General features: G+C 35.9%; 4 protein-coding genes across 4 annotated transcripts; 2 read left to right on the top strand and 2 right to left on the bottom strand.

Annotated features, from left to right (window-relative positions):
* Window positions 1-15,960: 15,960 nt before the first annotated feature.
* Window positions 15,961-17,395, bottom strand: LOC111887985 (uncharacterized). The gene is made up of 4 exons (XM_023884114.3): window positions 17,203-17,395; window positions 16,787-16,903; window positions 16,524-16,694; window positions 15,961-16,206 (listed from the first exon to the last, which is right to left on the bottom strand). Exons 1-4 carry the CDS (start codon window positions 17,278-17,280, stop codon window positions 16,111-16,113), a joined length of 462 nt encoding a protein of 153 aa, XP_023739882.1. The 5' UTR covers window positions 17,281-17,395; the 3' UTR covers window positions 15,961-16,110.
* Window positions 17,396-62,317: 44,922 nt separating this feature from the next.
* LOC111887979 (protein LURP-one-related 10) lies at window positions 62,318-64,069 on the bottom strand. The gene is made up of 3 exons (XM_023884108.3): window positions 63,693-64,069; window positions 62,813-63,040; window positions 62,318-62,705 (listed from the first exon to the last, which is right to left on the bottom strand). Exons 1-3 carry the CDS (start codon window positions 63,903-63,905, stop codon window positions 62,457-62,459), a joined length of 690 nt encoding a protein of 229 aa, XP_023739876.1. The 5' UTR covers window positions 63,906-64,069; the 3' UTR covers window positions 62,318-62,456.
* Window positions 64,070-65,284: 1,215 nt separating this feature from the next.
* Window positions 65,285-66,175, top strand: LOC111887981 (eukaryotic translation initiation factor 3 subunit C-like). Its single transcript, XM_023884109.1, has one exon. It carries the CDS (start codon window positions 65,285-65,287, stop codon window positions 66,173-66,175), a length of 891 nt encoding a protein of 296 aa, XP_023739877.1.
* Window positions 66,176-66,283: 108 nt separating this feature from the next.
* Window positions 66,284-66,892, top strand: LOC111887982 (uncharacterized). The gene has a single exon (XM_023884110.1). The coding sequence runs from the start codon at window positions 66,284-66,286 to the stop codon at window positions 66,890-66,892; it is 609 nt and encodes a 202-aa protein (XP_023739878.1).
* The last annotated feature ends 5,197 nt before the right edge of the window (window positions 66,893-72,089 follow it).

Raw genomic sequence — 72,089 nt, 5'->3', positions numbered from 1 at the left:
AAGTGTAGAATTCTCTCAAGTTATTCCAAGTGTATTTGGTGTTGTGTGAGCCATTTGAGGTGTCACACTTGGGGCACTAGGCACTCAAGCTTCATGAAGGCATTCTACGTCAAAGAGGTATGTATTCTATCTTGTTATATTGATAGTTTTGTATACTAGATTAGGATAATACCTTGGAAGTTCTTATTTGCATGTATAATAGAGAAAACATAGATCCAAGGTATTTAGGGTTGCATGTACACTTAGGAGTGTTAGAATGCTCAAAACCCAACAGTGGTATCAGAGCCTAGGCTTGTTTTCTTGTTATACTTGCAAAAGAAGCTGGAAAATCGAGTTTTGATGCTGTCTGCCCAGCAGACTTGCCGAATCCATGAATGGACTCGCCGAGTCCAAGGCAAAAAGCATCCAACTCGCCTAGTTGGTTCGTGCACTCGACGAGTTGGACCCCCAGACAGCATAAACTCGACTTTTTTTGCTGGAATTGGACTAGGAACATTACCCTAAGATGTTTTTGAACTTATAAACTAGTTTTTGATGTGGTAATGTTCATGCTAATCCAATTTCAAAGATAATTTTCAATAGATTCATGTTTTGTATTAGTTTAAGGTTTAGACTAATTACATGAAAAAGTTTGATTTGAATTATCTTGTTCTTATGAGTTGCTTAGATTAATAGAAAAGTTGAGTGAAATAGTTGTTTTCAATCCTAATTAATCTAAGAGTTGATTTCAAATGTGTTTTTGTAACTTGTCCTCAAGTTATATGAAAAGTCACATTTAAGTTTCATAAAACTCATAAAAGTTGGCAATGGTTACAAAAGATGAAGAGTCTTGTCCTTAAGTTATGGAGGTTCAAGAGTCACTTCATTAATAAATAAATAAATAAAGTGTAACCTTAATTAATTCCATAAGTTATAAAATAAAGAAAAGTTAATTCTTTTATTAGTTTAAAGTCTTCCATAACTTGTCCTCAAGTTATGGAACTTGAAGAGTTTTTGGATTAAAACTACTTTAAAAACATAAGTTATGGAATTAATTAGTTTTGAATAGTTTCAAAACTTTCCCTCAAGTTTTGGAATTTGTAAAGTTTTCTCTTATGAATACTTTAATTCCAAGTTAGCCCTTAGAATTTTAAGAGTTAGAATTCAACCCTTAGACTTTATAATATTATAAGTTAATAATATATATATGTATAAGAGTAAAGTCAGCCTTACCGCTAGTACGCCTCATTCACGAAGCCGTTCTATAAGGTGGGTATGAGGTTGTTGCCTATAAAATGGCAACTTAATAGGTGTCCACTCTCACCCACCGCTTGCTTGACTGGTGGATGGTCGTTAGCCGAACGGGTTTGACAGGACTATAATTCTCCCTTCATTAAAAGTATTAATGATAAATACTAAGTAACTAAACTCTTAATAATACCCAATCTTAGTTACTTAGGAAAATGTGAATAAGGTGCTAATCCATGAAATTACACTTTGCACTTTGTTTAAGTCGGTTAGTGGAGCGTGTGTGGTTAACCGGCACACTAACTCGTATTTAACAAGGTAGGCAAAGGGTAACTTAATGTTTATCTTAGTATCGATGGAGCGTGTGTGGTTAACCGGCACATCGATTGAGGGGTAAACACTTAAGGGTACCAAGTAATTTGTATGGTTACTTCACACCTTGTTTTGTGATCCTCGGCATCCCAGTCACAAAACCTGAAGGGCACACTCGAGATTGAAACATGCCATTGAACAGTTCAATGAATCTCAAAGATCTAGGAGTTTCAAAACCAATTAAAACCTAATAATACATTTCGTTTATCTTGGTGGAAATTGGTGAATTGTCATTCACCTACCTTCAAATATTTTATAGCTTGGATTACGGCATCCCTCTTCTAAGTTATAAAATAGTTTGTTGGGTCCTAGCCTTAATATTTCATATTGGGTGTCATATTAAGGACTTTAGATCAACTATCTTGAATATCTCCCAAAACATGTCTGGTTTAGACATCTATGATCTTCCCAAATCTCTTGTAACGAGCTTTCCTAAATGAAGATGATGTCCCATGGAAATCATTCTTCTTCCACCTCCTCTAATTATTCTCCCTAACCCACAAGTTCTTGAAAAGTTTAAGTTCACTCAAGCCCTATTGGCAAGGCAAGGTCTAGGTGTGGTCACATCTTGGAGATGTAGTCACATATTGACAAGCCGAGAGAGTTGGGTGTCAAAGTCTTGAGAAAGTTGGTGGTTCAATCACTTTCTAAGTCACATAGTGAGTTCCTTTGGGACACCTATGAAACAGACTATAACAAGACCCTTAATGATCTTATCTATTTGTTAAGATCAACTTCCTTAAAACTTGATGGACATTGAAAATAGTGACACAGGAAATCCAGAAAAGCATTCTTTTCCCAATGGAAAGGGATTGGCCATAGTCAACTCGGTTGACCAAATGGTAAAGAGAAAAGCTAAGTCTGTGATAGTCTTGTGTACCATTATCAAAGGGTCCATATGTTTATATTGCCAAAGGAAGGGGCATTGGTTGCGAAGCTGCCAAATTTACCTAAGGAGGTTAAAGTCAATAAGTTTGACTCTACTTCAGGTAAAGTCCACTATCTAACTCTGTTAAGTTTCTATTATGAGATTCTTGATACATGATGTGACTGGGTCACATGGTGATGTTTTAAGAATCAAAGAAAAAGTGAAGAAACTTAAAGAAAGAATATGTTGAATCTGATCGCATAGATGGATTTCTATCGCGTAGTTTGAAGATCGGATTCTTGAGCTACTTCTTAGGAGTTATGAGATATTGCTTAGGAATAGATAACAACAAGTTTTCATATGGATTGTAAGGACAAGTTCTTCCGCAAAGTTTTTAACAATAAAAAGAAAATTTTGATTTTATTTATTTTTAAAATATCCTTACAATGGCATTTGAGGAAAAATTGTTGCTTATAAGATTCCATTAATAGCAAGAGTGGAAGTATGAAATTGATTCTTTCATTTGTGGTAATGTCTAAATTTACCAAATAAGGAAAGATTCTCATCGCCCAAGTTTCAATTGGACCGGAACTTGGAATCATGCAAGTTGTATAGCATGATGAATGAGAACTTTCAAGTATTGGAAAATTAAGACTAACTACTTGTTCACATGGATGTGTGAGTCAAGTAACAGACTAAGGGATCGAGTACACATTCTTGTGCACTGATTAAGTCCACCACAGAAGATCGATAAGATTATTCGTCATAATTTACTAAAGCTTAGTAAATATGGTTATACTTACAGGCTAAAGTATAATTCTGAGACATTGGAAAAGGTTCCAATATATGGCAGAGCGAATAAGAAGAATCAAATTAGGCAGAAGGATAAAAGTTTCTCAAATCTGAAAAGATGGGAGAGTACTTTAGTATCAGTTTTTATGATCATTTTAATGATTTAGAGACCTAATCACAATTCATCCTCTAAGTGCATTCTGATAGCTAAGAAGAGGAGCTATGAATTGGTGAAGTGGCTAAATCAAGAAGATGAGTCATATTTCGTTCCAATACAAGTCTTAGAGTCATACTCCAAGATTGTAACTTGAGTGACATGTCTTAAAGAAGGTTTAAAACACTTGTCAAATGTAAGAGTAAAAGTTTTCTACTCTTGTACATTTGAAATTGGTAAGTTGTGATGTTTTGGATAAAACAAAGACCAACTTAGGCCAATTGTGTGAAGTGTTTGTCTTGGTTAGAATCCACACTATCTCTTGGATGTTTGACAAGGGAGTCTTATATGTCAAGAGGATAGTGGGAGTCTTAAAGGTCTTGAAAGTATCAAGAACTAATCAAGAATAAAACCTGAAGTTCTTCACTAGCACACGACTTGAGGTTTATAACCTATCACGTTGACATATTCTATGCCCATTCCAGTTAAAGTTGGCTTTGCATATGAGTTCTTATAGTTCTCAATTAGTTGCACAAAAACTTGGAAGCAATGGCAGGCCCTTGAGTTGCCAGGTGGCAAGAAATTAAGATTGAGTTCAGTCCATATGAGTTTGGATCTGTCATTATCCTTGTCTTGTGACTATGGTTTTGAAAATTCACATGGATAAGAACACATACACCATTAAATCTAAGTGTCAAAAGGTTTCTCTCCGATTCATGAAAAATGATGGTGAGGAAACACTTTCACTAAGTAGATTTTAGCTAGATAGCAATTGTGATATTTGCAATCTCAAAGTCGTTAGTGGAGCGTGTGTGGTTTACCGGCACACTAACCTGGACTTGTGAGAAGTGGCGAAAAGGTCTAACCATTATGATTACGACATCCCTCTTCATAATTGTTTAGACACACAAGTGTGCTATCTAAGGGAAGGTGTATGATTTTGATAAAGTTTATCAAAACAATCTAGTATCAGAAATCTGAACTTTGGTAAGAAAGTCAGCTGATTTCTGAGTACATGTCAAAGCTAGTGGGAGCATAAGTGTTATGCGAGTAATCATCATGTTAGTGGGAGCATGATAATTAATAAAGGTTGCAAGCTAGCAATGTTAATTATAGAAAACAAAAGTTTCAACTGGGAAATAGTTGTTTTGCTATAATTAAGGGAGAGGAAATTATACTTCATCTCAAATCTATAAGCTTAGGTCGTGAGGTTTTAATCATTTAGTCAAGGAAATATATATGAATTTCATGTTGGAATGGCTCAACATAAGGAAATTCTGTATATGGGTCCATTATTTGCGTTCTAAAATTCGATTATGATTACGGCATCCCTTTTCATAATCTGAATTATGAGAACTTGGCAAATTGAAATGGAAATGTTATAGCAAAAGACTGGTTTAGTCTTTATGTAAGACATCATGAATCGTGTCCCATATGCTTCGGATATAGGATCGATTACATGTGCTATATTCATCCTTTCTAAAATTTTCCAAATGCCTGGGGCATTAAGAAGGGAAAAGGTTTAGAACTGGATATGACTAAAAGGATTAAACAATTGTCGAGGACAATCTAAGGTTTACCAAAGATTGGGTGCTCAAGGACAGTTGGAAGTATAGTGATAATTCTGGAAGGACCATATTGACATAGTCTGTAAGGAGGCAACTCTTGTTCAGAAGGGATAAGTCAAAATGGAATTTGGAAATGTTTCAAAGTTAGAATTTTCAATCTGTTTAAGATTAGGAAACTTAATGCAAGAAGGATGTTCCCAAGGAACTGATCTCCTTTGGAATGGTCTGTAATGGTTGTTGTCAAGTCCTTCTGACTTTGTGCATAATCATTACAAGAGGTTCAATGCATATAAGTTTAGAATCTAACAGATTTCAGTAAATGGCATGAATTTGGAATTCTTGCATCTGCAGTAAGGATTTGGGAGTGTGAAAAGAGAATCATTGAAGTTATGTTCAATGGATCTAGTTCACAAAGTAAAGATCATAGACAAACATAGTATGCATACTTGGTGTATGGCATGACTAGTGTTTAGAAAACATAGTGTACATGCTTGGAGCATGGGACAACTATTGTTTTAAATTCAAGAATAAAGTTGATAGCTGAAACAGTATACAATGAATAATGTGTAATCATATGGTGATAAATAAAAGGTGTTTTATTTATGCTCATAGGTTTTGATACCATATTGGATTCAATTATTATTGTGTTTCATTTTGCATGTTTTGACTTCCCGAATAAACTAGGTTATTCTTCCGGAATGACTAAGTTATTCAAACCATCCACAGTCGGTCATATGTTGGAAGTAGATATGAATTAAGATTGTCATGGGTTGGCTTGTAGAGGTCTAAGGTGTTGGACAAAGGGCTACAACACTCATGAGTGCTCATAAGTTCTGAGTATTGGATTCAACCCGCGCTCATTGGAATCACTTCATGGATTTTATCACGAGTGATCCTGAGATGATAATATCTTATATTCTTCAAACCTAGAGATATGAGTTGTTACTATGAGTTGATAGTACATTGATTGCACGAAAACGCATTTGGTAACTCGGTGCTATAAAACGTGCCTTTGTGTATGATTCAACAAGTAGTAGAACAAGCCATATGAGTCGAAGTTTATCCATTCCTTTTACCTTCGGGATAAAAGCGATATCTGTGGGCCCCTCGATGATTTGATGATGACAAATGGAAGTGCTCGGCCGGGCCAGGACTGATTTGATTTGTTCAATTAGTCAGTCGTCATAAATCGGAAATCGGGAAACAACAAATGGACAGAGAGAATGATTATAATCCATGTCTCAGTCCATATGATATCTAGAATGGAGGAATATATGATCCCTTATCTAATGGACAAGTCATTGACAAAGGTCAGAGTTCATCGACAAGGTCAGAGTTCGACAGAAGCTTTTGAGAGCTACAATTGCCAGTTGGTTCCTGAAGTCATACGCAATAATAGTTTTAGACTTATCCAAGTGGGAGACTGTTGGATTAATGTCTAAGTCCATAACTATAATTGGTAAGACTTGACCCGACCCGACATGGTCCATTTGGGTTGCATGGCATCATGCACTTGGAAAGACTATAATGAGAGAAATAAGACACTTGGTTATTAATATATTATAAGTTCTAGTATATTAATAATAAGAATAATAAGATTATTTAATTAGTATTGATCAAGAATTAATCTAGGATTAATTAAGTGATCAAAAGAAGACTAATTAAATATATGGGTTGATTGTGTAAATCATCCATACTTGTATAGTGGGCTAATGCTCCATGGATAATCAAGTTGGGCTAAAACCCATAGGATGGTCCATGGATGCTCCATGGCGTATTTGAACCCATGGATCCAAGGAAATGGAAAGTCATGACAATTAGGGTTTACCCTAATTGTAACACTATATAAAGATCTTGTTCTTGAAAAAATCGGTCACTAGAGTGTGAGTAAGAAAGGGCTAGCCGATTTTCATGAAGTGTAGAATTCTCTCAAGTTATTCCAAGTGTATTTGGTGTTGTGTGAACCATTTGAGGTGTCACACTTCGGGCACTAGGCACTCAAGCTTCATGAAGGCATTCTACATCAAAGAGGTATGTATTCTATCTTATTATATTGATAGTTTTGTATACTAGATTAAGATAATACCTTGGAAGTTCTTATTTGCATGTATAATAGAGAAAACATAGATCCAAGGTATTTAGGGTTGCATGTACACTTAGGAGTGTTAGAATGCTCAAAACCCAACAGTCTGCAAACCATGTCATTCTTTGCAAGTCGATCCAGGTTCTTTGTGTTAGCATGTCTGAGTCTTCGGTGCCACAACATGGCATTGTGCTTGAAAACTTTTGAGAAGAAGCAAGTGACTTGTTCTGGAAGATTGTTGTTCATGTCAATGATATAAGCATTGCCGTCCCATTTTGATTTCACAAGAATCCATTCATCTGGGATGACAATGCCTGGCTTCAAAATTAGATATTCTTTATTGGTGAAGTGAGTCGAATAGCCCTTGCCACAAATTTGAGAAACGCTGAACAAGATGTGCTTTAGCTCGGGCGCGTAGTTAACATTCTTGAAGCTCAGCACTCCATTGGAAATTGTTCCTTTTTGAGTGATTTTTCCGCCATCTCCTCCCGTAAAGGGAGCGTATCCCCAATTAAAATTCTGAATGTTGTGCAGTTAGGAGATGTCTCCTATCATATGCCTGGAACAACCGCTGTTGACACACAATGGTCTGGCGACATTCCTCTGCAGCTATTCCTGCACAATGAGTGGGTTTATTTACATTTGGGGACCCAGGTCATTACAACCCTGGGTTTACCCTTAATATTTACAAATTTATCCTTTTGATTTTTCAATTTTACATCATTATCATAAACACTTTCAGAGGATGATGATGATTGGTCAAATGTAGATTTGGGCACCCATTGATATTTTGGTTTTGAAGAATTCAAAGGTGATTTAGAAATGTTTTTCTTTTGCTTTGAGCGTTTAGATTTTCAACTAGGATTAGTCGAAGATCCAGACGCACCCTTTGATGAAATCGACCTTGGCTTAGCCTCATTCGATTTTAGCAAAGTACATGTGACTTGTTTAGTGAAAATCTGTTTGTTACTTTTAAAACAACATTTTTCTTATTATTATTGACTTTTCGATCATCATCACAAAGATGAGATCTCGAGGACTTTCTTGTTAAAGACCTTCCTCGAGACTCGTTTTCTTTCCTCGGTGTTGAAAAATGCACAAATGCCCTGTTAGAACAATTTCGAGAAATGTGGTTGGCAGTGCCACAGTTGAAACATGTTTGCTTATTATCATTAGACCTGATACCGCCTTTATTAGATTTCATGCTCTTATTGACTTTTCTAACCGTCCCACATGTGTAAGTGCAGGAGTTAGATTTTGTGACAGATGTAGAAGGTGTGGATGTGCTAGTGTCAGATTCAGTAGATTTCACAAAAACAACACCACATTTATCAGAAACATTAGAGTTTGACACCAAATCATCACAAATTAAAACATCAGTCTTAACATTAGACATAGACTCAATAGGAACACAAAATTATTAGACTCAATCTTTTTGTCCTCTTTCTTTCCATGGATTATTGATGAATCTGCATCGAAAGTAGAAACGTTAGTATCTAATTTCCTAGCACTACAGTATGTTGCTTGTTCAGCCACTGGTTTACCGTAAACTATAAATGATTCACAGTCTATCTCAGCTTGAGTTAATGAAGTAGCGGTGTAATTGTGATTGAATGGGGGAGGGACACTCTCATAACCAATTCCTACTTGCTTATGGTCCTTCCATTGCATTTGATGTTCAATTATTGATGCAACTCTTTCACTTGACATATCGAATTTCTTCAAGTTAAAATCAGCGTTTGTAAAACGGGTCTTCAATGTGTCAAGTTCAGCAGTTACGACGACAAGTTCTTTCTGAAGATATTTATAATTAATGCATTTGTCACTGTATTCTGCTTGTAACTTCCTAAAGTCCTTAGTCTTGGCCTCTAGTTGTTCTTTTCAGGGTTTCTGGCTTTTCCTAAGTTGGTATCTCTTGTACTTGAGTTCCTCTATTTCTCTACGCATTATATCAATGTGATCATGTAGATTTTTGACATTATTAATACAACTTTGAGAACAAGAATTTTTCACTAACCTTTGGCTTTTTGGGCTCTGGAGTAGTCTGCACCATAAACGAAAATTGTACTTTTATCATCTTCGCCTCTGGGTCCACCTCATATTCTCCTTTTGCAGTGTCGTTGATCTGGGCAAGATATGCATTTTCAGGTCCTGAGATGTTCAAGGCCTGAATTTGGTCGTCCCAATCTAACGACTGACCCACCACTGCAAGATTTGCGGTCTGATTATCAGTGATAGCTCCCCTGCTACTACTTACTGGCACCATCGATCTATCGTTGTTCTCCCTCCTATCAGGTTTTGGACAGTCTCTGGCAAAATGACCAGGTTCATGGCAGTTGAAGCATCAGAGTTTGCCTTTGTTGAAACCCACCTTCTTTTCAACATTCATTCCCCAATTATCTTTTCCTGTTCTCTTAGAGAATTGTTTAGCCCTGAACACCACCATAGCAAGTTTCCATGTGATGTCCATCTCCTCAACAACTTCGGGATGAATTTGATCCAAATTAGCAAATGATAGTTGAGGAGGTAGCTCATCAACCATAAAAGCATTGTAGCAGTTGACCTGACCGGTAGCAAGAGCCAAGTTTTTGTCATTTTCTTTGGGAGTAGGAACTGGAGCAGGTGCTTTTGAAGATGAAGCAACTTGTGGATAAGATACCAGAGTTTGAACACTTTGCATGGATGGAGTGACATATGATGATGGTTGAGGAGCAACAAATGATTGAACTTGAGGAGTAGTGAAGGATGAGAAAGCATTGTTTGATTGAATTCCAAGATTAGAAGTAGAGTATGAATTAACGTGATTGATCTCCCTTTGCTTATCATCCAGATCACAAGCTTTAATAATTGCCATGGTTTCAGCTAGACTCAGACGATTAATGTCCTTCGTCTTCTTAATCACAGACACGTTCATGTCCCATGACTTTGGTAGAGAATTGAGTAGCTTTTTGTTGATTTCGGACCTAGTGACCAAGATTCCTGTAGAGCTTATCACGGTTGTAAGAGTGATGAACCTCTGCAATTGAGCTTTAAGAGATTCTCCCAAGACATGATTGAACACGTTAAACTTTTGTCTCGGTATATCCTGGGGACTTTGTTTCATGTCCTCGTTCCCTTCATAGACTTTAATCAGTGCCTCCCATAATGCTTTAGCAGACGTGTATTCCTGAAAACCCTGAGCAATTTTTGGAGAAAGGCCATAGTAAGTGTAGCAAGTGCTTTCTCTTGATGTTCAACAATCTCAAATTCTTCAACAGTGTCCGTTGTCAATAAGTGTTCCATTCTCAAGTCTTGTGGTGATTCTGGCAGGTCCTTTCAATATGCATCTCCAAATCTTGAAGTCCTTCATTTTGATATACTTTTGCATCCGATATTTCCATTCTGGAAAACCTTCAGCAAATAGCAGACGAGGAATACATGTGGTTGTTCCCATTATGGATTTGAGTTTTGTGAATCCATTTTCTTCATTAATGAAAAGGTAAAAGAAAACAAAATGTTAAAACAATACAAGTGTTTACAGCTGAAAACTGTTTACGGCCATACACTCAATCATAGTTCAATCGTTTACGGATAAATGATATTTTATGGTTCACGGTCAACACTTGATTAATGGTTCACGGTCAAGCAGTTGATTACTGTCCAAAACAGTTTACAGTTCTTGAACTTTGAATGGTTTACAGCTGAGCTTAACGTTTACGGTCGTACACCCTTCAACACACTTAACCGTAAACTCCTAGATTTTGATGAAATTGATTGTTTTTTTTTATTAAATTTTGATTACCTTAGCTTTGAAAAACACGATCAGATGCAGAAACAAACTTGAACAATAAAGAACACAACAATTTCTTCAACTGTAAACGAGACTTGAATCTGTTTTGACACTAGATTTGCTCTGGTACCAATTGTAAGGTCCCAATTCCTTGATCCAAACCAGTGATGAAAACAAACAAAAACAAGAAACAAGAAATGAGTAGAAGATGATCAAGTAATACACATGCTTATAAACAAAAACGGCTGGTACACCTTGAGATACACACAGTTGACCGCAAACTCTCTGGATACGTCACATCACTCTGACAGAATCTAAAAATATATATAGAAACAGACTGGTCGTAAACTAGTTTACGGCCGAACACATGTTAACGGCCGTAAACTAGTTCACGGCCGTGAACACCAACACAACCACAAACTACACCAAAATGAACAATGCAAGACCAAGACTCTATTAAGACTTAGACAAATAGTTGCCTAGCCTAAACCACTTAAGTTGTGACCTATCAGTCGTCCAATGTCTTCTTAACCCATTCAGAAACTGTAGGTTGGTTTCATGGTTGCTTCTAACGGTACCAACATTTAAGAGTTTAGTGATTATGTTGTTGAATCTCTTGAAGTTGTCATCAAGACTTTCACCAGGTAGAGCTTTGAAGTTGGTGAATTCGTTGAGAGCAGTAGTGAGCTTCTTGTCTTGAGCTTGTTAAAACCCTTGGTATAGATTTTTGAGTACTTCCCAAATTTCTTTGGCAGATTCGCAGTTGATGATGATGTCAAAGTTGTTTGTAGCAACGCCATATGAAACTTCGTAGAAGGAAATTGCATCTTTCCTTGTTTTTTTTGAGATCATCATTGGTAGGGACATGAGGTCATTCGTCTATAGATCTCCAAGCACCTCTTTCGAGTCTCTTTAACTATCTTTCCATTCTTTGGGACCAATGATGATATTCGCTTGCAACAAGTATTAGAGCTCTATTAGAACCTCCAACACTATTTGAAATGTTTAAAGAATAAGCCTGTGCCATTTTTCCTTGTTTTAATGAGGTTTAATGGTATAGAAGTCCTTTTAAATAAGAGTTTTTTTTAATAAAAAACTTCGATTTTCTGAAAGGAGTTAAAAGGGAACCACTTTGGCTCTGATATCAATTGTTGAGAGAAAAACTTATTAAAAGTTAGTAAAGAGATAATATATTGTGGCATAATAAGTTAATCTCAACGGATCTTTGTTAGCTCAACAATAATAGTTAGATTACGGAAAAGTAAGGAATGTAAATAGCAGCAAGTGATATCAATAAGCATTAAACTAGTAGGCACTTAGTTGAATTGTAACATGGTTTGCACGCAAACACAAGTTAGTAAATGATGAACAACATAAGTGAAGATGGAATCATATAAAGTATCAATCAGATAGCTTTAGATAGTATAGAGAAGAATAGATCTTCTATTGATAAGTTTGAAATTGGTACATAAACATGAAGTGTAAACCTCTATTTATAGAGGTCCAAAAGTTGCATGGAAATAATAAACAGTTAAAAGTTGACTAACTTTGGTGACACTGAAGGGTACACCGGATAACATTAAGTTTACACGCATAGTCAGTAAGATAACTTGTAACAATCTTCATGTTCTCAGATGTCTTTGGGTCTTCATCTAGTCTTTAGGCTCCATAAGATGACAAATAGTCTTCAGTATCCACCTCTCCGGTTCACACGAGCATTTAGGTCTCCAAGTTCATTTTAGTTGCCGAGGGTCACTTTCTTGTATCAATAGACCAAACCCTAGAAACTAGGGTTTGAGGATCCTTCATGTACGCCTTGCGTATGCGGTGTACACTTAGTATACTAAGGTCCGCCCAAGTACGCCGAAGGTACAACAATGTACGCCCAACCTACTAAGGCTTTGGCCAAAAATCACCAAAATTCCACTATGGGCCATACTTGCAATTGAAAATAACTCATCATCGGGACGTTACAATCTTCCATCTAACACAAAAACACGTAAGAATCACTTTTCAAGCTTCAAAACTTTCATACACAAGCAAGGGTTCAATTTTAGAATTTGGAGGATATGGAGGTTAGTCATAAGAAGGCCCAAGAGGGTTTTTGTTGCTTAAATAGTGGTGACATCCAAAATATTATTTAGGGTTTTGGAGACAGCACAAGTACACTTGGTGTACACATATGTACACCCAGTGTACTTAAATATTGACCCGCCCCAAAGCTTCTTGACTTACGCCCGTCGTACAGCTTGTACGCCTAGAGTAAGGGCCTTTTATGCAAACTTTCAAAACACAAGGACTGAAAAGGAAATTACCTGAAAACAGGTGTTACATTGTGCATCCTCCAATGGCTCCGCATCCTCGAATGGCTTCTCATCCTCAGATGGTTCCTCCACATTTGTAGGTGTAGGTGGGCTAGGCATCCAGGGATCAAACTCTTCCGCTTTCGTCTGTGGCACCACCTAATCACTCTCTGGGGAAGGATGAGATACGTACTTGCAAATATCTTCCATCAATGAGCTCCTGAAGATCACGTTGCTCCGACCGCCTATATCCACTTTGATTTTTTCTAAGGGGGTATGTCGGATAAGTACCTCTAGATCATCAACCTCAAGATATGGGTAGAATACTCATTTAGTGAGCTTGGTCCTAATTCTATCTAAGGATCCTAGCTAGTTGAACTATGACACCAATCCATAAATCCTCAAGCGCTTAGCTTGCCAACTACCGTATCTAGTTTTAAGAATGCGTTGGTCAAACCATAATAAAACTTAGTGCACATTCCAGGTCTAGTTGTGGTACGACCGCAATACTTTATTAACCCTATGTAGGGTTTTCAGCTCTAAAACCTTAAGTTTACGATTTAATAGATATTTTACTATGTAGATTTTTTGAGTTCGTATATAACTCTATATCTTGTTATGTTTGGTTTAGTGTTTTTATTAATCCTATGTTTATACTTCAAGATCATCAATTAGGGATCAGCCAGATGAGAAGTGTCGAAGGCTAGGACAATTTTAGCGTAAGCTGTTCTGAAATCCAACAACCCTAGCAAGAATTCAAACCAGACACCTCTACCCTCAGTAGTCTATCCGTATGGTAATAAACAATTTTTACTTTTTATTAGGTTTAACTAGTTTAGAGTATATATCCTAGGTTATAGTCGTAGTTCCTAAGAAATTACTATTTCGCTATAACCTGAGGCTCTAATACCAACCTGTCAAACCCTGCCCAGCCGGCGGCGAAAACGCAAACAGTGCGATGTGGGGTTAATTGGATCTTGCAGTCAGATATATTGAACATTACACACAAGTATATGACAAACAATACTTTTTTTTTAAAAGTAGGTATTACATTGTTTTAGTAGACCAAACATACATCTTAAAACGAAGTAAAACATTAAACAAACAGAAACAACTTCCAACATTCTTCCATGACGACTCCCTCTTCAGACTGCCCTTTCTCTACACTCATCTCCCTGAGAATACATGTATTTTGAAAACGTCAATATGTTGTTGGTGAGTTCACATATTTTTATTTGTTTTCTTCTTTATATGATCTTTTAAAAATTCTTTTCTTTTTTGGAATAATCTCTTTTAAAACATCTTATTTTATTATTTGAGAATCCTTACCTCCTAAGTATTTTAGGGTGTTTTATTTATCCTAGGTCTATCTAAATTAGGATATCTTAACATTTTAGCTAGTTCAAGGCGTCCCTCTTGGTAGTCGCTTCCCCTAAGGTTGTTAATCGCATTAGCATGAACCCTTATAATCGACGTTGTAGACTTATAATAACCATGCACGACGTTTCATCGGGCACTGTAATACTAACTTATTAAGCCAGGATTGTAGCTAGCAATCGCTGGTGGGGGTGTCAAACCTCGTATAGATCTGTAAATATATTTTCATGTCTCTTTAAGATTAACAATTATAATCCGGGGTAGCCGAATTTAATCAAAACTGAAAGATGAATAATTTAAGTTAACTAACAGTTTAACCTTTGGTATTTTATCTTATATCTGAATCTTTTATTTTATAAAAACCCTTCATAATTATCGTTATATACCTTTAGTATACATGATAATTATTGTTTATATATCTCATGATCATCTCTCTCTCTCTCTCTCTCTCTCTCTATATATATATATATATATATATATATATATATATATATATATATATATATATATATATATATATATATATATATATATATATATCAAGGTTGTAGAAATCGGAATTAATTGTGGATTAATTGTTTTATGTGCTCCAACCAACTAGGATTAAGGATACTTGACGTAAATTAGGGATTCATCGAGTTTGGTGGGATTTATTGTCCTTGGCGGGATTAATCAGTCAACAAAAGTAAAAAAAAAATAACAATAAATAAATAAAAAGATAAAAATGACAAAAATAAAAATAAAAAAAGTAACTTTTTTTTTACTCCAAAATTTCAAAATTTTAAATATTATACAAAGCATTCATATATTTGTATTTTCAAAATTTCAAATTATAAAATTTCCTATTTTCTAATTTTAAAGTAATTGTTTTTTTTAAGATATATTAATCTTTGATTAATTTTAATATTTTATCAATAGTTTATGGTCCTCAATTAATCTCTGCCAAAGCCGACTAACCAACTCTCCGTTTGACGACATTAGCAAAAACCCAACCGATCCATGGATGCCATTTTGATGTAATTAACTTTAACTACGTACACATTGATTTTTACTTTTAACTAACTCCATAACTCCTCTAATCTGATTCAGATTTTTACGAATTTTATATCTTTGAGATCACGATGGAACAAGTATTGAGACTTCATTCCATTTATTTAGGTGTTAATAAGTTTTAGAATTGTGGTATATATGATTCTTGTTAGGGGTTTATTATATGGTATTTAACTTATTGGTTCCATACTTCAATTCATTTGAAATACTCCGAACCCCAATCAAAAACTTGTATTCCTTCTCCATTCTGTCTTTTATAATTGAAATTTTACGAATTATAATACAACTCGCCTTTTGGTGCTTTCCTGCAAGGATTTCCACCTAATCTTTTGCATTCTTGGATTGTTCTAGTTGTTCTGCTTATCATGACATTTATAGCACGAATCACTTCTCTAACTTAGTAAAGAATGTTCATTCTCATATTATTCCTTGATAAGACAACATTCAGTTACACTAGTCCTAATATATATGTTGAAGGAACTACGTACTGCCCAGTTTAAGGACCTTGTTTGTATACATCTTGTACGGATGTACCGTTTTATATATATTAATCTTGGTTGTTTCTCTCACTCGTATTCTTGATAGCTTTCAAAATGGCTTGTTTTACCACATGTGCATCAATGTCATCAACGTGTCCCTCATTCTGCAAAACCGTAACATTTATCAATATAAAAGTTGGATTGGAGAACGAGACTTACGTATAAATAATTGCAAAAATAAGCAGTTGGGGTATGCAAAGTTGTTTACAAAACAAATGGAAAGGCAAGTATGGGACATTTTTCTAATTCTGAAGAAACAGAATTTACAAAACCAATGCATGTGTCGTTTCTACCATTGACGTACATAAAAGCAATCGAATTAACATATCTGTCTCTATGTGTATAAAAATAGTGTTGAAGTCAAATTAAAGCATATATATACCAAAACACATCTAAACAAGTAATTAAAATAACTTCTTACTTCGCTTATGGCTTGGAGATGGAACTTATTGGAAGAAGACACAGCAGCATCACAGACGTCAAGTCCAAGCTCCTCAAAGGCTTCAAGGATTGAGACAAGTAGACCAGGGCAATCCTCTTCAGAATAGACATTAATTCGAAAACCTTTATCTAGGGTTTCTACTCTGACTTGCTAAAATTTGGAAAGAAAAAATATATTTTAGATACAGTATCAACGCAACGTGAAGTATTACATCATGTTTTGGAAATGAAACAAGAGTTTACCATAGGTAATGTACTATATTCGCTCGAACTTGTGATATCTTCATTAAGTCTTTCTACCTTCTTCTTCAGTTCCTCGATATACTTTGATGCATCTACAATAATTGATGTTTTGTGAACCTGCAAGTCATGATAAAACCAAGCATCATATAAATCTGATTTATTATCAACAGTTAATTACCTTTTGTTGAACAGTATCAGAACATCTACATCAAAGGATAATCATGTAAAAAGGTACACATAAGTAGCATGCGTTCAGAAGTGGTGCACTATGAGGGTAAGCAAGAAAATCGGAAAATCTATGTACATCAATATGTTTTCTTGTGAGCGGGGTCTCACTAAACAATCAAAATATTAGAGCCAAATAATTCGACTCCGATAAATTTCTATATGTGCAACATCTAAACTAAGAAGTTTACAGCATTTGAATGGGAAAGCGAACGAAGTTGTTTTATCTTCTGATATAAAGCTGATCTTTCCTCCTCCTTAGAACCCATTGTTGTCTAATCTCGAAGAGCTAGCAAACTTTCATATGGGATCTTTCATAAGGAATGAGAGATATAAAGACGAAGAAGATGGCTTAAAACATATAGTTGTGGGCTTCGCATGAGTACCAAAAAAGCTCTTATAATCATCATATAGAATAACACATAAACAATAAAATATGTTTGTACAATTACGGAAGCACCCTTCTACCGGGATTTACAGTCGAGCTGAGCTATTTAAAGTAAAGTAAAAATATAAAACGCGGAAAGATGACAAATTTTTCGGAAACTGTATGCTTGTTCACTATGTGATCACAATTTCATGGGATTATAACCAGTATTCTATTAAGACTTAAACAGTACTTCTCGCAAAAGCTGGATGTGTATTAACCTTAACGCAAACATATGTTCTGACAGCATTCACAAGATCAATAGTGTACCAGATAAAGTCATACCCAATTTCAGTCAAAAAAAAAATTTTATTGAATAAACTCTAATTAACACAAGTACTTCAATTACTCAAAATGTGGCCGGTAATTTTATTACTATTAATGAATAAATATGACATTCTAAACCTTTGGTGCATCGACAATATTGTGGTGCTAGTTATCTCGCATTTGCAGTGATACTTTATTAGATGGTGTTAAAAGGCATAATATTTCTTTTTTGCAGGTATTTAGTAGATGTAAAAAGGTGAAGTCCTAATTACAAGAGTTGGGTTAAGATTGCTACCAAACAATTTTATCCAAGTATCTTGGAATTACCGATTAACATATCTTAATTGTTATATATACCAGGGACAAGGCACACGAAATGTTTTATATATATATATATATATATATATATATATATATATATATATATATATATATATATATATATATATATATATATATATATATATATAGAGAGAGAGAGAGAGAGAGAGAGAGAGAGAGAGAGAGAGAGAGAGGTAAGTTCCGTTGAGATTAAAAATAAAATAGAAATCTTGACATTCAACCTAAGCCACATATTTCACGTCTGCTGCTCTAACCCTCTGTCGTATCCGGCGCAGCAGACCTACTATAATCATAAATGTTTATATAGCGTCGTCTGCTCCTTTCTCCTCCGCCACCATCCCCACCACCACTACCACCACCTCTGACACCAACTAATCTCACTACTGTCACCTCCGTCACTTATACTACCGTCATCTCTGTCACCACCACATTTAATGCCACCAACTGTCATAATAATATATGATTATTCAATCTGTGAATAGACATATATGTATAATCATTTATGATTATGCATACACCGCTGATGTCGATACAGCGGAGAGTTAAAACGGCAAATGATTATATATACGGTTAGGTTCATTTGAGACGGATCTAATTTTGTAATACCGTGAGACCACTTTTTTCTAGTTAAATATTCTAACATTCTGTAATTCAAAAAAATATAATATATATGTAATATTTTGATATTCTAAAACATCATTTCTAACACATTTTACATTGAAATATATTCTAAAAGCATATAATGTTAGAATAATATACATATTTTATTTTTACAATAACTAGAATATTAGAATATTTTAATAGAGAAAATTGGTATCACCGTCTCACAAAATTATATCCGTCTCAAATTAACTATTATATATATATATATATATATATATATATATATATATATATATATATATATTCAAATTCACCATATACTGTAATATTCGTAATATTCAGTTTGTTTTACACCTTGTCACCGGATCAATATGAATTTGTTTCAAAAGTTATATAATGTAAAGTTTAATGGATATGACTCAGCTTGTGGATTATCATAATATTCAGATTAAGACAATCTGCTTTTGGGTATGGCCCAAAATACGACAGGAGGAACAAATTCAGATGTGCTAGGCACGTTCAGTAATACTAATGCAGTGTGATTGATCACCAGTTTGATGGTAACCCATTTAGTGATCGAATTTTTTCCAACTTACCGATCTTTTGCCACAGGAGACTAAGGGGACAAAAAATGACAGTGACTATAAGGAAAGACAAGGGGAGTGATGGTTCAGTCTATCGAATACCCCCGTGAGATAGTTTTGGATGCATTAACAGCTAATGCTAGCAACGGAAACACATACTTACAACACAATTTTGTTTGACATCTGACAAAAATTCTCTCTTCTCTCTTCTTTCTATGTGTCGCTGTCTGATGTCCCCACACCACCATCACGAGACACATCACAATCACCCCTATCTGTCAATTTTGTTTACCTTGGTTATTCTTTTTCCGTTGGTTGATATCTTGATCATGATTGTACCATCTAGTGCATGTTTTTCCCATATATAGATGCATGGAATTCGTAGACGATGGCATTAAAACTAAGGATTTATAGCCGAATCTGTAAAGTTTAATAAATTTTCACCATCATATTTTCAACACAATTGTAAGTTAAAAATAAATGATACAGTTGCTAAAAATATAATATTTAAAAATACATTAATTAAAAATTAATAAACCTAGAACATTCGATACCTAGAAATACATTAATTAAAAAGTTATATTTTAATTTACCCTGAGCTTTTTACAAAGTTTACTCAAAATCTATCGCCCCTCTTCCTTCATTCACTACATGAAATAGAAGTACAACCAGGGACAATGTCGCCAGTAAAAGCCCAACTTGTCGTTGTTACTAGTATTCCCGGCAGCATCTTGCCACTGTTACGTTGTTGCTAATAATCCGTCGCTAAAACTCTTTTATCGCCGATAATACCCGTCGCCGTTAATACACTTCACTGGTACTACTCCAAGTCACCGGTAATGCCGACCACTGGTAGTACTGTATGTTGCCCGGTAAAACGTTTTTTTTTTTCTTTTTAATATTTCTCTTAATCTCTAATCTATAAAAACAATATTTAAATCTATAAAAACCAATATTAAAATTGCATAATTGTAGAATCCACATTGTCGTATAAAATACTTAAAACAATTCATAAAATTAAAGTCGTTCCAAACGTACAGCATTAATAAAATATAAAATTAAACATAAACTAGCTTGTCATCATTGCCATCTCGGCCGTATTTGGGCCCATCGTTTTGCTCATCATTGCCATCTCGGCCGTATTTGGGCCCATCGTTTTGCTCATCATCACACCCGATATCCTCACCATCTCCACCCCCACCTTTTTTACATCGATCAAAACCATTTAAAAAGTTTCTTATTATATGTCAGGTTTTTTTAATAATAGCATCCACCAGATTGACCGTCTACAAAATTGTCACACCCCCAATCCAAAACGGCGGAGACGTTCGAGGGCGGATGACTTCATGTAGTATCGAAACAATTGAATACATAGTAAAGAAAGTAAACACAACCATCATATATATAATTTAAAAGTTACATTGTTAGATGATACTTGTTTCAAAAACAAATTACAATATGATGACAAAATGAGTTTAAAACTGACGCCTTAGCATCACTTCTCCAAAAGCTAGGGTTTACCTGTATTACTGAACCCTTGAGAAATACAAGTAGATTTGAAAGAGTAGGTCAGTATTTAAGCTGGTGAGTTCATAAGTATTTAATGTCAATGTTTGTATAAATTTGAATGAATTTGTTTATAGATGTTTGAAAACTCCTAGAAAATCCTATATTTTCTATTAGTATAAAAGTAGTCTTTTACTAAGACCCAACTGTTTTGAATGTCGTTTCTAAAATTCCAATATTTTGCCATAAGTGTATGATAGTTTAAAAGTTCCAAAACTATAATGAAATAGTGTTTTTCATGCCTAGAATAGTAGATTTATGTATGTATAAAGTCGCTAAGGTATTTGATAACCCTGTAAATCAACGTGTTTTTAATACTCCATGTGAGTTTTACAACCATGCTATTGACCCAGACTGCCTGTAACAACGTTCTTCAGGCGTTAAGAGTGTTATGACGTTTGTCACCCCAGACGTGCCGGTCTAACTGTAGCTAACAGTTTAGGTGTGGGATTGTCAATCTCGTATAGATCTATACATAAGTATCACGCTCTCCCTACAAGAGATTATGGTATATAATACAGGACTTTAATTGCATACCCGAAAGTACGTGAAGCTGAACATCTCAAAAAACTTAGTATCAAATAGATTTACATATGAAAAGCTCGTTTGTTCTTGTATATGAAAGTATTTCTTTGATATAGTACTTATAGTATGTAAAACCTCTTGAATACTTAGTAAACTATACGTATTATAGTTTTTCTCAATTGTATGATTCGTTGTATGATTTTGGTTTCAGGTACTTCCGGTAGCAAGGGGAAGGGCTCGGGTTGATCGCATGGCATACACCACAACATTCAACTTGGGATTGTTTTGAGACTTTGATATTTTATCATATGTTTTGTCACAGTATTTGACACGACGTTTTGAGATACATATTGTATGGCTTTCTTCATGATTGTGGGTGATTTATGGTTTTATAATAATTTTCAAAACGAAAATTTTGGACCGTGTTTTTGGGATGTTTCATATTCCTTTGCTTTGTAGTTATTTTCCTTAGCAGTAGGTCCTATGGTGAAGATTTAGATTTATGGGGGTCATTAGGTTACTCGTTTGGCACATTCTTATAGGAGCGATATCAGCGATATGGTTACACGCCCTATTAAGGAGTTAGGTTTGACTGCTCTAAGGAAGATATAGACAATGGTATGGGGAGATGGTAAGATATTGAGGATCCATGATGATTACATTGTTTAACCTCTGAGATAGGTAGAGTTGGTGCCTGTTCCTGAGCTTGCTTTCATGTGATCATAGATACATAGGCATGCACCAGAGGCTACTTAACAAAATCTTGAGCCTGGGGTTGACTTCCACCACTTGTCTTGACACATGGATATTCTACATTAGGAACATCATTCCATCTTATGATCTCAAGAATGGATAATGCCATCTCTTACCAGGATCATGGAGTTTTACAAGATGGATTTCCCACCCTTCCCATGACCAGACCCTAGTGTTGGCCCTTCAGACACGCAATAGGGTGATGTTGATGACGACAGTGGCAACAACGAGGATGATGAGAACAAGCATGCGAGTGACGGTGGTTTGATTTGATAGTTCATTGTATCTTGACACTTATTCTACGTATTTATTTTTATACTCTTTATGTATATTATACTTTTGTTATGGGTTGTATGATATATATATATATATATATATATATATATATATATATATATATATATATGTGTGTGTGTGTGTGTGTGTGTGTATGTGTGCTTTCTTAGTTTATCAATAACTGAATCTAAATTCAGTTGGTGCATTGGTCAAACCAGAATTAAAAATAAGTGATCAGTCTACATTTAGTTGTGGCTTGACATATGTACACCGATTTAGTTAAGATAAATGATTATTATATTTGATGATTTTGATTTGTATGCTTAAATATTCTAGATTGGCGATTTTTATGTTTTGTACTTCTAGACTATCAAATAAGGATCGGCTAGATGAGAAGTGTCGAAGGATAGGACCATTGTAACATATAATTGTTCTGAGATCCAGCAACGCAAGCGACAGTTCAAACTAGGCACCTCTCATCTCCCGTAAATAGTCTATCGGTAGTGTAATTTATAATAATAATATTATTTAAGGTTTGAGGACAAACCTTAAGCAAGTATATTCCCTAGGCCACAATCATAATTTCCTAAGGAATCACTAGTTCACTATAACCTTCGGCTCTGATAACATTCTCTATCACAACCTTGGCCGATGGCGGAAACGTCGAGCCGTGACAAGGCACGCTTGATTATCCAAATCAATGAGCATAGAACAAACAACATAATTCAATTCTTTAAAATCCATGATTACATTGATTCTTACATAATAAAATCTAATTGATTCCATGCTCTTGTCCTTCCTTGCATCGATCTTCTCTTCTTTCGATTTCCGAGGAATAAATGGATATTGAAAACGGTCAGCATAATGTTGGTAAGTTCACATGTTTTTAAGCTTTAAAAGTATTCTTTGTTATAATATTTTTGTTTATGAATACATAGGCTTTCAAAATTCTTCTATTTCTATCAGTTTCTAGGGAATAGTTTTTTTACTACATTTGGTTCATAACTTCTCACACTATCGTTTAATATTTGGTTCGCTTCTTCCATTTATTAGGAAGGAATTTGGTTTATAAACTCGATTATTTTCGAGTAGTTTTTAGATAAGATACTTAGGAAAGTATTTATCTTTAGATTATATATATTCTTTATATCATTATATCTTATTTTTCCTAGGATAGGTTTTTCTTCCGTACTTATCCTATAACTTTTTCCTTTTACTCAAATAAGTTTCTTTTGCTTGTCTTTTCATAGTTTTAATTATCTCCTAGTCATTCTGCTCTAGTTAGACAAATTTATTAATTCATAATTTAATTACTCCTAATCATTCTCCTCTAGGTAGTTTAATTTATTAATTCATACCTTAAATACTCCTAGGCATTTTCCTCTAGCTAGTTTAATTTAAAAAGGTTGATGGGTAGTGTTACAGTGAGTCCCTATAACCGAGCTATATGACTTGAAATTTCCCCGCCATGATGCTTCATCGGACCTCAAGAAAAAAATATAAAGTTATGCCTACCAAGGTTGTAACTAGCAACCTTTAAGTATGATTATTTATCTTTGTTCTTCTTTCATTAGTTTTTCCTTTAATATACTTTTACTTACTTAATTATTCATGTATTTACTTAACCCTATATATAATAATTATCTTTGTTTTGATATCTTTTATAAGTTATGTTACAGTCAAGTACATTGTCTATCCCTATATTTCCTTTTGATATAGTTTATTCCATAATCATCGTGATATATATATATATATATATATATATATATATATATATATATATATATATATATATATACATACATACATACATACATATATCATACCATAACTATAAATAATTGTTGAATCATAAAACCGACCCTCTTAAACTTGACCTACCGCAGTCATACAAGAGCCGCAGTCAAGCCAGTTCTGCTACTGCATCCGAAGTCATCATCATTCGCAGTTCTCTATCTAGCATTCTTAGTATAGTACTTTATCTGTTTTACTTAGAATACTTTCTTTTGTCCAGTATGCCTTGCATGGCTACGTTTAGATAGATGAATATGTGTAATCTTTGAGCCTATATATAGGACTCAATGTTTCTCTTCAATATATTAGATAACACTTCGCATCTTAAATCTCTTATCTAACCTTACTGCTCTCATCTCTCTCACTCGTAAAGATTACTATATCTGAATATCTTCAATTCGGAGCAAGTCATTCATGACTTAATCACTAAGTTTGATCTCAATTACTAACTTGGTCTGAATGCATTCCTTGTGAAGAATCAACTTATGTGTATACTTGATATAACACCTGTCGTCATTTATATTTCCTTACATTTCCGCACCTAACTCTCTAATTATCTAACTTTAACTTATTATTATTGTTGAGCTTTTATGATCCTTTGAGATAAACTATTCCGCAACTATACTTGTTTTAACGTTTGTTGAAGCGTGTCTCAAGTTTTTCACTCAACAATAATTATTAGTTTCTTCATATTCTTAGGATATTAGGTGTAACCACCCGATTTTTCCTACTTCACCTTTGACATTAGCTTCGTTACATTCTCATGTTAAATTACTTTTCTATTGATTAAATTTAACTTAAGAGAGCTAAAGTTTAGAAAATGATTAGTTGATTATGTACATGGTTCCTATGGTCATTCTTACACACTTTGAGGAACCTACATGAAAATTCGACTCATATTTATACAACACTAAACCCTAATCCAGGATTAATCTCTCATTTACAGCCAACAAACCCTCCTTTAAGCCTCAATTTTCTTGAGAGGGTGTTCTAGGGTTCTAGACATTAGTGGTGTGTTGAAGGGAAGAAGAAAAATGGAAACTTTGGTGCACTTGGTGGACTTGTGGTAGAACTCATAGAGGTTCTTCCTTAGCATCCTTTTGGTGGTTTCCAGAAGGTAAGACACATATCTAAAGTTCATTTTTGTTCCATAAGTTACAGACAAGGAGAAGCCATGAATGATGCAAAATTTTTGGTTTTGGTGTGTTTGATTGTCCCACTCATGCCCTATCATTGAGGTCACCTAAAAAGGGTCTTTAGGGGTTAAGAACACCCCAATGGAGGCTTTGATAAAATCCAAACAGAGAAGAAGGAAGGGTCAATCAATGATCAAGAATATGTAACTATCAGTTTCATGACGTGAGCATTGCCTAGTGACGTCGTTAGAACGGGTCATGAACAATTGAAATTGTAACTTTTTACTTAGTCACAGCGTGAGCAAACCCTTGTTCGCGTTGTTACAACGTAGAGTTGATTGGTTGAACCTAAATGGTTATTTGATGTCACCACGTGAACACCCTAGTGTCACAATGTGAAGATGGAAGTGATCGGGCCAGAATTGCGAAGGAGCTTGAGTTCACAACGTCACACCCCCTTGGTCACGATGTAAGAATCGTCTGGATAGAACCAGTTTGTCTTTAAGAACTATTTATGATCTGTTCTTTGGGTATTCTTTTAGCAGTTTTAGAGTGATTACAATAAGGTGGTTTTCCTCTCTTCATAGCCTCACAAAACTTGGACTAGAGGTGACTCATTTCTTGTGTGGTTTAAGCACTAGTTTGGAAGAATAGAATATACCTATGTTTTGTTCTTTTCTTCTAATGTTATTTGAAGTTAGAAATTGAATTTCTAGTGTACAATAAAAGCTAGACATATAACATTATTGATGATGCATTTGAACTTAGGTAATTAATGCCTGCTATAATCCTTGAAATAATCAATTGGTTGAATATGTGAGTGTTAAATCCATGCTAAAAGTGAGAACTTTTGTGTAGTTATATTGTGATGTTATGTATGCTATATTTTCTATTTTGTCGCCCATGAATGAAACTAAGAAATTTATGCTAGATGTTGAGTGATCGAAAGGTGTATCTCATCATATATCATGACATATTGTTATGTATACTTGTATTGATACACCTTTGACATGTGTTGGTAGATGTAGTATGCCATGGATTAATAATAATAATTCATTTTAATGATTACATAATGATATTGGTGAGGTGTGTGTTTTACGGGATATCGATGATCTTGGATGCCATGTACAAACATGACGTTTGGGTGTAGGTATTCTTGTGGAGGTACCTGATAACACCCTAGAATGAAAAAGCATTGTGCTTGTACATCCAAAGTTAGAGTAGAGAAGGTAGAGAACCAAGGACAGTGTTACAAGTGGGAGTCACACACATTTAGTGATCTGGGTCGCCAGGTCACGTTAGTAGTGAACAAGGTCTTTATTTGGGGATGTTTTAGCGATGCTTTAGACCCTAGTTGAGAGAGTGATATTAATAGTAATTATAGCGAAGCAAATGAGCGAATAATTACTTCGATAAAAGAATGTTCAGATTAATATATACATGTATATATTAATAATTAACAATGAATATTTCATGGATTGATGTGTTCCATGAGTTAACATGATATATATGTGGATGCTTTGTTTCCACGCTTATGTGCTTGAGGTTGACTCACTATGCTAATGCTCACACTTGTTTCTTTCTTGTTGTTGTAGCTTTGTCTCGGTACATGTTGTTTGTTTATTGATGGCTTGGTGAGCTTGGGATCTCATTGGTAGTTATAGTCTTTTGATTAGTAGTGATGATACCAGTTTGGGACTTCTTGTGATGTTTCATTTAAACTTGGTTTCAGTGTTTGTTTTAGTTGAATTTTTATAATTATGGATTTTAATAGGTTGTTTTTTTAAAGAATTTCTAAATAAATATTGATGATGATTTTCTAAGATTCTCGCTAACGTTTTCTGATAATAATTGGTTAAAAGAAAAAAAATTCTTTTGTGAAAAATCATAGTATTACAAGTTGGTATCAGAGCCATGTTGTGAGTGAACTGAATATAGAGGCTCGTGTTCAGACTCATAGTGTACATTGGCTCAATTAGGTGCTTTAGGTTGTTATAAAAGGTAGGGGAGGGAGGGTGTGTGTTGAATGCTATAGGGTAGTTCTTGTAGTTTTATTAAGCTTTATCCCTGGAAATTTTCCAAAAAACTAAAATTTCTTAACTATTTAGGAAGATGTTGCGTGCTGATGAGGATTCCACTGTTGGGGATACTAGTGGAGACTAGGTAAACTGTGCTTCAAAGACGTCTTCGTTTGTATTCAAACCCCATAAACTGGTCGTTGGCAACCAGCCCAGTCAGTACATAGTGAGCGCATCATTGTGAGTATTTTTATCATTGTTGAGCTCCAGGAGCAGCTCGAGGCACATGATGCTGAGTTACTAAGACACGATTGAGCCATGGAGCGGATACAACATGCTATGCAAGCTTCTAGTCTCTTACCCCCAGAGGATGAAGAAGAGGAGGATGAGAATCCATGCGAGGTGATAGATGAGACTCAATCCGTTACTCAGGAGCAGAGTAGGGAGCCCATCAAGGATTGTGACAAGAGATGAGGTAGTTCATTCCATACATGCATAGACCGCAAACCCCTTGTATTTCAAGGAGGAGAGGACCGATAATTTTTCATGCAATGGTTACATAAGATGAGGTAGATTTTTCATTCAGAAGACTTCACTAAATCACAGAAAGCTAGTTATGGAGCACTCAAGCTGTATGGTGAGGCCCTTCAGTGGTGGGAGGCATTGGATTATGTTGTTTTGGAGGCTACACTCCGTGCCATGACCTGGGAGGCCTTCAGCCAAAGGATTCAGGAGCATTTTTGTCCATCGGGTCAGAAAAGGTGGATCGAGCAGGAGTTCATTGCACTAGAGAAAAAACCATTTCTGTTACAAAATACAATTCCATGTTGTCTGAGAAGCTACAGTTCAGGAATATTTTTTTTTCCCAAGGAGAAAAAACAGGTGGAACACTATCATGAGGGTTTACCAAAAAAGTATCGAGCTACTATGAGGAAACACAGCACTTTGGCAGCTGCCATGGATGAGGCTATTCAGATTAAGGTGGATCTGGCTACACTAAGACCTACCGTTGTCAAGAGTGGAGAGAAGAGGAGGTGGGAGGGTCATTCCGACTCCTCCAAGAAGAAGATGAGTATTTTCAGGAAGCAAGGAGATAAGCCAAACTACTATGGGAAGTGCCGGTCCTTTCACAAGGGTCCTTGCAGCAGCATCACCACCACCATTAGCTGCAGATGTTGTGGAAAATTAGGCCACAAAATATCTAAGTGTATGAATACCAAGCCTCTCTACTATAATTCCAAGTAGATGGGACACATGAGCAAGCAGTTCCCTATTCCAAAGGCTACTATTGGTGCTTCAGATCAAAAGATGTAGAAAGGAAAAGCTTCAGCATGTTCTTTTCAGATGACAGCCGAGGAGGCTAGACATGATGATGTGGTGATTCTTGGTACCTTTTTAGTTAATGATTTTTCTGATTTGGTTTTATGTAATGTTGGTTCTAGTAAATCATTTGCATCCCCTACTTTTTGTGCTTAATTTGTGATACCTCGTAATACATTGAGTCCTATGCTAGAAAAAGAGGTAGCAGTAGGGAGTTTTGTTTTGGTGAGGGAAAAAATTAATGAGGCAAAAGTTCAATGGGTGATTAATCATCATCTTTGGTCACACCTTTCCTCTTACCCTGATTTCTATTGGAATCAATTCCTTTGATGTTTTTTCGGGTATGGATTGGTTGTCTGCCAAACGAGCTGAGATCCGTTGTTTTGATAAATGTGTTCGTATCAAGGTTGCCGAGGGAGTGAGTATTATGCAGTAGGGGTAGTGGTCTAGGGGAACTATACTGATTATATCTGTGATGAAGGAACACAAGTTCACGGTGAGAGGATGTGGGGTCTTCTTGGCTCATGTGATCAAGAGCCCAACGAAGATAGTGGATCTTGCTGATGTGGAGGTGTTACAGAGTTTAGCGATGTTTTTCTTGGTGAGTTGCCTGCTTTACCACCAACACAAGAGGTAGAGTTACAGATTGATCTCGTTAAAGGCACGACTCCAATAGCCAAGGAGCCATATCGTTTAGCTCCATTAGAGATGAAGGAGATATGGACTCAACTTCAGGAGTTATTAGAGCGGGGGTTCTTTAGACCGAGTTCCTCATCCTGTGGAGAACATGTACTCATTGTGAAGAAGAAGGACGGTTCCCTGAGGATGTGTGTTGACTACAGGGAACTAAATAAAGTGATTGTGAAGAATAAGTATGTGACAACCCAAAGTTTATTCCGTTACATTACCCCGTTACCGTTAACGGAATATTCTATTTTATATAAGTTCCGTTAATTAGAGGTCGCCAAATAAATAAATGTTTTATTTATTTATATTTTATGTCGTTATAGTCGTAATGAAATAAATGAAAACACTTAAATTGCATTTCTATTTAATTGGAAAAAAGTTAGTTTTTATTATTACGACCACTAAATCGGGTGCGACCAAAAGCCCCGTATAACGGCAGTATCGGGTAGAATCCCACTGAGCTTCAACTCCGACCCCTATATAAAGGAGAGTAAACTCCATTTCCACCTTTGTACTCTCTCTCTAAACACTCTCTCTACAAATGTGTCCCGAGCCAAAAATCGTCCGTTTTGAGCCCCAAACGAGTAGGTAAACTATCCTAACTTGTTGTATAACCTATCTAGCATACAAAATCATGTTTAAATCATAAGATAGGGACAAAATGACGTGTTTACGGCCCAAGACACTCTTGGACCGTGAACACCATTTAATGGGGTTTTTAAGCCCCAAAACCCCTCCAAACCAATTTTGGGACTTAGATATGACTATAAGGCTTACAAATCCGGACTTAGAACACCCTAAACATGAATTTTGGGGAGTAAATAAGAGTTTACGGCCAAGGAATATGCTTGGGCCGTAAACCCCTCAAACATGGGGAGTAAACTCATTTAAACATGTTTAAAAGCCATAAAACTACACCAATAGCCTTGGAATAAATCCTAGAATCATCTAAAAATAGTTTGGGGACCTTAAACATGTCAAACACCCTCCATTTAGGAGTTTACGGCCAAAGCTTCCAAAGAAATAGTTCCAGGGCCTTAAACTCATAAAAGCATGTTAAAAGGTGCCCTAAATTCATACCAAGGATAGTAAAAATTGTATGGGGATTTAAGCATATCAAACACCCTCCAAATGAGAGTTTACGGCCATAACACCCCAAGGACAAGTCCCAGGGCCGTAAACTCCTCTATAGGTGTCAAATGATGCCCAAAACTCATACCAAGGCTTGGAAAATTAGTTAGAATCAGATGTGATTGTCCTAGCCTTCCAAAATAATTATGGTTTGAGCTTGGGGGGACTTTACGGCCGTAAACTCCAAGTTTACTGCCGTGAACTCCCATAAAAAATATATATGCTAGTACAATCCATTCCAAGGCTTTATAAAATCCATTCCAACATTGACCTTGTGCATTTAAGCCATTTAGCATCCCAAAACACCCAATCATGAGTTTACGGCCGTGAACTCATGTATGTATGGGGTATGTGGCCGAAAACTTCCTAAGGAGTTTACTCTTGAGGAGTAAACTCGATTCCCAAGTCCCACGCATCATTACACACCCTTAAATGTTACCCGGGACACCCCTAACGCTTAATTAAAAGTGTTTTCACACTTAGGAAGCGTATACTTGTTTAATTAGTATTAAATGTACTAATTGTATGTGAACATATGTAAAATAGGTCACTAAGTGTGTCCAAGTCTTTACTTGACACCGAGCACCCAACCGGCACCTTCGTCGAATCCACTTACACCAGGTGAGTTCATACCCCTAAATGAACCTTTTAAATGTTTTTACATGTTTTATAGGGGGGGGGGGGGAATACAAGTTAAACATGCCAGTTATCATATCAATCACATGTGATTGATAACCCGCATGCACAAGGATTTACCACACTGTAAACTGTTTACCGAGTAGGATACTATAAATAGTTTTCTAAAATGTTTTCACTTGTTCAAAACTCTTACTTATACTGTTTTATCAAAGTTCATTTTAAAATTATTTATGAAAGGTTTCCAAAGAATTTCTAAAGGTTTTCAAATGTATTTTATCAAAGAATACCAAGTTGTGATTTTCTTAAGTATAAAGGTTTTTCCAAGGTTTTCATCAAAGTTCTCTTTCATGCCGTATACTCTTACTTGTTAGATGCCGCTGCTTCGCTTTTACTTTGTTTAAACTCCTACTTGATAACGTTTCCACTTCGTGATACACTTATAATTGGTAACGCTTATACTTTACGATTCGGTTATTCACACTATTCGGTTATACATCACGATTCGGTTATTCATACTGTTCGTTTGCACACCACGATTCGGTTATTCCACACTGTACGCTTATACTTCTCCATTCGGTTATTCCACATGATTCGGCTATACATCATGATTCGGTTATACTTCACGATATGGTTCCACTTGTTACACACTCAAACGTAGTTAGATGTATGCCTGTGCTTGTATAGATGCATATAAATAATGATTGAAGGACTTAGGAAGGCTTGTCCGCCCTATTTCCTTTTCTTCATTGAGATGTGGTCTGGTGGGATCGGATGTCCGTTCGAAGGTCATTTGATCATTAGTTATATATTATGTACACAAGCATAGACATATAGGTTTACTCTAGTGAGTTCAGTTATGAGTCTCTACATCTAGGTCAGCATTTACATTGGAAACCCACTACCCACTATTTGGGATGCATCTTCGGGACACGGCCTTCTCCGTCGTCTAGTTGGTAAACAGAGTCTCCTGTAGGGAGAGCGGACATTGTGTGTGTAGATCTATACGGGATTGACACCCCCGCACCCTGACTGCTAGCTACAGTCCACGGCCTACCAAGCCAAGGGGTGACAAATGTCACATTTTATAGACGCTTGTAGGGCGTAAGGTACTCTAATGTCGGTTAGTATGGTTACGAGTATCCCAGGTTACCTTATAATTCATGGCCTTAAGGTAACGGTATTTCACCAACACTTTACACTGTATGCTGGAACCCACTCTCAGAGTCACACTGTTTTTAGACCTTGCTAGTTGTATCTTCGTTTGATACTGTCTGGGGTCTGTATTCACTGTTTTTAGACCTTGCTAGCTGTATCTTTGATTTGATACTGTCTGGGGTCTATATTCACTGTTTTAGACCTTGTTATTTGTACCTTTCATTTGGTACTGTCTGGGGTCTGTTTCTCTCTTTGTTAGACTGAGCCAGGCATGTCGTCTGTTCGATACTCTCCTGGAGTCTATGATTCCTTTTGCCTTAGTCAGCAGTCCTCATTGTTGAGGCATATGTTATTTCCCTGACTCCTCTTGATTTCTTTAATAATCAAATTCTGTATTTTGATTATGATAGAGATTAAGGGAAAACTACCTTTTTACCACATAACTCCGTCCAATCTTGGTAGAAGACTGCTTTTATTAAAGAAAATATAGGATTTTCTGGATTAGACACTAATGAAATGGATACTCTAAAACTACCATTTTTATTAAAGTTATTTGGATAAAATGACACTAAATACTTATGAACTCACCAGCATTTGTAAAAATGCTGATACTCGCTTTTCAAATAACTTGTATTCTCAGGTCAGCATTAGACAGGTACATCCCCGGAGCTGTTGATGAAGATAGCTTAGTACCATGTTGTACCTATATATTTACTTGTATTACTTTGTGGTATTGTAATGTAAACCATGTAAAATTATTACTATTAATGCAATGGTTGTTGTACTTTGATTACTATAATGCATGTGTTGTGATACTTGACATGACGTCATCCACCCCAGAACGTTTCCACCGTTCCGGTTTTGGGGTGTGACAGATTGGTATCAGAGCATTGTTTATAGTGAGTTAAGTATATCAATTCATAAAAGATATACAGCCTATAAATACATAGGGATAAAACACTCTGACCAAGAATTATACTTTAAAATATAACCATATTTTACCAAAGTATAAGAACATCCAAAACCTAAACACTCGAACACAAGTATCACAAGAAGAACAATAATAAAAGTCTTCGGATGTTGAGCATTGCCGTCAAACCTGGGCAGTTATGTAATCGTAAGCTGGAATAAATGTAACCTGATCAACTATATTTATTCGAGATGCGATGAACGTGTGCTTGGGAGTGATAGTGGTGTTGCAACAGGTCTGAAACTTACCAACTAGGAATGCTAGAGCCAAACATAAAGTTAAAATACTATAGGAGTATTTTGGAATACTAAAGACTCACACTAATCCCAGAATCATATTCAAAAGATAAGAATCAAACAAGAATTAAAATACCATAGGGGTATTTTAGGATCCATAACTAACCTTGTGTGAAGAACTAAAAAGATCCTTATTGATATACCTACAATTACAGAGAGTATACTCCTAAGGTTATATATAATAAGGATCACATAGGCTAAGAATGTGTGGTTTCGCCCTACTTCCTTTTCCTCGTTGGGATGTGGATCTAGAGTAGTATCACATATTCAAAGGCCTATCGGATCTAAGCTATATATGATTTGTATACCCTGTGTAATCGTAGCAGGACTCAATATGGATCACTCAGTGAAATGTTAATAATCTTTTAGGATTCTTTAGACATTTCCATTCTTGCACGAACCCTGTAGACAACCCTATCCACTTCAGTGCTTGACAGAAGAGTTGATGCAGACCCAGAAGAGGTTCATCGAGAAGATTTCCTGTTCGGAAATAAATGAACTGGGTCGAGACTATTGAATTCACCAAGTGCCTATATCTTTTTAGGGACATCGGTGAGAAATTCGCCTAAACTTCCGAGATTCCCAGTCATCCATCATGAAGTGATGACACTCGGAGTCGGAATCAGAAGGAAGGCGGAGTAGAGATTCAATGTGTCCATATGAGGAGAGAACCCTAGGTAACTATCCGAAGGAAACCAACGTCGATTCCAGTCAAAGATACGAGGCAGACAGAGGGAGCCAGTGCATGGAACCCAAGAAGTTTCTTACCCTCATGTTCGTCATGCTAATACACCCTTAAAATAATACAATTTAGTGAGTTAGTGGTTACACTACTCACGCTATGTGTTAGGTAAACCGTCGTTTCCCGTTGCCAGTTACACGATTAGAGCGGATCCCCGCACCTCTATTGAGAGTATCTAGCCATAAGCCTTCATGAGCCTCTCTTTCCGCGGTTTCGTTCCGAACTGTTCTCAAATCTCTCCAGGCCGAAGAGTGAAACCTTCCCAGTATAAAGGTAACGTAGTAGGAATGACTCGCATCTTATGGCCTTTTCCGATACTCATACTCCTACCTTGTACACCAGGACTACATCATAGGGATGTAGGTCGACACTCAGACAACAAGTACCCGAGGCACGGGAAAAATTTATGCCTAATGCAGTCAGGACAGATATGTCTAAGGCTAGCCATCGTCTCTCATTCCTCTCCGTGTAAAAAACCATGCCACCGAAGAAGCGTAACCAGTCCACAAGCAAGAAACCTACTCTCTTATTCGATGAAGCTATATTCCAAGCTGCGGTCTCGGCAGCCGTAGCAGCTGTCATGGCTCACCTGAATGCTAACAACGCTAATGTTAGCAAGGGCCTTATCGGGATTTCCGATCCTAGAAATGGACAGCAACAACCAATCCCTGCATACCCATCCATCCAAGAACCTCAACCGATTCTACTAAAGAGAAAACTCAAGATCGAGGATGGGAGGCACCTCAGCTCAAGGACCTTCCAAAGGGCAGCGAGTTGAGGCAATCAATACCCCTGTCAATCCTTCCCTCCTGACTTCAAGAAGACCATACCTAGGAAACCTTCCCCACTGCAGCAAGTGCAGCTACCATCATCATGGTGTCTGCCGGGAACTCGTATGTGCTAGGTGCAACATGAAGGGGGCATACTGCTCGTGTATGCAGAACTCCGGTGGAGCGTATTGCATCAATCACCAATGTGACGGCCAATCCAGTTTGCCGACTATGTGGTGAGATTGGACACGTCAAAAGAGATTGCACAACTGAAGGAAACAACAAGGACACGGGAGGAGCCTAACTCTACTGCTTAGGGAGAAGCATCAAGGAACCCGGAAGATTTTGGTACGTCTCTCGATCTCGGATAACTAAACTAAAAACATTAAAAGGCTAATTCAAATGTAAATACTTCCCCATTAAGGCGAAAGTCGCAGCACTGTTATAAAATTTACAATTCATTAGGTAAAACTATAATGGCTAAACATATACGTTACGGCCATGTATAGTTAAGATGGATAGACCTAGAGTTAGTGAATGCTGCCTCATTTCCTGTTCCTCGTTTGGTTGTGGATTTAGGGTAGAGTCGCTCAGTCAACAGTCCTCCCCACCTTAATTGTACATGACTAGTATATGTTAGGCGATTATAGAAATGCCTCGTGAGAATCCATTCATGAAAAGGTACTCTACTCGGAAACACTTAGGACTCTCTACAGTTCTGCGTCGACTCTATCGGTCCAAGTATCCGCGGCAGTGATACACATGACGAAACCCGAGACGCCTAGAACTTGTGTGCCTGTTCGGCACATGACTCTATCGACCCTCACTTTATGTCATGTCGAAGTATGCCAATTTCGACGACTCTATCGATCATGGTTTGACGTAGTGCAACCATGTGTACATCTTTAGTGCTGTGTAAAAAGAACTTTCTCTGTAGCCATGTCGGCAAGTAAAGGTTCTTCCGAACCTAAACATAATACAAATAATCAAACCTAATACGATCCGTCAGTCGTCCCTCTTATCTCAAACCTTCCGAAGTACCCGAAAGAAGGGTACCACGCACTGTTGACCAACCCCTCTTAGTCAGATGGAAACCAAAGCGAAAGACACTGCGAGATACTCCAGAAGACGATAACCATCCGAAGCATACTTCGTAGATTCCCCAGAAAGACCCTTCGCACCTCGCACATCAGGTTCGTGAACCAAGAGGATAGAACTCATGGGACTGACCACTATAACCAGGTATATGCATAAAGGTGGTATATAGTTGAGATCAAAAAGATTTCAGATGTGTGCTTCCTCCCTACTTAATGTTCCTCGTTGGGTTGTGGGTCTGGGGTAGAGCCGCACAACTGAACATCCTACCGACCTCAATTATATACGGATTGCATACACCAAGTATTAGTGGTTAAGCCGAGTATGAGCTCTACCGCGAACCTCATAGTAAAGCCCTTCATCCTATTCCATAAAATAGGAGCTGGAGTCAAGAGAACCACTGCAGGTTGAGCTACTATAATGACCACAAATCCAAAATTGTTGTCATCCCCGTTAAGCCCACATAGTAGCTAACACCCTCAATTAGTAAAGGGGTTAAAGTTCCGAGTAATGGAACCCTATACTCACTAGATTTGACCTAGACCGAGAAAACTCAGAACCTTCGGAAGAGTAGTTGCAGTAGATGCTCGCATTACTCAGGCACTTCATCCACCCGTTACCGATAAGTAGTGCCTAGGACCCTCCACCCTCTCGCATGGAGGAAATCGTCGTCGCACTGTAGACGATAGACTGCATTCTCCGAAAGGAAACACTAAAATACCGAGAACCACAGGATAACCTCCGCAGCCAAGAATACTTGATCAAAGTGCGAAAGTAGTTGCGTTAAGCCTCATGACCCAGATCCCGAAGAGATTATAGACTTGACACCAGCCTTGGTGTTAGTTGAGGGGTTATGCAGGAGCATGCGCTTTCCGCACTAGAATAAACCAAGGACTTAGAGATTCATTGGACTATTAGGTGTTCCACGAATACTATCTCGCGCATAAATAGTAGAACCACCTCCCGAGATAGTCCAACACTCGTCTGGTGAAACCCTATCTCCTCAACCCTGAGGGTTTCCGTATCTCAAGAATCGTTAGTGAAGGTTCATTTTGTACAAGCTTGAGATAGAAACTCTACAGGAGACAGATAACCATAGGCACGCAACCCATCCGATGACCTAGAAAGCCTCTAACAACCAATTGACAGGAAACGCGAAACCAAAGACAACCCGAGCTTCCTAAGAACCAACCCGAAGGACTACACTACCAATATGAGATGGAATGTTAGGAACTTTGAAATGGCGATCACGCCAGTGATAATCTTGCCATAGAAGTACACTATGTTCTAAGTACTGAAAAGCTCTACCCTTCCGAGAGCTTAGGACCATCCGAGAATCCTCACGGAGATTGGTCCAACCCTCGTCAAACCACTACTACTTTCGGATATTCCACAAGTTTCACACCCGATCGATCCACTCCTTAGACTTGATATGTGTTCACCCGACACCACTCTTCGTATCCCACTCATCTTGATAGAAAGCCATTGAGAACTCTAACCTCATAGATACACCAGTCAGAACTTGCTAACTACATGAGACAGAATCTGCTTCCCGTAGGTGAAGGTTTGTTGGAATGACAAACACAGACCAGAGCTCACTTGGGAATGCGAGGACAAACCGAATAGGAAGTACCCTTCTGCCTCTATCATTCATACCTACTTCCTTGCCTAAACCTGAATTTCGGGACGAAATAACCTCTAACGGGGGGATGATGTGACAATCCAAAGTTTATTCCGTTACATTACCCCGTTACCGTTAACGGAATATTCCATTTTATATAAGTTTCGTTAATTAGAGGTTGCCAAATAAATAAATGTTTTATTTATTTATATTTTATGTCGTTATAGTCATAATGAAATAAATGAAAACACTTAAATTGCATTTCCATTTAATTGGAAAAAAGTTAGTTTTTATTATTACGACCACTAAATTGGGTGCGACCAAAAGCCCCGTATAACGGCAGTATCGGGTAAAATCTCACTGAGCTTCAACTCCGACCCCTATATAAGGGAGAGTAAACTCCATTTCCACCTTTTTACTCTCTCTCTAAACATTCTCTCTACAAATGTTTCCCGAGCCAAAAATCGTCCGTTTCGAGCCCCAAACGAGTAGGTAAACTATCCTAACTTGTTGTATAACCTATCTAGCATACAAATTTGTGTTTAAATCATAAGATAGGGACAAAATGATGTGTTTATGGCCCAAGAAACTCTTCGACCGTGAACACTATTTAATGGGGTTTTTAAGCCCCAAAACCCATCCAAAGCAATTTTGGGACTTAGATACGACTATATGGCTTACAAATCCGGACTTAGAACACCCTAAACATGAATTTTGAGGAGTAAATAAGATTTTACGGCCAATGAATATGCTTGGGCCGTAAACCCCTCAAACATGGGGAGTAAACTCATTTAAACATGTTTAAAAGCCATAAAACTACACCAATAGCCTTGGAATAAATCCTAGAATCATCTAAAAATAGTTTGGGGACCTTAAACATGTCAAACACCCTCCATTTAGGAGTTTACGGCCAAAGCTTCCCAAGAAATAGTTCCAGGGCCGTAAACTCATAAAAACATGTTAAAAGGTGCCCTAAATTCATACCAAGGCTAGTAAAAATTGTATGGGCATTTAAGCATATCAAACACCCTCCAAATGAGAGTTTACGGCCATGACACCCCAAGGACAAGTCCCAGGGCCGTAAACTCCTCTATAGGTGTCAAATGATGCCCAAAACTCATACCAAGGCTTGGAAAATTAGTTAGAATCAGATGTGATTGTCCTAGCCTTCCAAAATAATTATGGTTTGAGCTTGGGGGAGTTTACAGCCGTAAACTCCAAGTTTACTGCCATGAACTCCCATAAATAATATATATGCTAGTACAATCCATTCCAAGGCTTTAGAAAAATCCATTCCAACATTGACCATGTGCATTTAAGCCTTTTAGCAGCCCAAAACACCCAATCATGAGTTCACGGCCGTGAACTCATGTATGTATGGGGTATGCGGCCGAAAACTTCCTAAGGAGTTTACTCTTGAGGAGTAAACTCGATTCCCAAGTCCCACACATCATTACACACCCTTAAATGTTACCCGGGACACCCCTAACGCTTAATTAAAAGTGTTTTCGCACTTAGGAAGCGTTTAATTGTTTAATTAGTATTAAATGTACTAATTGTATGTGAACATATGTTAAATAGGTCACTAAGTGTGTCCAAATCTTTACTTGACACCGAGCACCCAACCGGCACCTTCGTCGAATCCACTTACACCAGGTGAGTTCATACCCATGAATGAACCTTTTAAATGTTTTTACATGTTTTATAGGGGGGGGGGGGAATACAAGTTAAACATGCCAGTTATCATATCAATCACATGTGATTGATAACCCGCATGCACAAGGATTTACCACACTGTAAACTGTTTACCGAGTAGGATACTATAAATAGTTTTCTAAAATGTTTTCACTTGTTCAAAACTCTTACTTATACTGTTTTATCAAAGTTCATTTTAAACTGATTTATGAAAGGTTTCCAAAGAATTTCTAAAGGTTTTCAAACGTATTTTAGCAAAGAATACCAAGTTGTGATTTTCTTAAGTATAAAGGTTTTTTCCAAGGTTTTCATCAAAGTTCTCTTTCATGCCGTATATTGTTACTTGTTAGATGTCGCTGCTTCGCTTTTACTTTGTTTAAACTCCTACTTGATAACGTTTCCACTTCGTGATACACTTATGATTGGTAATGCTTATACTTTACGATTCGGTTATTCACACTATTCGGTTATACATCACGATTCGGTTATTCATACTGTTCGTTTGCACACCACGATTCGGTTATTCCACACTGTACGCTTATACTTCTCCATTCGGTTATTCCACATGATTCGGCTATACATCATGATTCGGTTATACTTCACGATATGGTTCCACTTGTTACACACTCAAACGTAGTTAGATGTATGCCTGTGCTTGTATAGATGCATATAAATAATGATTGAAGGACTTAGGAAGGCTTGTCCGCCCTATTTCCTTTTCTTCATTGAGATGTGGTCTGGTGGGATCGGATGTCCGTTCGAAGGTCATTTGATCATTAGTTATATATTATGTACACAAGCATAGACATATAGGTTTACTCTAGTCAGTTCAGTTATGAGTCTCTACCTCTAGTTCAACACTTACAATGGAAACCCACTACCCACTATTTGGGATGCATCTTCGGGACACGGCCTTCTCCGTCGTCTAGTTGGTAAACAGAGTCTCCTGTAGGGAGAGCGGACATTGTGTGTGTAGATCTATACAGGATTGACACCCCCGCACCCTGACTGCTAGCTACAGTCCACGGCCTACCAAGCCAAGGGGTGACAAATGTCACATTTTACAGACGCTTGTAGGGCGTAAGGTACTCTAATGTCGGTTAGTATGGTTACGAGTATCCCAGGTTACCTTATAATTCATGGCCTTAAGGTAACGGTATTTCACCAACACTTTACACTGTATGCTGGAACCCACTCTCAGAGTCACACTGTTTTTAGACCTTGCTAGTTGTATCTTCGTTTGATACTGTCTGGGGTCTGTATTCACTGTTTTTAGACCTTGCTAGCTGTATCTTTGATTTGATACTGTCTGGGGTCTATATTCACTGTTTTAGACCTTGTTAGTTGTACCTTTCATTTGGTACCGTCTGGGGTCTGTTTCTCTCTTTGTTAGACTGAGCCAGGCGTGTCGTCTGTTCGATACTCTCCTAGAGTCTATGATTCCTTTTGCCTTAGTCAGCAGTCCTCATTGCTGAGGCATATGTTATTTCCCTGACTCCTCTTGATTTCTTTAATAATCAAATTCTGTATTTTGATAATGATAGCGATTAAGGGAAAACTACCTTTTTACCACATAACTCCGTCCAGTCTTGGTAGAAGACTGCTTTTATTAAAGAAAATATAGGATTTTCTGGATTAGACACTAATGAAATGGATACTCTAAAACTACCACTTTTATTAAAGTTATTTGGATAAAATGACACTAAATACTTATGAACTCACCAGCATTTATAAAAATGCTGATACTCGCTTTTCAAATAACTTGTATTCTCAGGTCAACATTAGACAGGTACATCCCCGGAGCTGTTGATGAAGATAGCTTAGTATCATGTTGTACTTATATATTTACTTGTATTACTTTGTGGTATTGTAATGTAAACCATGTAAAATTATTACTATTAATGCAATGGTTGTTGTACTTTGATTACTATAATGCATGTGTTGTGATACTTGACATGACGTCATCCACCCCAGAACGTTTCCGCCGTTCCGGTTTTGGGGTGTGACAAAGTACCAACTCCTAAGGATTGATGATCTATTTAATCAGTTACAGGGGTGACTAGTCACTTTTCGAAATAGATTTGTGATCGGGGTATCATCAGGTGCAGGTCTGTGAGAGAGATGCTCCGAAAACCACTTTCAGGACCGAATATGGGCATGATGAGTTCCTAGTAATTCCTTTTGGTTTGACCAATGCACCTGTCGCATTTTACGAAACTAATGAATCGAGTATGTCAACCATTTTTGGATAGATCGGTGGTAGTATTTATCGACAACATTTTGGTATACTCTCAGAGTACCTAGGATCATCAGAGGAATTTACGAGATGTTTTGGAGATACTTCGTAGGGAAAAATATTACGCAAACTACTACAAATGAGAATTTTGGTTAAGAGATGTCTAATTTTTCGGACAAATTGTTGGTGCGGATGGAATCAAGGTAGAGCTATCCAGCATAGTAACAGTCAAGGAGTAGCCAAGGCCAAAAACACCTACCGACATACGCAGTTTCTTGGGTTTGGCGGATTATTATAGGACATTTATTTAATATTTCTCCAATGTAGCTGGTTCACTAAGTAAACTGACGAAGAAGAAAATGTATTTTGTTTAGACAGATAAGCGGGAGGACACATTTCAGATGTTGAAGAAGATTGTATGTGAGGCTCCTATTATATCTCTTTCCGAGTGGAATGAGGACTTTTTGGTTTTCAGCGATCCGTCATATTCAGGATTGGTTGCATACTCTTGCAATGGAAGAAGGTTATTGAGTATGCTTCTCGATATTTGAAAAGTTCTGAGGTAAATTACTTAGTGTACGATTTGGAGTTGGCAGTCGTGGTATTTGTGCTCAAGTTATGCCGACATTACTTGTATGGGACCTAGTGCATGCTATACACAGATCATAAGAGCTTGCAACATATTCAGAACTAGAAGGACTTGAATATGAGACAACATCGATAAGTGGAGTTGTTAGCATATTATGATTGTGAGATTCGTTACCACCCGGGAAAAGCTAATATGGTAGCTGATGCGCTAAGTCGTAAGGAACCGAGGGTTTCATATCACTTGAAGTCTATGGTACTGGTTGTGACACCTGGTATATTTGAGCAGTTACGAGCTGCTTAGTCAAAAGGTTTCAAAGAAATCAACGTGAAAGAAGAAGTAATGGTTAAGTAGCAGTTACACTCGGTTGGGGACAAACGAGGGCTTACGACCTTTCAGGGTCGATTATGGGTCCTACAGCTAGGTGTTGTTCATGACACTGTGTTACATGATACACATAGATCAAAGTACTCTATCCATCCATGTAAGAAGAAGTTGTATTGAGACCTGAAATCCAATTATTGGTGGCTAGGTATGAATCGGGAGATAGTGAAATGCGTGGTAGAATGTGTGACTTGTACGCAAGTCAAAGTTGACCACCAACAACCTTATGGTGAATTGTAGCATCCATAGATTCCCGAGTGGAATTAGGATAAGATTACAATGGGCTTTCTTACAAAATTACCTAAGACTGGGCGGGGTAATAACATGATTTGGGTAATAGTGGATCGATTGACGAAAAGTGCCCACTTTCTAACCACCAAGGAGCATGAGAGGTTAGAAAATTTGGCCAAGATGTATGTGGTGGAAATAGTTGTATGGAGTACCATTATATATTATTTCTGATCACGAGATTCGGGTTGCTTCAAGATTTTGGCAGAAGCTTCAGGAGGAATTGGGTACAAGAGTGCATTTAAGCACAGCTTATCATCCTCAGACTGATGGGCAGATTGAGAGAGCCATACAAACTTTATAAGATATATCAGGGGCTTGTGTTATTGAGTATGATGGGAGTTGAGACACTCTTGAATGAAGCTAGGAAACACATGCTATATGTTGAGTGATTGAAAGGTGTATCTGATCATATGCCATGACATATTGTTATGTATACTTGTATACATAACAATAATTAATTATGCCATGGATTAATAATAACAATTCACTTGCATGATTACATAATGATATTGGTTAGGTGTGTGTTTTATCCATGTGAGAAACATAATTAATAATTTAATTAATTAAATAAAAAGGGGTATCGTTCGAGGAAAAGACCTTCAGCCAAGGCGACATCAGATGGTTTTCTAGCTGACCATTTCGAGACATGGTCTTAGTGTACGATGGTATACTAGGACTGGAGTGATGTCGGGGATCTTGGATGTCATATAGAAACATCACGTTTGTGTGTAGGTATGCACGTGGAGGTACCCGATACCACCCTCGAACGACAACACAACGTACTCGTACATGTAAAGCTGGAGTAGCAAAGGCGGAGAACGAGGGGAAATGATACGGGTGGGCGTCGCTCCCCATTTGGTGCACTGGGTTTCTAGGTCACGTTAGTATTGAACGGGGTCTTTATTTAGGGATGTTGTAGCGAAGCTTTAGACCCTAGTTTAGCGAGGGACCTTAATAGTAATTATAGTGAAGCAAATGAGTCAATAATTACTGCAATGAAAGAATGTATGGATTAATGTTTACATATATATATATATATATATATATATATATATTAATAATTAACGATGAATATTTCATGGACTGATGTGTTGCATGACTTAATATGATATATGTGTATTCTTTGTTTGAATGCTTATGCTCTTGAGATTGACTCAGTGTGCTGATGCTGACGCTTTTTTCTTGCATGTTGTTGTGGCGTTGCATTGGTACAGGTTATTTGATTATTGATAGCTTGATGATATTGGGATCTCATGGGTATTTATAGTATTTTGATTAGTAGTGATGATACCAAGTTGAGACTTCTTGGGATATTTCATTTACACTTGGTTTCGGTGTTCGCTTTGTTTGGGCTTTTACAATTATGGATTTTGATGAGTTGTTTTTGAAAGATTTTCTAAATAACTATTGATGATGATTTTATAAGACTTCTACTAACATTTTTTTATAATAATTGGTTTAAATAAACGAAAATATTTCAGTGAAAAATCATGGTGTTACATTAGGGCGAAGTAACAACTAAGTACAATGCTTATCCTAAATGTTTCCAACATAACGACCATAAACTAGATTATTCTAAGGAATAGGTCAATATAACAATCAAATATAATCTTTTTGTATAATCTTAGGAAGTAGAACGACTACGTATAATATCATTCTTAAAGCTTAGGCAGGGTAACCATCGGGCATAATATTATCCTAACGTTTGCATGCAGTTTCAAAACTATCGATATATTACAAATAATAATATTTTCTAAAATCATTAAAATAGTTTTATAGAATCTATGCCCCCCCCCCCCATCAAACATTTGAAAACAGTAAAAGTGGGGTCATGAAACTCACCTTAACCATGTGATTTGACAGACTCAAGTTATTATATCGGGAACTTCTAGCCATCTTGGGAGGAGGAGATGATTATGGATCGATTCAGAGTGAAAGGGCAAGAGTCTGAGGTGTGGATTTGGACGACTGAAGGAAATTTTATTTATAGGGCGGGTGCATGCGTCATAATGTAGATGTGTGTCATGCACGAGCCTTGTGTCCCCGTCCAAAACATGCCACGGGTCACCTTCCTGGTGGTCCACGTCTCTCCCATCTTGACGAATTGATGTCTCCGATGTACACGTCATTCACGGCATGCCTTACGCGCACACGATAATTTTTTGTACAAATTTATATCTCTTGTATATGAACTCCAGTCTTTTCCCTTTTTATATCTTTGTGATGGTCTCAACTAGTACTAGAACTTTCTTTTAGGTTGTTTAAATTTGCACCTTTTGGCCAAAATGGGTAAAGTTTAATGATTTTAGAAAAATCAGATCCTCTTCATACAGACATCGCTTTCGGTGTTCTTTGTCTTGTCTCTCTCACTTCAAGAAGTACTACGACCTTCCTTTTGGTGACACTAACCAAAACTCAACCAATCTCTTTGTACTACTCTAACGTTGTAATATTAATTTACACGGTTAACTTTAATTTCTACAAAAATCATTACTCCTCCAATCGAATTCAAATTTTACGAAGTCTATATCCTTGAAATCTCCTTGCAACTTACTTTTCTACTATGTTACCCTTCACGCTAGTTTACACAACTTTTTGTGCACTTAGTTACACTATTTACACATATTTTGAACGATTTTCTCTTATATATTGAGGCCTTAAGTCTTGTGCTCAAATACTTATCACTTCCGGAGTCCTTTTACAATCAGTAATTAGTGACAATTGTTGCAATTGTCACAACATTTTAGTTTGTTCATATACCTTTCGAACGGATACATCCATCTCATACATATCGGGCCTCCGACAATTGTTTGATCAGGTAAATTCAAGCAATGGATCATAATATCAAAAAACATTGTAGGATAAATCAACTATAACTTGCACAAGATTCTAATAATGTCTTCTTTTGCTTTCCTCATATCCCCCACCTTTAGTGTTCTGGAGCAAATTTGCTTGAAACACATACAAAGATCCATTTGGTGTAGAAGTATATTTGTCCCAATAATGCTCTAACTCCAATCATTATCAACACCCTAACTCCAATCATTATCAAATGTTGCATAAGAATGTGATAGTAATGAGATTTCATCCCAACAATTTTAGCATTATTATCTACATTTTCTTACTGTTGTTAGATCCAAACCCATCTGGCAGTTTAACATTACTTATAAATCGACAAAAGATCTTACCAACAGGTTTCTTGAATGAGTATCTTGTGTGTGGTCTAGTTAACTTGTTATGTCTTCTTTTCTACCATTGATTACGTCGGATATTCAGATTTCTCAAGTTATTATGTGCATTTGAAGTGTATTTACTATTATCATTAATCAGAGAAGTACCCAAAACACTCTCACCCACATTTTTCTCGACATGCATCACATCTATGTTGTGAGCTGCAAAGAAGACCAATACTCGAGCTTAAAAAATGCTACGTTTCAACCAGTTTTGCTTGAATCCTCTTTTCCCTATAGTTTCCTTGACAATCTTAGGATGCTTACTTGGTTTACGTAGTAGTAGACGACCTAGTTGCTCTTGTATGCCTTCATTTGTAAGGTGTCTTGGAGCAGGTCTTGTCTTGTGTTTCCCGTTAAATTGCAAACTCATCCTTAATGGATCATTAGCATCTAACAACCAACGATGACCTATATAAACAACTTCATTTTTTAAACGATACAACGGAGTATCTCTATTGCAAGTCAGGATTGCTCCATACCCTTGCTCGCTCTAGCCAAATAAATTACTACAAGCGGGAAAGTTTTTTATTGTACATAACAACATAACTTTCATCGAGAAAAATGTGTTTATCTCTAGGTCTCTAATATGTACACCTAAGTGCCACAAAACCTTAAGTTATTCCACTAACTGACTAAGGAAAACATCCATTTCCTTTCCATGTGCTTTAGGGCCGGGAATCAACAAGGCCAACATGAATGATGACTTTTTCATACAACGCCATGGTGGCAAATTGTATGTAGTGAGTACGACTAGCCACATGCTATGTAGATTACACATACTACCAAATGGATTAAGTCGTCAGCTGCAAGACTTAGGCATGCGTTTCGAGATTCACTTGAGAAGTCAGGGTAATCTACATCAAATTTTTTCCAAGATTCTCAATCAAAGGGATGACACATCACACCATCTTCTGATCTCCCATTATGAAAAATCATATTTTTGGAATCGTACCTCAAACAATACAAATTTCGTAGGCTAGGGGTCACTGTAAGTATCGTAACACCTTATGAGCTACCTTCTTACCCTTGGTGTTTTTATTAATTCGCCGACTCTCTTTACAAATGGGACAAGTCTTCAATGACTTATGTTCCTTCTAGAAGATAAAACAATCTTTTTGCATACATGTATTGACTTGTAACCCAAACCTATATTTTTTTAATTTCTTTTTAGCTAGAGAATGTGAAATGTGGAACCTTGTTGTCTTGTTGAAATTTAGAATGCAACAACTCAAGTAGTTGATCAAATGAACTACCAAGCCATTTGTTGTTGACCATGATATACATTAGCTTTGTTAAAAAAAATAAAGGGAATAAAACATACAACAAAGATATAACTTAGTTTCGAATTCCTCTAACAACTACACAAAATCTTCATCGACAGCATTACCCTCTATATTCGGGTTCCCTTCATTGAGGTTGGTATCATTTTCCATTGAATCTCATATAACATCGTTGATAACATCATAAATTTCGTTACTTGGCACTATGCCTTTAACAACCAGGGGAACTAAAGGTTCACCATGTTATGTCCATGTTTTGTATGACTGACTAAAACCATGTATATGTACATGATGTCTCATTGTTCTCGGATCCATGAAGTAAAAATTATCACATTTCTTACATGGACATCTGATTTCACCAGTACTATTTAAGTGTGACATGGATCTCCTGATAAAAGAGTCGAGTCCTAGCTGGAACTAGGGAGATTGATAACGCAGATTGGTAGTCCACTTTTATTAATACGCACGCTACAAATGAAAAATGTTTAGTGTTTAGGGTTTACTCTACAGGAAATAAAGTCATATAGAGTATTCATAAAGTAAATGATTTGAAAAGTATCCCTGAAACAGGAATAAATAATTGAAAATGGATAGAGTATTTTCAAGGGTAGGCTTGTAAACCCACTTTTTGAATACCCTATATGATATGTGAACGTGTATTACATGATTCTCTGTTTAAGAAAAGGAAACATTTCCCCTTAGAACCTATGTGTGTGTGTGTGTGCATGTGTGTGTGTGTATATATATATATATATATATATATATATATATATATATATATACCCGATGAGCAAAGAGTAAATGACAACCAAATCTTTCTTAAATGAAAAATCATGTAATACATGCTCACATCCTAAATTAGATAAAGTCTTTAAAAGCTGTCCCAAAACAGGGACTGCCAAAAATTAATTTCTAAATCAATTTCGGACTAGTATTTTTAAGCTCGTGATTATGAAGAAGACACGAAAATGAATAGAATTTGGAAGAATTTTTTGTCATTTTCAACATCTTACTTTTTTATATTTTTGTTATTTATGCCATTTTGTTTTGTTTTAAGTTTACTATAATAGAATTGTACTTTACATAGCATATATATATATATATATATATATATATATATATATATATATATATATATGAGCAAAGAAAAAATGACTTTCTTAAACAAACAATCATGTAATACATGTTCACCTCCTAAATGAGATAAAGTGTTGAAAAAGCAGTCCCCAAACGGGGACTACCAAAATGTAATTTCTAATCAATTTCATGCAAGTATTTCTAAGCTCATAATTACAAAGAAGACACACGCAAATGAATAGAAATTGGAAGATTTTTTTTGTCATTTATAGCATCTTACTTTTTAATATTTTTGTTCTTTATTTCATTTGATGTTGTTTTAAGTTTTCTAAAATAGCGTTGTACTTTACATAATATATTGTTTTTTCTATTTGGGCATTGTACTTTTACATATATTTTTCTATTTACAGTATTTTATTTTTTTCCTATTATAGCATTGTGTAACGCTTGCTTCAGGTATCAATTACTTTCAGGATTTTAGGCTTTTAGAGTGGAACTCTACGAGTTGGGAGCTCCAAATTGTCAAGTAGAGATCATTTTGGACACGGGATTTAGGATCTACTCGACGAGTAGACGTTGTAAAGTGAAACCCTAATTTTTAGGGGTTTGTACCCTATTTAAAGAGCTTATGGTTCATTTGTGCCCTCTCTCATCGTCCTTGCTGTCCAGAGAGAAACACTCGTCGTTCCTTAGTGCTTTCTTGAGTGTGTGTGAGCTTTGGAGAGTGAATCTTGCGCTCTTCGGAAGGAAACTCGAAGCTTGAAGGGGTTAAAGTGAGGAGAAGGCTATAGATCCAACATCTACCCGATGTTAGCATCCATTTGGAGGTAAAAAGTCTCTACCTTGACCTCTTGTTTGTTAGATCTCCTCCCATGGGAGTTTAGTGCATTTTTAACCCATATTAGGAGCCATTTTAGGAGTTAAGCATGATTTGAAGTTGTGACTTCAGATCTGGACACCTTAGGCCTCCTTGGGCCTAAAGATTCAAGCTTTATCAAGCTTCGTCCTTTCCACATGCCATAAACCCCTTCATAAGCATAGTTTTGAGTGTTTTAGCCTTTTAAGGCCTTGCATGTACGTAAAGTTGGCAACTTTACATGGTAACTACAACCTAGGGGACTAGATATGTGGTTTGGAGCTTTTGATTCAACCAGAAAGGACTGAACATGAAAAGGAATGAAGGAACTCGATGAGTTGCTTAGCCAACTCGAAGACTTGGGTTAGGTGTACCTGCCTTTTTGGATTCTAAGTGCACTCGACGAGCGGGTGAGATGACTCGACAAGTTGATGGGAATTTTTGATGGGTTTTGGTCATAAAAACATCCTATGTGCTCATATAAACCCTAATGCTTGGATCTATGTTTCTCTATTGTACATGCAAGTTATCCAAGACTATAAACCCTAGATCTAGAATATGATAATCAATATGACATATAATTAGGGTTTAGATCATACCTTGATTGTTATATAGCAATAACAATCCTAAATCCTTCTTGTATTGACTTTAGAAAGCTTAGAGTCACAAATGTCACTCCTCTAATGGTTCACAAACACCAAAAGCAAGAGGATGAAGAGGAGAGAGGATGGAGGCTGCCCTAAAACGTGTGAAACCCTAGAAGGATGCTTAGCCACGTTTTTGGGTCATAAGGGTCATATATATAGGAGGCTATTAGGGTTATCTAACAAGGAAACCCTAAATTGGATGCTTAAGCCCTAAGCAACCCATAGATCCCTTTCCTTAAGGCCTTGGACGATTTCCTCATGGGTTTCCCCATAGAATTCGTCCACTCCTTAATATAAGGCAATCCATGACCCAAATTGCAATTATCTTATAATTACAATTCCAGTCCCTTAAGTTTAATTAATCTCTTTTAGTCACAAAACTAATTACTAATTAATTATTGACTAATATTAATTAAATAATATGATTTCTCATTTAATATATTATTCTCATAATATATTAATAAATCATATTTAATCCTATCTCTCCATAATTCATCCTATCAAGTTGCTTTGGTGAAGACAACCCAAAAGGACCATGCACCATCGGGTCAAGTACATACCAAAATAGTTATGGACTTAGACACTAATCCAACAGTCTCCCAGTTGGATAAGTCTAATAACTATTATGCGTATGACTTCAGATCCTGATCTGCAATCGTAGCTTTCCAAAGCCGCTGTCAACTCTGATCCTATCAGATACACGCGTCCTTTAAATAAAGGATCATATATTCCTCCATTCTAGATATCGTATGAGACATGATTTCAAATCATTCTCTTTATACTATTTCTCGACTTCCGATTTATGATGACTGACTAATTGAACAAATCAAATTAGCCCTAGCCCGGGCCGAGCATTTACGTTTTTCATCATTAAATCATCGAGGGGCCCAAAGATATCGCTTTTATCCTACTTCGGATAAAAGGAACGGATAAACTTTGATACAATGCTTGCTTGCACTCACTCACCGAATTACACACAACAATATGTTTTATGACACCAAGTTACTAGTGCATTTACATACTATCAATGTGCAACCGATTTGCAAGATACAACTCACACATCTCGGTTTCAAGAATATAAGATGTTATCGTCTCACCAATCACTCGTGATACAATCCATGGAGTGATCTAAGTGAGCGTGGGTTTAATCCAATGCTCAAATCATATTCATAAGCACTCACGAACATTACAACAAACCTTTGCTATGTCTAATACGCTCTAGACAATCTACAAACCAATTCATGACAGTCTTCATTCATACTTACTTCCATTGTATAACTAACTGTGGTCCGTTTGAATAATTCGATTATTCTTAATAAACTCAATTATTCTCGAAGTTAAAACATGCAAAGTGAAACACAAGAATAATACTAATCCCATATGGCCTCAACCCTTTGAGCATAAATAAAACACCTTTTATTTATCACCATATCGATTACTCATTATTTGTCGTTTCGGGTAATCAACTTCTTACTTGAATTATTACACTTGTCCCATGCTCCTAGCATGCGCACAATGTTTACCCATGGTTCTTACTTTGTGAAATAGACCAAATTGAGCACATTTCCAATCATTCTCATTTCACAACTCCAAATCCTTTTTCCATAAGTGAAAGAATATCAAATTCTTGCTACTTACAGAAAATGCTAGATTCTAACATTTTATGCAATGATCCTTTCATAATGTCACTACACCAAAGTCACAAAGACTATTGCCAATGAAATTACAAAGTCCTCTATCGAAAATTGTTACAATAAAATTCCTTAGATATGATGTCTCTCACTCAAAGTACATTCCTTTGAACATCCTTTTGCATAAAAGTTTCTAATCTAGTCATAGATTTTCAATATTTAATTCCCAATATGGACATGTTTCCATATTTTCCATATGACAACTCATTCTTAATAGAATCTTATCTATTCATAATAATGTCGATATGGTCCATCCAATATGGAAACATTTCCATATTTTCCAATACTATACTTCCAACTACTCATAAGCGACCAATCCTCGGCGAACTTTGGATTGTCCTTTGATAGTTGTTTAATTATTTTAGTCAAAACCGATTCTAGTCCTTTTTCCCTCTAAATGCGCTAGACATTTGGAAAATTTTAGAATGGTCAAATATCAAAACATTTGCAATCAATCCTATACCCGAAGTGTATGGGATACGATGCATAATGTCTTACATAAAGATTTGATACTTTATCAATCTTCTGCCATAATATTTTATTTGCTATGTTCTCAAAGTTCGAATTGTGAAGAGGAATGTCGTAATCATAATCGAAGTTTTAAGAACACACTATGTACCTTTGACTAAATTTATTAACATTCCACAACCTAAGCCTTTAGATTTGAAATGAAGCATAATATTCTCTCCCTTAATTATAGCAAAACAACTTTACAACCCTTACGACTTTGCAAGGTATAACTCTTGTTTTCTATAATTAATATTGCTAACTTGCAATACTTGCCATAATAATCATACAATCATAACATTTATGCTCCCACTATCATGATGATTATTATAAACATAACACTTATGCTCCCACTAGCTTCGACATGTATTCATAAACATCTTAACTTTCAGAAAAAACAATACCTATTGAATTTCATAAGTCCATGTTTCTAATACTTAATGCTTTGATAACCTTTTATCAAGGCTTTTTGAACTTATACAACTTTGCCTTATATAGTTCATATGTGTGTCTAAACAATTAAGACTAATGGCCAAACCTCACAATTCAAATCATGGAAAGGGATATCGTAACCATGATCGAATTCAAGAATGCAATTTTACAATCACTATCTTCTTAAAATCTTTCTTAGTGAAAGCATTTCCTCACAATCATTTTCATGAAGGAGGAAATCTTATGACACTTAGATTTAAACGGTGTATGTATTCCTATCCATGTGAATTTGTTAAAACCAAAGTTTACGACAAATTCAAACTCATATGGATCAAACTTTCTTAATCTCGATTTCTTGCCTTATGGTAGCACAGCTGCCCACCATGTCTTCTAAGTAGTTAAGCAACTCACCCTTTCCTATCAATGTACCTTTCATTGATTAAGGTGCCTTGCCTTTTATGCGTTCAAAATGAGAACTCATAGAACTCACATGCATAATTAACTCAATTTGAAGAGCACAGAAACAAAATAATGTCGACACGATAGGTTGTAAACCTCAACTCGTGTGCTAGTGATGATCGATAAGGTCTATTTTGATTTGTTCTTGAAACCTTTCTAGACCTTTAAAACTCCCACTGACTCCTTGACATATAAGATTCTCTTGTCAATAACCATTTCTTGACAAACAATTATTCAAGAGTTAGTGTAGCTTTTATCAAAACACTTCATAAATTGGTCTTAGTTGGTCTTTGTCTTATCCAAGACATCACAACTTTCCGCATTTGATGAATGTTATAAACTTTCTTAATACTTATCACTCAATGTCACAATTTTAACTCTAAGACTTGTTTTGGAACGAAGTATGATTGACTTCTTGATTTAACCATTTCTTCAATCCTTGATTCCTCTTCTTAAACATACAATTGTACTAAGACTCACTTAGAGGATCAATTAAGATATGGTTCTTAGTCATTAAGACCTATCATAAAGCATAAAAGCTACTCTCCCTTCTTCTTAGAATGGAGAAACTTTTATCTTTCTGCCTACTTGATTCTTCTTATTCGTTTTGCTATTGATTTAAACCTTTTTTTAATCAATTCCGAATTACACTTAATCTTATAAGTATAATCATATTTACTAAACCTTTAGTAAATCATGACGAATATTTTGTTACTCTTATGGTGGACTTGATCAACACACAACTTGGTGTACTCGATCTCCTAGTCCTTCACTTGACTCTTTGTCAATGAAATAGTCTAATTTCCAAATATGAAATTTCTCATTCATCGTGCAACCAAGTTGCATGATTCCAAGTTTCTGTCCAATTGAAATTTGGGCGATGAGAAACTCTCCCTAACAACATAATTAAGAATCAACTTCATTATTGCTAACAACAGAAACATTTTAACATCAATTTTCATACACGCCATTGTAAGGATAAATAAATAAAATTTAAAATCAAAATTTATTTTATTGCGGAAATATTTGTCCTTACAATGCAATTCATTGAAAAACTATGCTAATACATCTTTCTTAGCAATCTTATTCTAACTCCAAGTAGTAGCTCAATAATCTAATCTTCGAGAAATGCGATCGAAATCCATTCCTTCACGGTTAGATTCTGCTCACTTCTTCCCTTAAGCTTCCTTTCTTTTCTTCGATCCTACAAAACATCAATTGTAATCTTATCACATTATGTATTAAGAATCTAGAATAAAAGCTTAGAAGAGTTAGTTAATGGATTTTACCTATATTAGAGCCATACGTTTCGACTCTCCCATCTCTTAGATCTCTTAGGTAAATGGGGCAGCTTCGTCTCCAATGCCCTTTCTCTTGGCAATAAAAGCAAATTGACTCTTTTGGAACATGACATGGAACTACTTCAGACATTGCCTTTCTCTTATGATCAAACTTTTCGATCATAGCATGTCTTTCGTTGCCATTGTCTATATCCATAGAGGTCTTGAAGGCAGATTCACCAATCAACTTTGCTTTTCTATTGCGCCAAACCATTGTTGATTCAGCAGCAATAAGCATATAGGTGAGATCTATAAGGGTCATGTCACGGTTCATCATATAGTACTCTCTTACGAACTCACTATATGAGTTAGGAAGTGACTGAAGAACCCAATCAACAGCCATTTCCTCACAGACAACGGATCCCAACATTCTTAACCTATCAATGTGTGACTTCATCCCGAGGACGTGTGCACACACCGGCTTTCCTTCTTTATGTTTACTTGCCAAAAGGGCTTAAGTGATCTTGAACTTTTCAAGCCTTTGAACTTGTGGGTTAGGGAGAATAATTGGAGGAGGTGGAGGAAGTGAAGCATGATTTTTTGTTCCTCGATCGAATCATGGAATATCATCTTCATGTGGAAAGCTTGTTCCACGGGATTTGGGAAGACCATAGTTGTCGAACATTGACATCTACAAAACGGGAGAAAACAAATTCAAGTTAGTTGATTGATTTAGTCCTTAGTAAATCACCCAAATGAGATACTATGGCTAGGACCCAACACAATATTCTACAACTCGGGAGAGGGATGCCGTAACCCAAATTGCAGAACATTTGAAGGTAAGTGAATGACGATTCACTAATTTCCACTATGAAAAACGAAAAATAAATTTAAGTTTTAAATCTATGAAAACTCCTAGATCCTATGAGATTCATTGAACATTTCAATGGCATGTTTAAATCTCGATATGCCCCTCTTGTTTGTGACTGGGATGTCGAGGATCACAAAGCGGGTGTGAATAACCATGCAAACTACATAGTGCCCTCACATGTAACAGTCACCTATTCGATGTGCCGGTAAACCACACACGCTCCACCGAACTATGACAAACATTGAGTCACCCTTTGCTACCTTTGCTTAGAACCATTTAGTGTGCCGGTAAACCACACACGCTCCACTAACGTCTTTGCAAGGGCACAAAGTGTAATTTCATGGAATTGTATCAATTCACTTTGCCTAAGTAACTAAGATTGGGAATTTAAAAAAAAAACATTTTGTTACTTTAGTAATTCATTATACTTATAATGGAAGGTTTTTTCCTATCCTACCTGTTCGGCTAACGACCCCCCACTAGTCAAGAGTGCGGTGGGTAAGAGTGGATACCCATTCAATCGCCATTTTATAGGCAATTTCCTTAAACACCCCTTATATACCATATTTGTGAATGAGGCCTACTAACGGTAAGACTGACTTTTACTCATACATATATATAATGTTAGACTTTTAATGTTATATATAGTATAGGGTGTATTTTACACTTTTAAAATATTAGGTGGTCAAATTTAACAATTATACTTTTAATTCAATTAAATTTTAAACCAAAAAATTTATGGATTTACTAAATCTCTTTTAATTATACACCTTAATTAATTAATAAAACCATAAGGGTGTGATTTGGACTTTTCAAAACAATACTAGGGTTTTAGAATTTAACAATCCTAATTAAACTTTTAATCAACTTTTAAATTCCAAAACTTGAGGGCAAGTTTTGAAACATTTCAAAACATTAGGGTTTAGAATTTAAATATACATCAAAATTAAACAATTAATCAAAATTTAAATTCCAAAACTTGAGGGCAAGTTTTGAAACCTTTTTCAAAACATTAGGGTTTCAACTATTTAAATTTCAAAACAAGAAGACTTTTGAGGTCAAATTTAAACTATAAAACCTAAAGGGGAAAATGTGAAACTTTTCATAACACAAGGATCAAATAACAAATAATCTAAATTAACAATTAATCACATAATTATCCATATTTGATTTATTTAATGATTTCTTGCAAAACAATTTATCAATTTAATCAAAATAATTAATCAATTATCACATAAGGAAACAAATATTTTATTAATTGATAAATATCTTCAATTAGATCATGAATATACTCATATATATCAAAAAATCTGATTTATATTGATCTAATATGATAAGGCAAGTATCCTCAAGCAAAAACAGCAAGAAATCCCGGTTTTCCCTCTTACTGACCAGCCGACTCGTCAAGTCAGGCATGGACTCGTCGAGTTAGCATGAACTCGGCGAGTTCAGCAAGCAGAACCACAAAAAAACGAATTTTTCCAACATACAAGGCATCAATACAATAGAAACCAATCAAGGCTCTGATACCACTGATGGGTTTTGGTCATAAAAACATCATATGTGCTCATACAAACCCTAATGCTTGGATCTAGGTTTCTCTATTGTACATGCAAGTTATCCAAGACTATAAACCCTAGATATAGAATATGATAACCAATATGACATATAATTAGGGTTTAGATCATACCTTGATTGTTATATAGCAATAACAATCCCAAATCCTTCTTGTATTGACTTTAGAAAGCTTAGAGTCATAAATGTCACTCCTCTAATGGTTCACAAACACCAAAAGCAAGAGGATGAAGAGGAGAGAGGATGGAGGCTGCCCTAAAACGTGTGAAACCCTAGAAGGATGCTTAGCCACATTTTTGGGTCATAAGGGGCATATATATATATATATATATATATATATATATATATATATATATATATATATATATATATATATATATATATATATATATATATATATATATATAGGCTATTAGGGGTTATCTAACAAGGAAACCCCAAATTGGATGCTTAAGCCCTAAGCAACCCATAGATCCCTTTCCTTAAGGCCTTGGACGATTTCCTCATGGGTTTCCCCATAGAATTCGTCCACTCCTTAATATAAGGCAATCCATGGCCCAAATTGCAATTATCTTATAATTACAATTACAGTCCCTTAAGTTTAATTAATCTCTTTTAGTCACAAACCTAATTACCAATTAATTATTGACTAATATTAATTAAACCATATGATTTCTCCTTTAATATATTATTCCCATAATATATTAATAAATCATATTTAATCCTATCTTTCCATAATTCATCCTATCAAGTTGCTTTGGTGAAGGCAACCCAAAAGGACCATGCACCATCGGGTCAAGTACATACCAAAATAGTTATGGACTTAGACACTAATCCAACAATTTTCAGTCTACTGGACACTAAAGAACTCAACAAGTTACTCGGGTAACTCGGCGAGTTGACTAGAGTTTTCGGTTTTCTAGACTCGGAAGGAACTCGACGAGTTGCTAGATGCACTCGATGAGTTGAGGTCAACATGAACTGTTGACCTTGACTTTGACTATGGTTGACCAAGTTTAACCTTAAGGGTATTTCTTGTATTTCGGCACTTTGACAAAGTTGTTTACATGATGATTGTAGGCAGTTGAGTTGGAGCTGCAAGTTGGGATTAACTTTATTAGTTTAGCATTTCTTGAGAGGTGAGTCTCCTCACCATACCAATGGGGCGAAGGCACCAAGGTCGGCCCATTTAGTTAGTTGTAGTGTTTATTGTGGATTCACTACTGATATGTCTGGTATGCATGTATATGAAAATGTGCTAGTACTTACTGACTGGATATGTGACATCCTGGGGGGAGCCCATGGTAGTTGGATATAAGACCATGAGGGGGAGCCCATGGCATTCCTAGGTAAAGACCATGCGACGGAGCCCATGGCGAGTAGTTAAGACCATGTGGGGGGAGCCAATGGCACATAGGAGTAAGACCCTGGAGGGAGTCCACGACATCCCTATATGTTTATGTATGAGTTACGTAGTATGATAAATATTTTTGTGATATATGATATGATGTAGATTATTATGTTATTTGCGTGGAAAACCCAGGGGGTGCCTGTGGCAGTTGTATATAAGACCATGAGGGGGAGCCCATGACATTCCTCGGTAAAGATCATGTGGATGAGCCCATGACAAGTAGGTATAAGACCCTAGGAGGAGCCGACGACATCCTTATATGTTTGTATGCATGGTTTATGTGGTTATGTAGCTTATATAGCTAATATAGATTATGTGATTATGTGGATTGTGTGGGGTATGCTCTGGGGAACTCACTAAACATTAGGTTATAGTTTTTTGATTGGTTCACGTACTTCAGAGCCTAAGAGCAAGGACAATGCTTGATGGTGTGGTGTGCACTCTCCGACATTTTATATGGGGACACTCAGATATTTGAAATAAAATGTTGATGATATAGATTTTGTAAGCAATTTTCATGGATATTTCATATTTTTGGGAATGTTTTGTTTAATTAAAAATGAAAAATTTATTTGGAAATTTGGGTCGTTACAACTTGTATTTTACCATATTTTTGTTATTTATGGCAGTTGATTATGTTTTAAGCTTTTTGAATTAACATTGTATTTTAAATATTTATTGTTTATTCTATTTGAGCATTATACATTTGCATATATTTTTTTATTTATAGTAGCATATTTTTTCATTATAACATCCTACTTTTTTTTCATTATTTTCATTATAACATTGTACTTTAAAAATAAGCGCTTAAAAGTTAAGTGATATTTCAATCAATACATACATACAAATATACCTAAACATACATCCTACACATATTGCATATACATTATAACATTATACTGTTTTTTCGATTTTTTTCAATTATAATAATGTATTTTCTAAATAATCCCTTAAAAGTTAGGTGAGAAACATACAAATTTACTTAAACATATACATACATTAAACACATAAATTCCAAATCCGATAAAAACCACATATGCATACAAATTAACATATTAAAATACACTTATACAAATAAACATAATGCACATCTTTACATAATAATCGACATATTAAAATACATTTATACATACATTACAATCACAAATGGCAAAAACAAATACACCAATATAAACATATACACTTATACATATAAATATATATACAAATAGACATATATAAACATACATAATTTTTCTGTTTTCATTTTAAATAAATGCATTTATACATCCATTTCATATATACATACATTATACATACTTACATATACAAATACAAATATATATATATATATATATATATATATATATATATATATATATATACATATATATATATATATATATATATATATATATATAATACAAATACACACACATACAAACACACACACACACACACACACATATATATATATATATATATATATATATATATATATATATAGAGAGAGAGAGAGAGAGGGGTTTATTTGAGAACACGTTAATTTTGTGAGATATGGGGATGCGATCCTAGCCACTCATCTTGGCGATCAAAAACTAAATAAAATGCAAAGTAAAGCAAAAATCCAAAAATTCTTTTTCTAATTATTATTTTTATCATTATATTTACCCAAAAAAATAATAAAAAATAAAAACAATAATAAAAAACTAAAAAAAATTACGGTTTTTTTAATCGAATAAACAAATGAAATATTTACATAGAAAATTACACGTTAAATATTTAAATTAATTTTTAGAATGTTAGAATATTCTCGTATTCTACTATAGTTGTTATACATGTTAAAATATACTAATATTATACTAAAATTGTTTGAATTCATAGAATATTCTAATATTCTATTAGAATTGTTTGAATATTTATACTATAATATTCTAGTAAATATGTGAATATTCTAATACTTTTGTTGTAATTTTTATACTAAAATATTTCACATATACATAAAAAAGAATAATTTTTTTAATTTTTTAATTTTTTTTTTTTTGGAAAATATAAATGACGAAAATAATATTCAAAATTCTTTTTCACAAATTTTCAGTTATGTTTCATTTTAAAAAAATATTGTTTTTATATCTCCAAAATAAGTGGCTAATATTGTCTCCCCATATCTCACAAAATATAGTGGTGGTGATATTCTAGTAGCTTTCCGGCCAACAAGATCTTTTTCGGCCAAATTCCGGTAGTAAACAAGAAAAGCCGGCATGAGGCTTTAATAATCGACAAGGGTTCAAGCAATCTAACTCTTCAGTAACTGGGAGAAGAAGAAGAAAACGAAATCGACAGAGAAGGAAAAGAAAACCCACCAGTGGTCGCTAGTTTTGCTTCCTCGTTGCCGGTATTACGATTGCTCGTCGCTAGTGATGTGAACCGTCGGTGGAATTGACGGAATGGGAGTAAAAGCCAATTAAATGGACAGAATAATTTGGTATTCGCATGTAGAATCGATAGATAAAAATGAAGGCATAAGAAGAAAAGAAAGCATCTCATTTCTTGGTGTATATCCCGTCAAGCCATTAGAGACGACAAGGTATTAGCGATGACAAAAAGGAATCAGCGACGACACGATTGAATTAGCAGCGACGCGTTTTAGAGGGAATATATCGCGGTCATTTTTTGATCAACAGCGGCGACAGTCGTCGTCGCTATTGCTATGTACGCCGTGTATTCTAAGTGGTTGGATTAGGAACAAATCAACGCCTAGGGTTTAATATTGGGGTTTGACACGAATTGGGGTTAAACACTTTTAGCGCCGACGCCTTTAGCGGTGACATACAATGCAAAAGTTGTAGGTCGCCAAAGGCTGCTATCGCCATTAATTGTGATTATTCTTGTAATGTATTATTTTTCTTAATAAATAAAATTAAGCTTTTTAGTGAAAGTGACGTAGATGATATCTTTATTTTAAGTTTTTTAATAAATAGTTATGATTTTTTTTTTTTCAAATTAATTTAATATATAGAAAGAAAAATTTTCAATAAAGTCTTTAAATTTTAACCATATTAACCAAAAAGCTATCTCTGATTGTTTATTTACAATTTGGCCTTCAAAAACGACAGTAACAAATACAACAATTATTGTGCAATTGTTTATCGGTTTTTTGAACTTAATTATCAAATGAAAAAAAAATAAGGATAGAGCCAAACTTTAAGACATTTTTATAGATTTCCATAATTCATTAATACATTCAACGTCACGTCAAAATTCTAAATAATTAACGCATGATTTATTCATATCCATTACAATATTCAATTATTCACAACTAAAAATGGATTCTTAACTCAGTCCAAAAGAGGTTATATGTACATCTCCTATAGAAAATCGAAGGAAAAAAAAAAAAAAAAAAAAAAAGGTAATTATACCATACAGTATAGTCAAAACTCTCCCCATGTTTAGGCAAAGGCACTTGAAAACACAGATCTATTTCTAAACAACCAAATCGCCCCATAACATGCCCAAAAATACTGATAAAAATATCCCCGTATTTGGGTTGGGTTTGGTATTATTTTAATTGTGCTGTATTTCTAAACAACCAAGGGTCCCATAACAAGCCCAAAATTGCTGATAACAAGCCCAAAAATACTAATAAAAAAACTCCCCCTATTTGGGTTGAATTTCCAACCTATCCCTTGGTGTTCATTTGATTGTGCTCTACGACTGATCAGTGTATAACAACCAATTTATGATTCTTTCGGAATACTCTTTTAGGGATTCAGTTGTACAATGTTTATTAAATAACATATAATATTAAACTCTTGACATTGTATTCAACCACCCGTCCTCCCTCTGTAATTATTTAGTGTTATATTGTTAATCTTGTAGTTACACATTAAACATATGGACCAAAACGTATTGACCAAAGTTTGCGCTAATTAAATTCCCCATTAAATCCATTATTGAAATTAATCAGGAACAATTGTCACCTGTTTAGTAATGGGTTAACTAAGTCTTTGAAGTCGGCATGCATACCCTATTTTTTTTTGTTTCAATGGTCTAAGAGAATTTCGAAAGATTGTTATAACATTTAGTCCGTGGAAAAAAATTGAGATAATAATGTCAGGATCATAACTAAATTTGGACTAGTAAAATAATGTTCCTTTTGGGGTAGAGAAATTTCATATGTTACAAAGAGCTACAAGATTATATATTCTAGAGAAATACAATCAACATAGAAAAAGAAATCAATCTGAATCCTCTGTATCATCGTCTTCTTCCTGATCATCTTCATTGCTATCTTCACTCTCTTCTATAATATCCTTACTACCACCACACTTGCTCCCTTTCATTTTCTTTTTTTTACGATCCTTGTTCACTTCATAAAGAATCACCATGAGTGCTACCACAAGCACGTAATCAACATTTGGGGACACGGTTATTGCAAATGTGTTCTCTTCGGACTCAATGCATGTATCAATATGATTATTGTGCATCTGCATTTAGTCACATTGACCTAGAGATTAATTAATCGTTGCATCAGAAAGATTAATTTCAGAATCTTTATAACGATTCAGATGAAAGTACAAGCTCTATATGTTACCTTGGCAAGGATAGTAGCACCATCATACGAAGAGACTGTGCATGATCTTTTCTTCCAGTCTCCTACAACCTTATAATCACCTGTGGTTTCCTCTTTGTTGTCTGCTAAGAACACATTTAGCTCCGTGAGTTTTTGAATGACTGACGACTTTTTTGTACTAAAGATCAAATCTTTTGCGCTTGTGCTCTCTCCTCTGAAAGCTTGCCACCTTCTATGCATGGTTACACGCTGAAAAATTTTACGTACCATGGGTTTCTCAATTGCGATTAATTAAAATAAATTATGGGACATGCTAGTTATTTATATTAAGATTAGAGTGTGTGAGATGAAAGAAAAGGCATATGAAATATATATTTTGTTATTTTATAAATGAAGAGAAAATGTGTATTCGCATTACCAAAAGAAGAACATTAATCGCAAGAATGCAAAAAAGGAAATTACTAGTTATCCAATTCGAGAATATTTAAATGTATACGATACGATGTAATGGTTTTGTTTTCTCTTGAGACATCAACTTGGTTGAGAAGCCTACTATATATGCTTCCTTAATTTCAAAACAAATACCTGTTTTTCTAATAATGAAATCACACAAGCATCAAGTTCTATTGGGGAACAATGGTGAGAAAGCGAGCAAAAAAGGAATAGATGACTATGGAATGAAAGAAAACAATAAGAAACTATATTCAAGGAACAAAACATGATGTAATCCTGCCTAGCTAGAACTTTAGTTCAAATTAAAAAGAAAAAACAAAGGCCAACATCCAAGAAAAATTGCGAAGAAAATTTTATAACGTAATGTGATGTTTGATAGAATCATAGAAGAACAATAATCAAAAGCGTCTGGAAAGTATACAATAAGAAGATAAAAGATCGAAGAAACCTTTTTCTGAAATGTGAGGATCGGAGCTTCTGATGCATCTAGCAAGATATGACGATCGTGAAGGCTAAAGTTTTTGTCCTTAATTATGAATAACACATTTCCATTCACGTCCAAAACACTGCTAAGATTGCCATCTGCAACAGTCAACGAGTTTCTGACAATGGCAAGATCCACCGGGTAAGGTGAAAAGAATCTTGGGTCCACCACTGTCATCGTTGTTACTCGTATGCCAACGACGGTGGAGCATGAACCCAGGGCATGTAAGATGATGACCTGGTGTGATCAACACCGCCGCGAGTATGGAGGTTCATTAGCACTGTTGGAGCGCCTTGGTCCCTCTTTCTCTCTCTATCTCTCTTTATACGTATATCTCTCAATTGGCCAATTCCCTTTCAGGAATATGCTATGTATTTGTGGTTCCACAGATAAATGGTTACTAGTAGTGATATTCCCGATAAATACTCTCAAGTAAGTTTATTTATCTAATTATATAAAATATTAATTCTTATTGCCCTTATGAACAGTGTAGTTTTTGTACTTCTCAGTTTCGACACCACAGTTTGCCGATTTCTTATTTTCATCCCTTTCACTATTTTGTATCACAGTCCCTGGCTGCCACAATATACCCATTTTGTTCCCTCCACCATCTATCTCACCCAATGAAATGTTCTACCACCTTTACTATCTTTCTCCCAGCTTCTTCTTTATCAAATCGATTCTCACAATTCCTACAATTTTCGTCTTCCTCCTCGCTATGAACCCACACACTAGCGAAACCATTGAATTCCTGTAACCTTCAATACCTATCTATTTTCATTTGAAGCAGATGATTTCGATTTAAGCGCCTTTCCTTCCGATTTTTTTTTCCAGCCTAATATCAGACGCGGTTATCGACTGATCACATTAGGGTCTGCTTGGTTACGCTTCTCTCCACAAACCTATCATCTCATTTGATGGGTTGGATTTTGTTTGCTTCTTTTGATGGGTTCCGATTTTATTTAGCCCAAGATGAGTTTTGTTTGTGGAAAAACTTGGTGAGGCCAACGACAACCATCACGAAGGGTTTGAACCAGGTAATGAATGATTGTGTTTTTGTTTATGTTGGATATTGTTTCTTAATTCTTATACATACAGTTTAAGAGATCGTATGTTCAACGATAGGTTTAATAGTCACGAATTTATACTTTGAAATTGAATTTTGTTACTAATTTTACTCTATTTGAAGTAGACATAATAGTTTGTGACTTGTATGTCAAGCTTATGAAGAGAATGATGAAAATAATTCAGAAGTCATAAGTTGGTTTAGTTTATTATGTTATTAGCATGTTTTAGAATTTGAATAAGTAAAAGCCATGTGGGCTATAGTACCGAGTCTTAAGCCTAGTGGAGTTAGTTGCTGGTTATCTGCATATTTTTAGCCTTTAAATAGTTTGTTCCCTGTACGTTGAGGTTGTATCCTCACTTTCAATTCAGTAAATAAAGCTTCAAGTTTGAAGTATCCCCTGTGCTCTGTTTTTGTTTACTGCTGTAATGTCATTTTTAGTTACAGGCTTGTGAAAAGCCAACACTTGGTATCAGAGCGAACCTGGTACATGCCCAAGTATCAACCCCGGAAAGAAGAAATGGTGAGCAGCAGCAACAATGGCAATGGTGACAAAGACGGGCATGTGACACTTAATTATCCTATGTTGTCAAAAACAAATTATGGGGCATGGGCGATCAAGATGCGAGTTTTTATGATGGCTCAAGGTGTTTGGGATGCAGTGGAACCCAGAACCGCCAATACTCTTGTCGAAGCAAAGAAGGATAACATGGCCTTGGCTGCAATCTATCAGGGAATACCTGAAGATTTGCTCATGACGTTGGCGGAGAAGAAGACGGCCAAAGAAGCGTGGGAAGCTCTTAAAATCATGTTTGTTGGTTCAGATAGAGTGAAAGTGGCCAGAATCCAAACACTGAAGGTTGAGCTCGAAGCATTGTGCATGAAAGAGACGGCGAGTATTGATGACTACACCGGAAAAGTAGTCAACATTGTGAGTACTTTGCGTACTCTGGGGGATAAAGTAGAAGAATCTCACGTAGTGAAGAAGCTACTGAGAGTTGTGTCACCAAAATTTCTTCAAATTGCCTCAACACTTGAGCAATTCGGAGACTTGGAAACAATGCTCGTTGAAGAGGTGATCGGAAGACTCAAGGCCTATGAAGAACGAATGAAGGGTGCGGGTGAAAGTGACGATCGAAAGCTTCTGTTAACTCACAAGGAATGGTCCGAAAGAAGCAAAAGGAAGCAAGAAGGTGATCCAAAACAAAAATCAAACCGGGGTGGCTTCGGAGGTTCTCGTGGCGGCCGTGGCAGGGGCAGAGGAAGAAATGGCGGTGGTCGTGGTGGTCGTGGCAGAAGTGGGTCGCACCACCAGAAAGACGGAGGTCAAATCGCTTCGGGCAATCGTGATAAAAGTGAGGTTCAATGTTACAACTGCTAGGATTTTGGTCATTATGCTGCTGAGTGCAAAAATCCAAGGAAGGAACGAAGCCATGAAAGCAATTTAATCAAAGAGCACCAAGATGAAGAACCTGCACTTCTATTTACAATGTATGAAGATAAAGGAAAGGTGTATCTAAATGAAGAAAATCTTAGCCCCCAGTTACGTTCGCATGGTAATTCCCTGAATCAATCTCAAACTTGGTATTTAGACACAAAAGCTAGTAATCACATGACAGGTGATAAATCCAAGTTCATGACTTTGAACGAAACAATTCAAGGTTTCGTGAAATTCGGGAATGAATCAAAAGTGAGAATCGAAGGAAGAGGTTCGGTTGTATTTAGATGTAAAGATGGAAGTCAAAGAAGAATGAATGAAGTTTACTACATTCCTGATCTGTGTAGTAATATAATCAGCTTGGGTCAACTAGCTGAGGGTGGAGATGAAATAAGGATCAAAGATCCATTTTTATGGGTCAAAGATTCAAGGGGAAAGCTACTGATGAAGGTGAGAAGATCATCAAATCGCCTCTACAAGATAGAGCTACATGAAACCGAAGGCATGTGTCTAACTGCTGAGGTTGATGACCAGTCATGGTTATGGCACAAGAGAACGGGGTACATTAATTTCAATTCGATGAAGCTTATGGCCGAGAAGAGAATGGTCGAAGGAATGCCGACTGTGAAGATTCCCTCACAGCCCTGTGAGGGTTGCTGAATTGGAAAACAGACAAGAGATCCATTCCCACACCATACAAATTTCAGAGCAAAGAAGAAACTTGAACTCATATATGGAGACTTATGTGGTCCAGTTACGCCTCCCACTCCTTCCGGAAATAAGTACTTTATGCTAATTGTTGACGATTTTAGCAGAGTAATGTGGGTTTATCTGATGAAGACAAAAGATAAAGCTTTCCAAGTATTTAAAGAGTTCAGGGAGAAAGTAGAGACGGAAACAGGAGAGAAGGTCAAGATTCTTAGAACTGATCGTGGTGGAGAGTTCTTGTCAAATGACTTCACAAATTATTGCAAGAAAACTAGGCTTGAAAGACAGTATACAGCTCCATACTCCCCACAGCAAAATGGGGTTGTGGAGAGAAGGAATAGAACTATACTGGAGATGGTGAGATGTAATCTGAAGTCAATGGAGATGCCTGATGCTTTGTGGGGTGAGGCAGTGGCATACTCTGTTTATGTATTAAACAGAGCTCATACAAAAGCATTGAAGAACTCTACTCCCTATGAAATGTAGACAGGGAGAAAGCCTCGCATTGATCATCTTAGGATGTTTGGATGCGTTGGTCATATGAAAGTTGCAAAAGGCAATCTAAAGAAGCTAGAAGACAGAAGTATTCGACTGGTTCATCTTGGAATCGAGAAAGGGTCAAAAGCGTACAGATTGTTAGATCCAAGCAACGGGAAAATGTATGTAAGCCGTGATGTTGTGTTTGATGAGAAAAAAGTGTGGGACTGGAATGAAAGTGCAAAAATAAAATCAACACCGGGAATGAGTTTCTCAGTTGATGGTGTTGATTTTGATGATGGCTACTATGAAGATGAAGGCGAGTGGGAAGTCGAAAATGAATGGGTCCCTGATACTCCTGACCAAATTGGGTCAGTTCAACAAAATGAAGACTGGGCCGAAGAAGGTCAGCCCAATAGCCCACCAACAGACCTGAATGATACTAATACGCCTGTGACACCGGATACATCGATTTCACCCATCTCGCACAGCTCATTGAGCACCGCCGATAGCTTGACCGATAATGAAGCCCCTAAAAGATATCGATTGCTCACCGATCTCTATGAAAATACTGAAGATGTTCATCTACCCCCAGAGGATCTTCTATTACTAAGTAGTGATGAAGAACCTACAACGTACCTGGAAGCAAGCAGGAAAATCGAATGGGTACAGGCGATGAAAGAGGAATTAGCGTCAATTGAGAAGAACAACACATGGAAACTGGTTGATCTCCCAAAGAATCGAAAGCCTATCGGACTAAAGTGGGTCTTTAAGCTGAAGAGAGACCCAAATGGAAAGATTGTGAAGCACAAGGCCCGTATTGTAGCAAAAGGGTATATACAAAAATACGGAGTCGACTTTGAAGAGGTTTTCGCACCGGTAGCGAGGATCGAGACAATCAGGCTTATCTTGGCCTTAGCTGGATCAAATGGGTGGAAAGTACATCACTTGGATGTCAAATCAGTGTTCCTGAATGGTAACTTAAATGAAGAAATTTATGTCTCTCAGCCTGAAGGTTTTCAGAAAAAAGGCGAGGCTCACAAAGTGTTCAGGCTGTCTAAAGCTCTATACGGCCTTAAGCAAGCGCCTAGAGCTTGGAATGCTTGTTTGGATCGACATTTGAAGAGTCTTGGTTTTAAAAGATGTGGTCATGAGTATTCAGTTTACATCAAGAAAGAAAAAGGGAATATCTTGATTGTGGGTGTATATGTAGATGATCTCCTAGTAACAGGAAGTTGCTCAAAAGATGTGCAGGTGTTCAAACGAGATATGAACATCAAATTTGAGATGAGTGATCTTGGACTCTTAACATACTACCTGGGAATCGAAGTCAACCAATATGAAGGAGGAATTAGTTTGAAACAGGAATCATACGCCAAGAATCTGCTTGCCAAGACTCGAATGAAAGACTATAATTCCTCAAGGACCCCTATGGAACACAAACTCAAGCTGCGAAAGAAGGAAGAAGGAGAACTGGTGAACCCCACCGAGTATCGAAGTATAGAGGGAGCCTTAAGGTATCTAACTCATACTCGCCCAGATATCTCTTTCGCAGTAGGTATTGTGAGTCATTTTATGGAGAAGCCAATGGTCCAACATCTCCAAGCTGTGAAGTGTATTCTCAGATATGTGAAGGGTACTTTGGACTTTGGTTTAAAGTACTCAAGAGGGAAAGAAGATGTAACTCTATCTGGGTATACTGATAGTGATTTGGGTAATGACATTAATGACAGGAAAAGTACAGGTGGAATGGCGTACTATGTGAATAATAACTTGATCACATGGGCATCACAGAAGCAAAGGTGTGTGACACTCTCATCATGCGAAGTAGAATTCATGGCAGCTACTCTAGCTGCTTGTCAAGGGATCTGGCTAAGAAGATTGGTAAGAGAGATAACAGGTCAAAAGGTGCCTCCAGTTGAGCTGTTGGTGGATAACAAGTCCTCATTAGATTTGATGAAAAATCTAGTGTTCCATGGAAGAAGCAAACATATAGATATCTGATTTCATTTCATTCGTGAGTGTGTAGAAAATGGAGAAATTACTGTAAAGCATGTGAGGAGCAAGGATCAGAAGGCAGATATCTTGACAAAACCACTTGGAAGAGTGAAGTTTGAAGAATTGCATGACCTGCTTGGTGTCAAAAAGGTATGATTTCTGAATTAAAGGGGAAAATGATGAAAATAATTCAGAAGTCATAAGTTGGTTTAGTTTATTATGTTATTAGCATGTTTTAGAATTTGAATAAGTAAAAGCCATGTGGGCTATAGTACCGAGTCTTAAGCCTAGCGGAGTTAGTTGCTGGTTATCTGCATATTTTTAGCCTTTAAATAGTTTGTCCCCTGTACGTTAAGGTTGTATCCTCACTTTCAATTCAGTAAATAAAGCTTCAAGTTTGAAGTATCCCTTGTGCTCTGTTTTTGTTTACTGCTGTATTGTCATTTTTAGTTACAGGCTTGTGAAAAGCCAACAGAGAACTTAATGGAGAAACCATGAGGAGTTGCATGATTGCATCTATATTCATCATAATATTAAATCATGAAATCAGAAACAGGTATTGCAATCTCATCCAACTTTATTTTTAGGTCAATTTAGCATACCATGTGCTTGAATCTTGATGAAATCTATAGGAGTAAAAGGTTAAGGAGAGATTTGTAAAACAAGAATGATACACCAAGTGAAAAAAGACACGATAATATTTCTTTTAATATTACACCTTCCCTATCTAATATCTAGCTTGTCATAAGAAGTGTATACTCACATTATAGAGAAACTCTCATTTTCAAGGAATATCTTGTGCAAAAAAGTGCAAAGGGTACGTCACAAAATTTCTATTTCTAATTTTTTTAAAATATTTATATAGCTTAGACTCACCATTAAGACTACCTAAATATTTTTCAACTTGGCTGATATTTTATCATTAGCAACTCAAAAGAGTAAAATAAAAACTATTATCTTAAATATAAATGGGTCAGACAAATTGAAATTCATGCGAATTGTATTCAAATAGTTATAACCTATGAATTGTTTTAATCACAATGATTAGATTTGTTGTCATTTAGTATTAGATTATTCTAAAGTATAATTATAAAAATGACAGAAAACTATATTTTGCACTTATATTGAATTTTGTTTTCTTGTAGCTAGGAGTGTGCAAAAAAACCGCAAAATTGAAAAACCGAGCCAAATTGGTTGATCCGAAACCGAAAAAACCAAAACCGAAAAAACCAAAACCAAAAAAAACTGAAACTGAAAAAAACCAAAACAAAAAAAACCGGATATCAACGGGTCGGCTTTGGTTTGGATACTTAGGTATCCGCGGATAACCAAACCGAACACTTTATATATATATATATATATATATATATATATATATATATATATATATATATATATATATATATATATATATATATATTGGGTGATATTTTATCATTAGCAACTCAAAAGAGTAAAATAAAAACTATTATCTTAAATATAAATGGGTCAGACAAATTGAAATTCATGCGAGTTGTAATCAAATAGTTCTAACCTATGAATTGTTTTAATCACAATGATTAGATTTGTTGTCATTTAGTATTAGATTATTCTAAAATATAATTATAAAAATGGCATAAAACTATATTTCCCACTTATATTGAATTTTGTTTTCTTGTAGCCAGGAGTGTGCAAAAAAACCATAAAATCGAAAAACCGAGCCAAACCGGCTGATCCGAAACCGAAAAAACCAAAACAAAAAAAAAAACCGAAACTGAAAAAAACCAAAACCAAAAAAACCGGATATCAACGGGTCGGATTTGGTTTGGATACTTAGGTATCCATGGATAACCGAACCGAACCACTTTATATATATATATATATATATATATATATATATATATATATATATATATATATATATATATATATATATATATATATATATATATATATCCTTTTCTCGATTATTGTAATTTTACTATTGACTCATTGGGTAGTAGGTGGTCTTTTATTAAAAGGTAAAAATTATGGTCAATTTGTTAAACACGACCAACCATTTTGTGATTTTTTTTTTATTTTTTCTTATTTATTGGTGTGTGTGTATATATATATATATATATATATATATATATATATATATATATATATATATATATATATATAGCCTTTACTCGGTTATTGTAATTTTACAATTGACTCACTGGGTAGTAGGTGGTCGTTTTATTAAATGGTAAAAATTATCGTCAATTTGTTAAACAGGACCAACCATTTTGTGAGTTTTTTTATTTTTTTTCTTATTTATTTGTATTTATTACATTAATTAACCATTCAATCTAATATATCATAAAATGTTCTGAAGGTGGTACTTCATCAATGTGTTTTGGATGTCCAGGTTCTGGCAATGTACTTTTGTGCATTTGTGTTTTATAGCATCGAACACTTATCTTTTGTTAGTTGTGTTTTTTCCAGGTTCCGAAACCATTTACTCTAATTATTTTCAGCCTTTAACATCATCCATAATTATCACTTTTTTGAAAACCGTAATCAACAAAAGCTTTCTCTATTTGAATGTTTTGCATAGCTTTAATTAGCACATGTGCCAAATAGATACATTTTGGGTTTTACAACAAGACTAAGCACTTACGTAAGATTCATGTGATAAATGTGAAAAGTAAATATCATAAAGGTAGAT

The sequence above is a fragment of the Lactuca sativa genome, chromosome 5 (genome assembly GCF_002870075.4).
Source record: "Lactuca sativa cultivar Salinas chromosome 5, Lsat_Salinas_v11, whole genome shotgun sequence".
NCBI classification, from domain to species: domain Eukaryota; kingdom Viridiplantae; phylum Streptophyta; class Magnoliopsida; order Asterales; family Asteraceae; genus Lactuca; species Lactuca sativa.
This window is presented reverse-complemented; position numbering and strand designations above follow the sequence as displayed.

Excerpts from the sequence above, each read along its gene's own strand:
- LOC111887985 (XM_023884114.3), bottom strand. The coding sequence starts at position 17,280 with ATGGGTTCTAAGGAGGAGGAAAGATCAGCTTTATATCAGAAGATAAAA. Across the intron at positions 16,904-17,202 it reads CGCTTTCCCATTCAAATGCT|GTTCACAAAACATCAATTAT; the intron begins GTAAACTTCTTA and ends CATGACTTGCAG. Across the intron at positions 16,695-16,786 it reads AATATAGTACATTACCTATG|CAAGTCAGAGTAGAAACCCT; the intron begins GTAAACTCTTGT and ends TCCAAATTTTAG.
- LOC111887981 (XM_023884109.1), top strand. The coding sequence starts at position 65,285 with ATGCCCAAGTATCAACCCCGGAAAGAAGAAATGGTGAGCAGCAGCAAC.
- LOC111887979 (XM_023884108.3), bottom strand. The coding sequence starts at position 63,905 with ATGACAGTGGTGGACCCAAGATTCTTTTCACCTTACCCGGTGGATCTT. Across the intron at positions 63,041-63,692 it reads TCCTCACATTTCAGAAAAAG|CGTGTAACCATGCATAGAAG; the intron begins GTTTCTTCGATC and ends AAAATTTTTCAG. Across the intron at positions 62,706-62,812 it reads GTGCTACTATCCTTGCCAAG|ATGCACAATAATCATATTGA; the intron begins GTAACATATAGA and ends GACTAAATGCAG.
- LOC111887982 (XM_023884110.1), top strand. The coding sequence starts at position 66,284 with ATGTATGAAGATAAAGGAAAGGTGTATCTAAATGAAGAAAATCTTAGC.